This window comes from Bos mutus, chromosome 18 (assembly GCF_027580195.1).
Source record: "Bos mutus isolate GX-2022 chromosome 18, NWIPB_WYAK_1.1, whole genome shotgun sequence".
Lineage (NCBI taxonomy): Eukaryota > Metazoa > Chordata > Mammalia > Artiodactyla > Bovidae > Bos > Bos mutus.
The window spans coordinates 3,684,940-3,745,887 of record NC_091634.1 but is presented as its reverse complement, the minus strand read 5'-3'; the positions used below and the strand labels follow the sequence as shown (position 1 = coordinate 3,745,887).

The 60,948-nt window shown below is 45.7% G+C and overlaps 4 protein-coding genes across 11 annotated transcripts in view; 3 read left to right on the top strand and 1 right to left on the bottom strand.

Annotated features, from left to right (window-relative positions):
- The first annotated feature begins 1,231 nt into the window (after positions 1-1,231).
- Positions 1,232-7,091, top strand: LOC102281342 (cationic amino acid transporter 3-like). Its single transcript, XM_070388214.1, is given in 12 exon segments — positions 1,232-1,601; positions 2,181-2,339; positions 4,242-4,419; positions 4,625-4,737; positions 4,885-5,107; positions 5,277-5,360; positions 5,425-5,480; positions 5,581-5,683; positions 5,880-6,079; positions 6,274-6,440; positions 6,712-6,820; positions 6,988-7,091. Coding segments are annotated over 12 exon segments (1,866 nt in total).
- Positions 7,092-12,476: 5,385 nt separating this feature from the next.
- Positions 12,477-38,042, bottom strand: DPRX (divergent-paired related homeobox). The gene is given in 5 exon segments (XM_070388200.1): positions 12,477-12,655; positions 12,658-12,802; positions 17,006-17,080; positions 17,083-17,161; positions 37,912-38,042. Coding segments are annotated over 5 exon segments (609 nt in total).
- Positions 38,043-39,494: 1,452 nt separating this feature from the next.
- LOC102267932 (cationic amino acid transporter 3-like) lies at positions 39,495-53,266 on the top strand. 2 transcript variants are annotated; one of them, XM_070386786.1, is made up of 12 exons: positions 39,495-39,622; positions 46,851-47,250; positions 47,854-48,012; positions 49,288-49,465; positions 49,671-49,783; positions 49,933-50,155; positions 50,328-50,467; positions 50,572-50,674; positions 50,859-51,055; positions 51,260-51,426; positions 51,910-52,018; positions 52,185-53,266. In XM_070386786.1, the coding sequence occupies exons 2-12, from the start codon at positions 46,878-46,880 to the stop codon at positions 52,301-52,303; spliced, it is 1,881 nt and encodes a 626-aa protein (XP_070242887.1). In that variant the 5' UTR covers positions 39,495-39,622; positions 46,851-46,877; the 3' UTR covers positions 52,304-53,266. The 2 variants fall into 2 exon arrangements, with proteins under 2 accessions (XP_070242887.1, XP_005889850.1); XM_005889788.3 differs by having other exon boundaries at positions 39,513-39,622; positions 46,848-47,250.
- Positions 53,267-60,121: 6,855 nt separating this feature from the next.
- ZNF331 (zinc finger protein 331) overlaps positions 60,122-60,948 on the top strand; it is a 16,475-nt gene continuing 15,648 nt past the window's right edge. For 3 of the 7 annotated variants that reach the window (XM_005889785.3, XM_070387096.1, XM_070387095.1), the window contains exon 1: positions 60,122-60,237. The gene's annotated coding sequence lies outside the window, so the exon portion shown is untranslated. The other 4 variants (XM_070387093.1, XM_070387097.1, XM_070387094.1 and 1 more) reach the window with 3 other exon arrangements.

The following is a 60,948-nucleotide window of genomic DNA, read 5'->3' as shown; positions in this document are numbered from 1 at the left end:
CCTCATCTGCTGATATGAGGGAACTGTAAAGGACATATCAGCAGATGTTGGTGTCTGTAGGTGATGATGGTAGGTTGTTGTTCAGTCACTCAGTCATGCCCGTCTCTTCACGACCCTGTGGACTGTAGCACACCAGGCTTCCCTGTCCTTCACCATCTCCCGAGTTTGCTCAAGTTAATGCTATGTTGATTTGTATTCAATCACCTTAAGGTTTGTACACCCAGCAACACTTTGAAGCTGGTCTCTATTATTTATCATTGGCAATAACAACAGCAAAAAGGTAGTAAAATATACATGACATCATATTTACCATCATAACCATTCTTTTCAAAATTCAGCCCCAACACCCACATGCTTCTTTGGATCTTAGTTCCCCCACCAGGGATCAAATGCAGGTCCATGGCAGTGAAAGTTCTCACTCCGAGCCACTGGACTGCCAGGGAATTCCCACCTACATCATTTTTAAGTGTGCAGTTCACTAATGTTAAGTGTATTTACATTGCTGTCCAGTCAATCTGAAGAGCTCTTTTGTATCTTGTAAAATGGAAACTGTGCCCCATTTAACAATACCTCCCCATTTCCCCCTTAACCCCAGCCCCTGGCAAACCACCATTCAACTTTCTGTCTCTATGGCTTTGACTCCTCTCGATACGTCATAGAAATGGAACCATACAATATTTGTATATTGGCGAGTGGCTTAAGGGTGGCTCAGATGGTAAAGAATCTGCCTGCAATGCAGGAGATCTGGGTTCAGTCCCTGGGTTAGGACGATCCCATGGAGGAGGACATGGAAACCCACTCCAGTATCCTTGTCTAGAGAATCCCATGGACAGAGGAGTCTATTGGGGTTGCAAAGATGTGACTGAGCAACTAACACACACAGACAAGGGAGTGACAGGAAGCTTTTCCCAAGCCTTTTGGGTCTTAATTACCTTTAGCTCATAAAGAATCCTTGAGCTAAAGTGGCACATTTGGGAAGACATATTCTTGTACCCCTCACTTCTCTTCAAGCAAATCTTTGAGTAATCCTGAAACATTAAAAATCTTCATTTGAAGAAACCAAAGTTCCCACAGAGAGAATGTGCCCAATGTGTCCTTTCACCACCTGCTCCCCACCATCCCTCCATTCCTCCGTGGAACTGAGCTTCCAAGGTCAAGGGCAGATGGACATCATTGATGACTTCATGCCTTGCTTTCTCAGCAGATCGTAGCCCCCTCAACTATGTCTACGATGCTGGGTCAGTGTCTTCGCCAGTTTGGTCAGAAGCTGGTCCGCAGGAAGCCACCGTTCAGGGAGGAACCTGAGAGTTCCGAGACTCCTCCTCCGAACACCCTGGACCTGGTGGTGATAGGTTTGGACAACATGTTGGGAGCTGGCATATACATCCTGATTGGGGGAGTGGCCAAATACGTAGCTGGACCAGCAATCATCCTTTTCTTACTGGTGGCCGGCCTGACTACTCTGTTGTCTGGGCTGTGTTATGTCGAGTTGGCAGCTGGAGTAGAAAAACCTGGTACTGTGTATTTCATCAGCTATGTCACAATGGGACAACTGTACGCCTTCATCACTGGCTGGAACCTCTTACTGTATTTAATTATTGGTGAGATGATGGGGAGTGGGGAGAAATGGGCCTTAAGATGGAGAAAGTAGGAGAGATGAGTGGGGGCTTCACTCATTCATCAGAACTCTGTTATCCACCTTCAGGGCAGGGTTGGGAGAGGGGAAATGGTGGCAGGAAAACTGCACAACCTCGTTGCATGCAGGTCTATCCTGTTTTTCTTAAGTGATGGACCGAGAAGCCAGAGGAAAGGGAACTGTAGGGAGCGGGTGGGAGGGAGGCACGTCCCTAGGCTCATCCTCTGACCACAGTGAAGTCTTCGCTGAGCTGTTGCCTTCCTGGATTTTCCCTTACACCTCAACTTAAAAATTCAACTCTGATCTAGTCCTTCCTAGTCTCATTTACCTGTGTTTCTTTGTTTTCCATCACTTCTATCTTCTAGAATATTAAATAGTTGGCCCTTTTGTGAACCACCTGGGTCTCCCCTGTCCACCCCATGAGAAGAAACTCTTTGAGATCAGGTGTATTTTTGCTCACCTCCTGCCCCAAATATCTCACATGGTGCATAATAGGGGCTCAGTTTCTGTCTGCTTGTAAACATTCCTTCTTCTGTTGCTGCAGCCATTGCTTGTATAGCCCGGGCCTGGAGCTCCATCTTTGACAGCCTGATTGGGAACCACATCTCTGAGGCATTAGAGGGAACTTTCTCTCTGCAAATGCCCTACTTCCTGGCCTCATTTCCAGACTTTCTTGCCCTGGGCCTGGTGCTGCTGCTCACAGGTGAGAAGGGACCAGAGACAGAAAGGGAAGAACAGGGTATGGAGGGGGAGCTGGCATGGGGAAGGCTTGGGGTGGCAGAAGGGTGGGGAATTAAGACTGGGAAAAAGGGTTTGGAATAAGAAAGAGAGGAAGGCAAGACAGAGAGCATTTTTTCCTACCCTTGGACTATTGGTAATTTAGATTGGATCATTCTTTGGTGTGGGGTGCTGTCCTGTACATTTTCTGTTTTTTATTTTAAATGTTGTTGGGGGAATTCCCTGGTGGTCCAATGGTTAGGACACTGTGATTTCACTGATGAAGTTTTGGGTTCAATCCCTGGTCAGGGAACTAAGATCCCACATGCCAAGAGGGGTACCCCCCCAAAAATCATTCTTGGATGTTGAGTAGCATCTATGATCTTTATGTACTAGGTACCAGTGACACCCAACCCCCAAATTGTGACAATTGGAATGTCAACAGACAATGCCAATGTCTCTTGGAGCAAAAATCATCCCATCTGGTAATCATTTACCTAGACCAACAAGTTTCTTCCTCTGTACTGAGATCAAAGATTTTTTTTTTTTTTTTTTTTTTAACTGAGAGGAAATTCATGTCAATTTAACCATTTTATTGTTTTTCCCATTTTAGTGTTAGTTTTTCCTACACTTTATTGAGTATATCCACCAGGCTCCTCTGTCCATGAGATTTTCCAGGCAAATAGATGGGTTGCCATTTCCTTTTCCAGGGGATCTTCCCAACCCAGGGGTCAAACCCAGGTCTCCTGAACTGCAGGCAGATTCTTTATTGACTGAGCTACAAGGGAAGATATAATTCACTTCATACAAAATAGATGGGGAAAACATGGAAACAGTGAGAGGCTTTATTTTCTTGGGTTCCCAAATCACTGCAGATGGGGACAGCAGCCATGAAATTAAAAGGCACGTGCTCCTTGGAAGGAAAGCTATGACAAACCTAGACAGTATATTAAAAAGCAGAGGCATCACTGCTGACAAAGGTCCATCTAGTCAAAGCTATGGTTTTTCCATTAGTCATGTACAGATGTGAGAGTTGGACCATACAGAAGGCCGAGTACCAAAGAATTGAGGCTTTTGATTGTAGTGCTGGAGAAGATTCTTGAGAATCTCTTGGGCTGCAAGGAGATCCAATCAGTCCATCCTAAAGGAAATCATTTCTGAATATTTATTGGAGGAACTGATGCTGAAACATAAGCTCCAATACTTTGGCCACCTGATGAGAAGAATGGACTCATTGGAAAAGACCCTGATGTTGAGAAAGACTGAGGGCAGGAGGAGAAGGGGACGACAGAGGATGAGATGGTTGGATGGCATCATTGACTCAATGGACATGAGTTTGAGCAATCTGTGGGAGATAGTGAAGGACAGGGGAGCCTGGCGTGCTGCAGTCCATGGGGTTGCAAAGAATCAGACATGACTGAGCGACTGAACCACAACAACAGCTGACAAACAGCATTGTAAAAGTTTAAGATGATTTGATAGACATGGATATTGTGAGATGATGGTCACAGTAAGAAAATATCCATCAGCAGGTGTCCAATTCAGCGGCACTTAGTACATTCCCAGTGCTGTGTAACCACCACCCCCATCCAGTACCAAACGTTTCCATTACAGCAAAAGGAAACCCTGTACCCACTGAGCAGTCACTGTCCATCTGTCCACAGCCACCAACCACCAACCACCAGCCCTGGGCAACCACTCATCTGCTTTCTGTCTCTATGGATTTAGTTATTGATTTCTCTAGCGTCACTGCAATGCATGGGGAACTCCCAGACCAGGGATTGAACCTCTGCTCCCTGTAGTGGAAGCTCAGAGTCTTAACCAATGGATTGCTAGGGGAGTGCTGGCTTTAGTTATTTTGTTGTCTCATTTTCCATTTTTCCCACAGGACTCCTGGCTCTGAGAGTTTATGAGTCAACCCTGATTTACAAAGTGTTCACAGGCTTGAACATTTTGGTCCTCAGCTTCATCATCCTCTCTGGCTTCATTAAGGGCGATCTGCACAACTGGAAGCTCACGGAACAGGACTACACATTGGCTGCAGCTGGATCTGGTGATGCCTACAGGTTAGGAGGGCACCCTTGGTTGTAGTAATGCATGTGTGTGTGGTGTGCAGAGTTGGGAACATGCTGGGGACTAATGAGACCTGGAGTGATTGTCCAAGCGTGGGGGTTCCTGGAGCCCAGGACCTGTGGTACTAAGGGAGGAGCCCAGTAGAAATGGCCAAACACACCTCATCCATGTTCCTCCTCTTTCCTCCTCTCACCACAGCTTGGACCTTCTGGGTTCTGGAGGGTTTGTGCCTTTTGGCTTTGATGGAATTCTCCAGGGAGCAGCTACATGTTTCTATGCATTTGTTGGTTTTGCTGGCATTGTCAATGCAGGTAACATGGGCATCGTGTGTCCCACTGGGGTTTGGGAACAGAATGGGCTGCCCTTGGACACAGGGGTGGGTAGAAGGTTAGGTTGCTTTTGAAGGTTGAAGAGTAAAGTGAGTTTGGTGTTTACTGACCCAATACCTTCTCCGGAAGGGAGAAAAGCCAGCAATCCTCAGTGGTCCATGCCCTTGGCTGTCACGATCTCCCTCTTCATCTGCTTTTTGGTGTGTTTTGGTGTCTCGGCGGCCCTCACCCTCATGGTGCCCTACTACCTGATTCAGCTTGAGAGCCCCTTGCCGCAGGCTTTCATCTATGTTGGGTGGAACTCTGCCAAATATGTCGTGGCTGTTGGCACCCTCTCCATTCTTTTATACAGGTCAGTGTCATGGTTTTCTCTTCACCTACTGTCAGATGCTCAGGTATGCCCAGCCCTTGGGACTGAGAGATGAAAGAGAAAGACATCTTGCCCCATGTAGACCAGGGAGCAAAAGCCCCGGTCTCTCCTGCTTCTGCACCTTCTCACACATTCCCATTTTCTCTTCCAGCCTTCTGAGTATCATGTTTATCATGTCTCAGTTGACCTATGCAATGGCAGAGGATGGGCTCCTTTTCCGGGGACTTGCCTGGATCCCTGCCCCACCGATGCCCACACCATCATTATCCGCACCACCGATGCCCGCATCATTGTCCACACCATTGCCCCACAGGAACCCCAATCATGGCTGTCTTGGTTCCTGGAACTCTTGCAGGTGAATAAACAAAACTCACCCTTTTAAAATCATACTTCTTAACTTGCGTATTTCCAGTGGTTTCTAATCTCCCCCCACCGTCTTTGCTCCCTCATCCCAGCGGTCATGGCGTTACTCTTCGACTTCACTGACCTGGTGGACCTCATGTCATTTCAGTCCCTGCTCGCTTACTCCCTGGTGACATTTTCTGTCCTTGTCCTCAGGTGAGACCCCATGACACCTTGACTGGGGGGCGGTCTTTGACTTGTGAGGGTTGATGGGGAGGGAATCATCTTCTACCTTCATGCTGCCTCCTCAATGTCCTGTACCATTGATTGGGGAAAGAGAGGCATTAGGCAGACTGATGTTGGATCAGCAGTAGGGGCTGTTACTAATATTGCCTTAGTATTTCAAATTCAGGTATCAACCAGCCCAGAATGGAAGCAAGAAGGAGAAAACAGAGGAGGAAACTGAGACGAAGCCTGAAGTTGAAGGAGGTCCTTTGGAATCTGAACCTGAAGCAGGAACCTCAAACATTCTACAGAGTCTGTGGTTCCCTCCCAGCACCATCCCCACCCGGAAATCTGGCCAGATTGTCTATGGATGTGCCTCCCTGGTTGGTGAGCAGTGGGATTTCTCTTTGGTCATATTCTGAAATTGACAGGATGGTACTGGAGTGTGTATTTTGTCAGTTGAGGAGTCTTGGAGATATGATGGCTCTTTCTGATGTGGGCATCCTGGGGAGGGATGTGACCCAAGGTCCTGACATCTTTGTCTTTTGAGTCCAGCCTGTTCTCCACCTTGACCCTTACAGTTCTTCTGCTGATAATCCTGAGCCTGATCCTGTACCGTTGGTCCAGCCAGGTGTTCTCTGGAGACCCCAGGCTCACAACAGTGGCTGTGCTGCTGCTGCTGCTCATCACTGGGGTCACGGTCATCATCTGGAGGCAGCCCCAGAACCCCAGTACTCTTACATTCAGGGTAGGTGACCTCATGTGCCCAAAGTGTCCACCTCAAGTGAAGGAGGTCTGTGTGCTTTAGGTCTAAACATCCTTTGCTGGACAGGCAATGAGGGGATTTGCTGAAACCAATGGACTGTCCCCTGATCCACACTCAGTGCTTTACAAACTCAGTCTCACTAAGCACTGAGCACACAGTCTGAGTAGAACTGGAGTTTTCCTGCCCACAAGGGGTAGGGTCTCCCTTTCAGACATCTGGGGTGTGTTCAGGAATGAACTGACTTTGCTCACAGGTCCCTGCTTTGCCTGCCCTCTTCCTGGTGAGCACCTTAGTGAATGTTTACTTAATGATTCAGATGACCACTCGGACCTGGGCCCAATTTGGCATCTGGATGGCGATTGGTAAGTGGTTTTCTGGGATAAAGAGGTTTCTTGAGTGATGGAGTCCATTATTCTTCTTACTACCTCTCTCCTAAACTGTGTCAGACACCATGATAGGAGCCCTATTGGGCATCTGTAAGTGAGGAGAGCACCTACTTTCCCTTCTCACTGTCTCATTTCCCTACTAGGATTTGCCATATACTTTGGATATGGGATCCAACACAGCCTGGGGGAGAACAATGATCAACAGCCAGCAGCCTCCACTTCCAAGACTTAACAGAAACATCTCTAGTGATGAATTGTCTTAACTAGAGGACATAGATGCTGTGTGGAATCCCTCCATGCACTGGAAGATCTGCTGGTTCAAGGGGCACTGTGAGTCTCTATGGAGCATGAAGGTGGAATGCATTTACAGCCGTGTATTTATTGCCAGTGGACAAAGTGACTTTAATGATTGTAAATGCTGATGGAAACATTGAAAAGCATAATACACATCCAGAAAAGTGAATTTTCATGAAAAATGTACAAAAATGTAAGCAGAAACCAGAGGAAGAAATAAAATATTAACTTGAACATGAGCACGGCCTCCTTGTGCCTGTTTCCAGTGAAAACACATAAACTGTCACGTGGGAGGAAACACAGGTAGCCATATATTGTGACAAGAAAGTCAAAGTCGCTCAGTCATTTCCGACTCTTTGTGACCCCATGGACTATACAGTCCATGGAACTCTCCAGGCCAGAATACTGGAGTGATCAGCCTTTCCCTTCTCCAGGGGATCTTCCCAACTCAGGGATGGAACCCAGGTCTCCCACATTACAGGCAGATTCTTTACCAGTTGAGCTACCAGGGAAGCCCAAGATACTAGAGTGGGTAGCCTATCCCTTCTCCAGCAGATCTTCCTGAGCCAGGTATTGAACCAGGGTCTCCTGCATTTGCAGGCAGATTCTTTACCAACTGAGCTACCAGGGAAGCCCATATTATGACAAGAGTTGCACTTTAGGGGGCTTTCCTGGCAGTCCAGTGGTTAAGACTTTGCCTTCCTATGCAGGGGGTGCTTGTTCAGTCCCTGGTTGGGGAACTAAGATCCCACATGCCTCAAATCAAAAAACCAAAACATAAAACGGAAGCAATAAAGACTTTAAAAATGGTCCATGTAAAAAAAATACATATTAAAAAAAAAGACAAAGTGTTACACTTAGGGTATTCCCTGGAGGTCCAGGAGTCAGGACTCAGTGCTTTCACTGCCTTGGCCAGGGTTCAATCCCTGGTCAGGAAACTAAGATTCTAATAACTGTGCAATGTGGCAAAAAAAAAAAAAAAAAAAGAAAAGAAAAAATGATTTAAAAATGAACTTTAACAATTTCACTTAAAAAAATTGAAAATCTAATCAGCTTTATTCAACTATTCATGAATTTAAACATGTTCTCATGCTCCCTCTTTTTCTGACAGAGCTTATAAAGTGTTCATATTATTTTTTCTTTATATGTTTGATAGAATTTAATCAGAGAAGTCATCTCAGCCTGGGCTTTGCTTTGTGGGAGGATTTATAATTACCAATTCTCGTTCCTGTTATAAGGCAACTCAGATTTTTCTTTAGAAAAAAGAGCTGCAGTTTAAACATGAGAAAAGAGATAGGTTGGAAGTAGAAGGAAAGGAACAGATACACTGTGCAAAGAGTAACATAGAAAGCTAGCATAGCCATATTAATATTAGACAAAGTAGATTTTAAGAAAAAGAGCATAGTAACAGATAAAGTGAGTTATTTTACAGTGAGAAAGATAATCGGTCATTTTCATCTTTTCCTCCAGCTTCCCTGAGATATAGAATCACACTGTAATAAGGACTTTACTTTGCTGTCACAGACCCTTAGAGTTACACAGTAGAGTTGATGAGGAAAAGCTCTTAACTGAAAACAAAACCTCCTGCATTGCCAAAGGTGGGTGAAGGGGATGGGAAGTAGCAGTTGACTGATAAATGGTTACAGTTTTGTGGAATTAAAAGATGGGACTAGAAACTGGAAAGTCAAAATAAAAAGGTGTTGCTGCAGAACAGAATGCTTGAGATTATAGACATTGAAGATGTTGGTAATAATGATGTGGAGGACTGTTTGTGGGAATGAGCAACTGAAGTAGAGTGAAGGAGAGTTGGAGATCAAGATATTGAGTAGCAAAGTTATTAAATGAATTTAAAACTAGATGGAGGAGGATCCAACTCTTTGACAAACCCCATGGACTGCAGGGCTGCCAGGCATGGCTCTGTCCATCACCAACTGCCTGCAAGTTTACTCAAACTCATGTCCATCGAGTTGGTGATCCCTGAGAAGGAAATGGCAATCCATCTCATCATTTGTCATGAAAAGCCCCTGGCCTTCAATCTTTCCTAGCATCATGGGTCTTTTCAAATGAGTTCAGCTGAGCATCAGGTGGTCACTTTCACTGTCTTGTCAGTTAGAACAAACCAAAGTTACAAATGAATTTAAAAATAGATGGAGGAGGAGTTGAACATGATCAGGAGGCAAAGTCACTGCCTTGCATGGGTTCAAATGAAATCAGGTTTAGTGACACATCTGATCTGAATGTGACTGATTCTGTTAGGTGAAACTTTGATGAAAGAGGCTGGCATCACCTGATTGCTGTTCTTCCCTTACTGCTGGGGGACAACCAGATATCCTGTGCTACCCCGTGTGCTATAACAGGCAACACAGAACACCACCCGGAACACAGTCCTGATGAAAAGCTGAATCAGAAAGTCCTCAAGCCTCTAGATGAACTACAGCTCATCATGAATATAAGGGATGGATTCACATTTCAACTGAAAACACAATCAACCAAAACCAACATGTTGACAATTCTCCAGTGCAGAAAAATGGTCCCCTTTTTATACCAATTAAATGATATGACCCACAGCCATAAAAGGGAGTGCATTTGACTCAGTTCCAATGAGGTCGATGAACTTAGAGCCTTTAATACAGAGTGAAATAAGTCAGAAAGAGAACAAATATCATATATTAACACATAAGTATGGAATCTCGAAAGATGGTTCTGATGAACATACTTGTAGGGCAGCAACAGAGACGCAGACTTGTAGACACAGTGGAGGAAGGAGAGGGTGGGATGAATTGAGAGAGGAGCATTGAAACATTTCCATTACCATGTATAAAGCAGATCGCTAATGGGAAGTTGCTCTATGACCCAGGGAGCTCAGACCCAGTGCTCTGTGACAACCTAGAGGGGTGGATGGGGTGGGAGGTGGGAGAGGAGGCCGCGGAGGGAGGGGACATACCTGTACCTCTGGCTGATTCATGGCGATGTATGGTAGAAGCCAACATAATATTGTAAAGCAATTATCCTCCAATTAAAAATAAATAAATTTAAATATAATTAAATAAATAAATGATAAAAGATCCAGTGCAAAAAGATCCTGAATGCCACAAGTAAGACCCAGGACAGCAAAAAAAAAAAAAAGAGCTAACAACCATCTGATAACCTAGGGTTGCCGCAAACCTTCAATTTGTAAAAAATGCAGTATCTCCAAAGGGCAGAAAAGGGAGGTATGCCTGTCCATGTGTAAGTGTTGTTCAGTCACCATGTCACGTCTGACTCTTTGTGACTCCATGGGCTGTACTCCTCCAGGCTTCTCTGTCCTCCACTACCTCCCAGAGTTTGCTCAAGTTCATGTCCACTGAATGTATACATGTGTATGTATGTATACATATTAAAATTTGTATATGTATAATTAATTGGAGAAGGAAATGTCAACCCACTCCTGTAATTTTGCCTGGGAAATCCCATGGACCGGGGAGCCTGGTGAGAGTCCATGGGGGTTGCAGAGAGTCAGACATGCCTGAGCCACTGAACATGCATCAGACGTAAAAACACACACAGCAGAATGAGGAACACGAAACATGTTAGAATGGTTGCCTCTGGTGGGAAAGAGAATGATAGAAAGAAACTGGAATTCTCTTAGGCCACCTCTAGTGCAGGGTCGCAACTAAGGGGGAACTTGCGGGTGGGGAGTACACATTGAGGAGAGGGCTGGAAAGCAGGGAGGTGAAGCCCACTCACTGTTCTGAAGCTCCTGTGTGGATTAGAAATGACAAAATCTCAGCACATCAACTATAGTTCACCGCCCCCCCCCCCGAAAAACACAAAAATTAACCCCAAAACTTCAGCACTGTAGACACACAAATGTAGGATGCATTTGTGAGACAGGTGTGCAGGGCTATCATCATCTACCTGCAAGAGTGCCATGTTCAGGTCTGACACATGCTACCTGCATCACCAACTCCATGGACACGAATTTGAGCAACCTCTTGGAGATAGGGGAGGACTCTGGGAGGTAGTGGAGACAGAGGAGCCTGGCGGGCTACAGACCACGGGGTCGCAGAGAGTTGGACATGACTGAGCAACTGAACAACAACAGCAAGTACAAAATCCTACAGGTTCATGTCAAAGTACATGATTTGTCGATCACGCTTTACTGTATTCATAAATGCCCAACATGCAGGGAGAGGGGTTAGTAGGAAGGAATCAAGAGCCTGAGAACTCTTTGGAAGATTTTCCAGTGTTGCATTGTCTTTGTGGGTGGGCGGGCATGCCCCACAGCTTGTGGGATCTTAGTTCCCCAACCAGGATCAAGCCTCGGCCCCTTGCAGTAGAAGCTGGGAGTCCTAACCTCTGGACTGTCAGGGAAGTCCCTTCCATTGTCTTAAGAAAAGTAGAGGGAGAAGGGGGAAAAAAGAGCAAAAGAGAAAAGAAACATAAATGTTGGGAGACTGGAGATATTTGGGTTGTCATCAGATATAAAATAATTGGGGAGGTGACCAAAGTGTAGGAAGTAGAAAAGCCAACACCAACTAATTTTTTAAAATATTTGTCCATTTATTTGGCTGTGCTGGGTCTTGGTTGTGGCACATGGGATCTAGTTCCCTGACCAGGGACTGAACCCAGGCCCCCTGCATTGGGAGCACATCGTTTTAGCCACTGGACCACCGGGAAAGTCTCATGACTAAAGCTTATTAGCTGAACAATACTGAAGGAAAGAAAAAAAAAAAACAGAAACAAAATCAAAACAAAGAAGCGGGAAAAAAGAAGATAACTGTCCTTACTAGTCCTATTATATATTTATTTTTTATCGAGGTATAAATTATGCAAAATAAAATACACAGATTTTATTTAAAATTTGTTTCTCCAGTTTTATTGAGATGTAATTGACATATAACATTGTATAAGTTTAAGGTGTACAGCATGGTGATTGGATATAATTATAAATGACAAAATGATTCCTGCCATGGCATTAGTTAACATCTCCATCCCATCACACAATTATCGTTTCTTTTTTGTGATGAGAACATTTTCCCCCATCTATTTGCCATGAGGTGATGGGGCCGGATGTTGTGATCTCAGTTTTTTGAATGTTGAGTTTGAAGACACCTTTTTCACTCTCCTCTTTCACCTTCATCAAGAGGTTTTTTAGTTCCTCTTTGCTTACTGCCATAAGGGTGGTGTCATCTGCACATCTGAGGTTGTTGATACTTCTCCCAGCAATCTTGATTCCAGCTTGGGATGGGAATCATGACATATCATAACATGTGACTTTCTGGGCCTAGCTTCTCACAGAGATTTGTGGCAAAAAAAAAGAGCCCAAAGAATTAGTATTGAGGTTTGTAGAGACAGCTCAGGATTCTACAATGGGATAGAGGTAGTATATATTCGGGTCTTGGCAACAGCCAAAGTGGACAATTTTGTGGCCCAGTGAATGGTCTGTGAGAGACTTCAGGGCAGGCCATATGCTGAGCTGGAAGGAAGGTATCAGAGGATCTGCACAAACTAGGGATTCAGGGGTGGCGCCAGAGAGGACCTTGGAGGTGCAGCCACGTTCTCCTTGGCGGAGCCGATCTTGACCATGACCTCAGCGAATGGCTGTAGAACTTTTCGCTGTTCTGATGGGAAATCCTCATCTTTGGCTTTCTTGGATTTCACTCTACAATTCTTGAACCAATCCTGAGGAGAGGATTTCAGAAGCATTTTTATTTTACTCAATCATTTAATTGATGTTTCTAGCTGAGGACAGCTCTTGTTCCACATCTTGGCTTGTGGAACCCCTGCCAACCTATGGCCAGGGAGAAGCAGGAATGAGGCTATGGGCACAGAAAGTGAAGCAAGGATCTGAACCCCCAGAGCAAGATATTTGCTGCTGTTGTCCAGCCCCTAAGTCGTGTCCCACTCTTTGGACCCCATGGATTGCAGCACCAGGCTCCCCTGTCCTGCACTATCTCCTGGAGTTTGCTCAAACTCATGTCCATTCAGTCTATGATGTCATCCAACCATCTCTGTCACCCCCTTCTTCTCTTGTCCTCAATCTTTCCCAGCATCAGGGTCTTTTCCAATGAGTCTACTCTCTGCATCAGGTGGCCAAAGTATTGGAGATTCCGTTTCAGCATCAGTCCTTCTGATGAATATTCAGGGTTGATTTCGTTTAAGATTGACTGGTTTTATCTCTTTGCCATCCAAGGGACTCTCAAGAGTCTTCTCCAGCACCACAATTCGAAAGCATCCATTCTTAGGTGCTCAGCCTTATTTACGGCCCAGTTCTCTCATCCCTACGTGATTTCTGGAAAAAACTATAGCTTAAATTATAAGGTAAGGCAAGGTATGGGAAAGCAAAGTGGTCAGCACTAGGGGGTGCCATAGCACGGATATCTGTACACGGTCCGCCGCTGGGCCAAGTCTGACCATCACTTGTTTTTGTTTTCCTTTTTTGGTTTGTTTTGTTTTAAATTGCCTGGGGAAATTGTACTTGAAAATGTAAAGTTGAAAAAAAAAACATGTAAACTTAAAAGTTATATTCTAAAACAAAAGGATTTGAGTCAGATTATGAAGGACCTTTGGAGAAGGCAATGGCACCCCACTCCAGTACTCTTGCCTGGAAAATCCCATGGGCGGAGGAGCCTGGTGGGCTGCAGTCCATGGGGTCGCTAAGAGTCGGACATGACTGAGCGACTTCACTTTCTTTTTTCACCTTCATGCATTGGAGAAGGAAATGGCAACCCACTCCAGTGTTCTTGTCTGGAGAATCCCAGGGACGGGGGAGCCTGATGGGCTGCCGTCTATGGGGTCGCACAGAGTCGGACACGACTGAAGCGACTTAGCAGCATGAAGGACCTTAAAGGCTAAGTGACAATTTTTTTACAAAGATGTTTTGATGTGGACCGTATTTAAAGTCTTCATTGAATTTGTTACAATATTTCTTCTATTTTATTTTCCTTTTTTTCTTCTTCTGTTTTATGTTTTGGTTTTTTGGCCCCGAGGCATGTGGGATATTAGGCCCCTGACCAGATTGAACCTGCACCCTCTGCATTGGAAGGTGAAGTCTTAAGCACTGGACCACCAAGGAAATCCCTTTAAAAAAAAAAAAAAAAAAATATATATATATATATATATATATATATATATATATATATATATTTTGCTGCACTGCTCAACCTGCAGGATCTTAGTTCCCCGACCAGGGGTAGAATTCACGCCCCCTGAAGTGGAAGGTGGAGTCTTAACCACCGGACGGTCCCTAAACAATTTTTTTTTCCCCAAAAACAAACTTCTAAGCAAAACCATTGATAACTGATCTGATGGCATGTTCCAAGGTTGACTGGAGGTGAACTGATGGTAAGGAGAGCTTTGCGAAGGCCACTAAGTTAGATAAGAAAAGTGTTTACACAATCTAGGACAAAGCATTGACCTTGAAATAAAGACAAGGGGCAGAATTCAGGAAATACTGCTAAAGAGATTGTGAAAAGAGTATTGGTGAAAGGTAAGGAGAAAACAGACCACCTGACCTGCCTCTTGAGAAACCTATATGCAGGTCAGGAAGCAACAGTTAGAACTGGACATGGAACAACAGACTGGTTCCAAATAGGAAAAGGGGTACATCAAGGCTATATATTGTCACCCTGCTTATTTAACTTACATGCAGAGTACATCATGAGAAACGCTGGACTGGAAGAAGCACAAGCTGGAATCAAGAGTGCCAGGAGAAATATCAATAACCTCAGATATGCAGATGACACCACCCTTATGGCAGAAAGTGAAGAGGAACTAAAAAGCCTCTTGATGAAAGTGAAAGAGGAGACTGAAAAAGTTGGCTTAAAGCTCAACATTCAGAAAACGAAGATCATGGCATCCTGTCCCATCACTTCATGGGAAATAGATGGAGAAACAGTGGAAACAGTGTCAGACTTTATTTTTCTGGGCTCCAAAATCACTGCAGATGGTGACTGCAGCCATGAAATTAGAAGACACTTACTCCTTGGAAGGAAAGTTATGAACAACCTAGATAGCATATTCAAAAGCAGAGACATTACTTTGCCAACAAAGGTCCATCTAGTCAAGGCTATGGTTTTTCCTGTGGTCATGTATGGATGTGAGAGTTGGACTGTGAAGAAAGCTGAGTGCCAAAGAATTGATGCTTTTGAACTGTGGTGTTGGAGAAGACTCTTGGGAATCCCTTGGACTGCAAGGAGATCCAACCAGTCCATCCTAAAGGAGATCAACCCTGGGTGTTCATTGGAAGGACTGATGCTGAAGCTGAAACTCCAGTAGTTTGGCCACCTCATGTGAAGAGTTCACTCATTGGAAAAGACTCTGATGCTGGGAGGGATTGGGGGCAGGAGGAGAAGAGGAGACAGAGGATGAGATGTCTGGATGGCATCACCGACTCGATGGACATGAATTTGAGTGAACTCAGGGAGTTGGTGATGGACAGGGAGGCCTGGCATGCTGTGATTCATGGGGTTGCAAAGAGTGGGACACGACTGAGCAACTGAGCCGAGCTGAGGGAGAAAACATGGCTTCCTTGGTGGCTCAGTGGTAAAGAACCTGCCTGCCAATGCAGAAGACATGGGTTTGATCCCTGATTTCAGAAGATCCCCTGTAGGAGGGCATGGCAACCCACTCCAGTATTCTTGCCTGGAGAATCCCATGGACAGAGGAGTCTGGAGGGCTATAGTGAAAGTGAAGTCTCTCAGTCATGTCCGACTCTTTGCGACCCCATGGACTGTAGCCTATCAGGCTCTTCCATCCATGGGATTTTCCAGGCAAGAGTGCTGGAGTGGATTGCCATTTCCTTCTCCAGGGGATCTTCCTGACCCAGAAATCAAAGCCGGGTCTCCCGCGTTGCAGGCAGACACTTTACCGTCTGAGCCACCAGGGAAGCCCTGGAGGGCTATGACTGAATGACTAAACAATAAATGGCAATGGTACAAACACTGCAGCTGGAATTTGGAGACATAAAGAGAGAGATTAAAGATAAGCCACTTAAAGGTAATTCTGTGATCCACCATCTGTTTCAGTATGGCCCATGAGTTAAGAGGTTTTACATTTTGAAATGGTTGGGAGGAAAGAAAAAAAAAACCAGCACAAGAAGAAGAAGAATTGATGACATGTCAATAACATATGAACTTCTAATATGCGTCCATGAAGTCATATGGAACACAAAATATCCATGGAATTCTCCAGGCAAGAATGCTGGAGTGTTTGCCATTTCCTTCCCTAAAGGATCTTCCTGACCCAGGAATCATACAGATGTCTTTTGCATTGCAGGCAGATTCTTTGCCATCTGAGTCACCAGGGAAGCCCATTTGAGAACACAGACACATCTATTTGTTTTCACAACCTCGATGGCTGCTCCTATGCTGCTATCAAGGCAGAATTTAACAGTTGTGGCAGAGACTGTATGGCTCACAAGTGTTTATTATCTGGTCCTTTACACAAAAATTTTGCCCATCTTGCTCTAGAGGTTAGGAGAGCATGTAATAGGGTATGAGTAGTAGTCTGGGTCTTCAGAGTCTTGGGGATTGCAATGGTATCAAGCTTCAGGAATTATCCCAGAAATCAGCCCTGGTTATTCATTGGAAGGACTGATGCTGAAGCTGAAGCTCCAATACTTTGGCCACTGGATGCAACAAGTCAACTCATTGAGAAACACTCTGATGCTGGGAAAGATTGAAGGTAGGAGGAGAAGGGGGCGGCGGAGGATGAGATGTTTAGATAGCATCACCGACTCAATGAGGATGAATTGAGCAAACTCTGGGAGATGGTGAAGGACAGGGGAGCCTGGCAGGCTGCAGTCCACAGGGTTGCAACATGAGTTGGCAACTGAAGAAGAACAACAAATGAGGTGGCCTGGTGAGATGGGGCTTGTTTTCTGACCTGCAGGACTGTTAGGTGTAGCTCCATTTTTGAGGCCATTTCTCTCTGGAGGCCAAGGATGGGGTATGGGTTTTTTAATTTTTAAGAAAATTTAAATATGCCAACTGTTTCTCCGTGAACATGGTTTGTTTCCTTTTTGAGTGCTTGCGGTACTTTCTAGGAAAGAGAGAAAGGCAGGAATGAGATGCTAAAGTCAGTTTCATTTTCAAAAGCCTGATTTTCCCCCTTCCTCTCGCCACAGGTCAAGCCTGCCTCTCCAGCGACTGAAATGCCCAGATATTCATACACAATGTGGATGATGTTGGCTAAAAAAAAAAGATGTACAAATTGAGAGTTCTGAGTTAAGTTTTATTTGGGGCAAAATGAGCACTGCAGCCTGGGAGGCAGCATGTCAGATAGCTCAGAGAGACTGCTCCAAAGCAGCAATGGGGAAAGTCAACATATAAGGTTTGGTGAAGGGGTAGTTCAATGCCACAGTTCAGTTCAGTTCAGTGGCTCAGTCGTGTCTGACTCTTTTTGACCCCATCAATCGCAGCATGCCAGACTTCCCTGTCCATCACCAACTCCCGGAGTTCACCCAGACTCAGGTCCATCGAGTCAGTGATGCCATCCAGCCATCTCATCCTCTGTCATCCCCTTCTCCTCCTGCCCCCAATTCCTCCCAGCATCAGAGTCTTTTCCAATGAGTCAACTCTTCGCATGAGGTGGCCAAACTACTGGAGTTTCAGCTTTAGCATCATTCCTTCCAAAGAAATCCCAGGGCTGATCTCCTTCAGAATGGACTGGTTGGATCTCCTTGCAGTCCAAGGGACTCTCAAGAGTCTTCTCCAACACCACAGTTCAAAAGCATCAATTCTTCGGCACTCAGCCTCCTTCCCAGTCCAACTCTCACATCCATACATGACCACAGGAAAAACCATAGCCTTGACTAGACGAACCTTTGTTGGCAATGTAATGTCTCTGCTTTTGAATATGCTATCTAGGTTGGTCATAACTTTCCTTCCAAGGAGTAAGCGTCTTTTAATTTCATGGCTGCAGTCACCATCTGCAGTGATTTTGGAGCCCCCCCAAAATAAAGTCTGACACTGTTTCCACTGTTTCTCCATCTATTTCCCATGAAGTGACGGGACAGGATGCCATGATCTTCGTTTTCTGAATGTTGAGCTTTAAGCCAACTTTTTCACTGTCCACTTTCACTTTCATCAAGAGGCTTTTTAGTTCCTCTTCACTTTCTGCCATAAGGGTGGTGTCATCTGCATATCTGAGGTTATTGATATTTCTCCCGGCAATCTTGATTCCAGCTTGTGTTTCTTCCAGTCCAGCGTTTCTCATGATGTACTCTGCATATAACTTAAATAAGCAAGGTGACAATATCCAGCCTTGACGTACTCCTTTTCCTATTTGGAACCAGTCTGTTGTTTCATGTCCAGTTCTAACTGTTGCTTCCTGACCTGCATAAAGTTTTCTCAAGAGGCAGGTTAGGTGGTCTGGTATTCCCATCTCTTTCAGAATTTTCCACAGTTTATTGTGATCCACACACTCAAAGGCTTTTTCATAGTCAATAAAACAGAAATAGATGTTTTTCTGGAACTCTCTTGCTTTTTCCATGATCCAGCAGATGTTGGCAATTTGATCTCTGGTTCCTCTGCCTTTTCTAAAACCAGCTTGAACATCTGGAAGTTCAAGGTTCACGTATTGCTGAAGCCTGGCTTGGAGAATTTTGAGCATTACTCTACTAACGTGTGAGATGAGTGCAATTGTGCAGTAGTTTGAGCATTCTTTGGCATTGTCTTTCTTTGGGATTGGAATGAAAACTGACCTTTTCCAGTCCTGTGGCCACTGCTGAGTTTTCCAAATGTGCTGGCATATTGAGTGCAGCACTTTCACAGCATCATCTTTCAGGATTTGAAAGAGCTCCACTGGAATTCCATCACCTCCACTAGCTTTGTTCATAGTGATGCTTTCTAAGGCCCACTTGACTTTGCATTCCAGGATGTCTGGCTCTAAGTCAGTGATCACACCATCATGATTAGGACCCCATGCCCGAAGGGCGGCGGCCGAGAGGAGTTGCCCCGCGTCTGAGGTCAGGGGCATTGGCAGAGAGTGCTGGACTGTGACTGCTCAGGAATGGCCGAGGGGAGCTACACTGCGTCCGAGGTCAGTGGGGTCGGCCAAGAGGAGATGCCCAGCATCTGAGGTCAGGGGTGGCAACGAGAGGAGTTGCCCCGCGTCCGAGGTCGGGGGAGGCGGCCTGAAGGAGCACCCCAGGTACAGGGAGCCATGGCTGCGCGGGCACAGGAGGACCTAGAGGAGCTATCCCACGTTGAAGGTTAGGAAGGGCAGCAGTGAGGATATACCCCTCTTCCAAGGTAAGGAGCAGCGGCTGCGCTTTGCTGGAGCAGCTGTGAAGAGATACCCCACACCCAAGGTAAGAGAAACCCAAGTAAGATGGTAGGTGTTGCAAGAGGGCATCAGAGGGCAAACACACTGAAACCATACTCACAGGAAACTAGTCAATCTAATCACACTAGGACCACAGCCTTGTTTAACTCAATGAAACTAAGCCATGCCCGTGGGGCAACCCAAGATGGGCGGGTCATGGTGGAGAGATCTGACAGAATGTGGTCCACTGGAGAAGGGAACGGCAAACCACTTCAGTATTCTTGCCTTGAGAACCCCATGAACAGTGTGAAAAGGCAAAATGATAGGATACTGAAAGAGAAACTCCCCAGGTCAGTAGGTGGCCAATATGCTACTGGAGATCAGTGGAGAAATAACTCCAGAAAGAATGAAGGGATGGAGCCAAAGGAAAAAGAATACCCAGCTGTGGATGTGACTGGTGATAGAAGCAAGGTCCGATGCTGTAAAGAGCAATATTGCTAGGGACCTGGAATGTCAGGTCCATGAATCAAGGCAAATTGGAAGTGGTCAAACAAGAGATGGCAAGAGTGAATGTCGACATTCTAGGAATCAGCGAACTGAAATGGACTGGAATGGGTGAATTTAACTCAGATGACCATTATATCTACTACTGAGGGCAGGAATCCCCCATAAGAAATGGAGTAGCCATCATGGTCAACAAAAGAGTCTGAAACGCAGTACTTGGATGCAATCTCAAAAACGACAGAATGATCTCTGTTCATTTCCAAGGCAAACCATTCAATAGCACAGTAATCCAAGTCTATGCCCAAGCAGTAACGCTGAAGAAGCTGAAGTTGAACGGTTCTATGAAGACCTACAAGACCTTTTAGAACTAACACCCAAAAAAGATGTCCTTTTCATTATAGGGGACTGGAATGCAAAAGTAGGAAGTCAAGAAACACCTGGAGTAACAGGAAAATTTGGGCTTGGAATACGGAATGAAGCAGGGCAAAGACTAATAGAGTTTCACCAAGAAAATGCACTGGTCATAGCAAACACCCTCTTCCAACAACACAAGAGAAGACTCTACACATGGACATCACCAGATGGTCAACATCGAAATCAGATTGATTATATTCTTTGCAGCCAAAGATGGAGAAGCTCTATACAGTCAACAAAAATAAGACAGGGAGCTGACTGTGGCTCAGACCATGAACTCCTTATTGCCAAATTAAGACTTAAATTGAAGAAAGTAGGGAAAACCACTAGACCATTCAGGTATGACCTAAATCAAATCCCTTATGATTATACAGTGGAAGTGAGAAATCGATTTAAGGGCCTAGATCTGAGAGATAGAGTGCCTGATGAACTATGGAATGAGGTTCATGACATTGTACAGGAGACAGGGATCAAGACCATCCCCATGGAAAAGAAATGCAAAAAAAGCAAAATGGCTGTCTGGGGAGGCCTTACAAATAGCTGTGAAAAGAAGAGAAGCGAAAAGCAAAGGAGAAAAGGAAAGATATAAGCATCTGAATGCAGAGTTCCAAAGAATAGCAAGAAGAGATAAGAAAGCCTTCCTCAGCGATCAATGCAAAGAAATAGAGGAAAACAACAGAATCGGAAAGACTAGAGATCTCTTCAACAAGATTAGAGATACCAAGGGAACATTTCATGCAAAGATGGGCTCGATAAAGGACAGAAATGGTATGGACCTAAAGAAGCAGAAGATATTAAGAAGAGGTGGCAAGAATACACAGAACTGTCACATCAAAGCTCTTCATGACCCAGATAATCACGATGGTGTGAATTACTGACCACAGCCAGACATCCCTGAATGTATCAGTGGGCTCCCGGAGTTCACCCAGACTCAGGTCCATCGAGTCAGTGATGCCATCCAGCCATCTAAAATCCTGAAAGATGATCCCCTGTCTCCTCCTGCACTCAATCCCTCCCAGCATCAATTTGGGTCAAACTCAGCAGGTGGCCACAGGACTGGAGTTTCAGTTTTCATTCATTCCTTCCAAAGCAATGCCAAAGGTTGATCAAACTTCCACAAAATTGAACTGGATCTCACATAGTAGTAAAGTAATGCTCAAAATTCTTCTCCAACCCTGGCACAGTTTTAAAAGCATGAACCTTGCACTCAGATGTTATTGGTTTTAGAAAAGGCAGATCCAGCCAGAGATCAAAGGAAAAACCATAGCCTTGATCATGAAATGGACCTTTGAGTTTCAGAAGTAATCTATTTGCTTTTTGAATATGACAAACCTAGGTTGGTCAAAATTTCCTTCCAAGGAGTGAAGAAGATTTTAATTTCATGGCTGCAGATCTGCATCTGCAGAAATTTTATGCAGCCCCCAAAATAAAGTCTGACACTGGACACTGGAACAACAGACTGGTTCCAAATAGGAAATGGGACCAGATGCCATGATCTGGATATTTTCTGAATGTTTATTTAACAATTTGCAGAGTCCACTTTCACTTTCATCAAACGCTTTTTAGTTCCTCTTCACTTTCTGCCAAGATTGCCGAGTGTCATCTGCAATCTGAGTTATTGATATTTCACCGGCAATCTTGATTCCAGTGAAGAGTTTCTTCCAGTCTTGATGTTTGAAAGTGGATGTACTCTGCATAAAGTTAAATATTCAGGTGACAATATATCAGCCTTCTGGTCCCATTTCCTATTTGGAACCAGTCTGTTGTTCCATGTCCAGTTCTAACTGTTGCTTTTGGGGCATACAAAAATCACAGATCAGGTGGTCTGACTTCCCATCTCATGAAATTAAAAGTTTATTTGATCCACATACTCAAAGGCTTTTCATAGTCAATAAAGCAGAAATAGATGTTTTTCTGAAACTCTCCTGCTTTTTCAATGATCCAGCAGATGTTGGCTATGGTTGATCTCTGGCTCCTCTGGATTTGAGAAAACCACTGTGAACATCTGAGTTCAAGGTTGATGCTTTTAAACTGAAGGTGGGTTGAGAAGAATTTTGAGCATTACTTTACTGCTATGTGAGATGAGATCCAACCAGTCCATTTTGAAGCAGATTGGCATTGAATTTCTTTAGGAAGGAATGAAAACTGACTTTTCCAGTCCTGTGGCCACTGCTGAGTTTCCCAAATTTGCTGGCATATTGATGCTGGGCAGGATTTTCACAGCATCATCTTTCAGGACAGAGGATGAGATGGCTGGATTCCATCACTCCACTAGCTTTGACCTGAGTCTGGGTGAACTAAGGCCCAGTTGACTTCACATTCCAGGATGTCTGGCTGTAGGTCAGTAATCACACCATCGTGATTATCTGGGTCATGAAGATCTTTTCTGTACAGTTCTGTGTATTCTTGCCATCTCTTCTCAATATCTTCTGCTTCTGTTAGGTCCATACCATTTCTGTCCTTTATCGAGCCCATCTTTGCATGAAATGTTCCCTTGGTATCTCTAATCTTGTTGAAGAGATCTCTAGTCTTTCCGATTCTGTTGTTTTCCTCTATTTCTTTGCATTGATCGCTGAGGAAGGCTTTCTTATCTCTTCTTGCTATTCTTTGGAACTCTGCATTCAGATGCTTATATCTTTCCTTTTCTCCTTTGCTTTTCGCTTCTCTTCTTTTCACAGCTATTTGTAAGGCCTCCCCAGACAGCCATTTTGCTTTTTTTGCATTTCTTTTCCATGGGGATGGTCTTGATCCCTGTCTCCTGTACAATGTCATGAACCTCATTCCATAGTTCATCAGGCACTCTATCTCTCAGATCTAGGCCCTTAAATCGATTTCTCACTTCCACTGTATAATCATAAGGGATTTGATTTAGGTCATACCTGAATGGTCTAGTGGTTTTCCCTACTTTCTTCAATTTAAGTCTTAATTTGGCAATAAGGAGTTCATGGTCTGAGCCACAGTCAGCTCCCTGTCTTATTTTTGTTGACTGTATAGAGCTTCTCCATCTTTGGCTGCAAAGAATATAATCAATCTGATTTCGATGTTGACCATCTGGTGATGTCCATGTGTAGAGTCTTCTCTTGTGTTGTTGGAAGAGGGTGTTTGCTATGACCAGTGCATTTTCTTGGTGAAACTCTATTAGTCTTTGCCCTGCTTCATTCCGTATTCCAAGCCCAAATTTTCCTGTTACTCCAGGTGTTTCTTGACTTCCTACTTTTGCATTCCAGTCCCCTATAATGAAAAGGACATCTTTTTGGGTGTTAGTTCTAAAAGGTCTTGTAGGTCTTCATAGAACTGTTCAACTTCAGCTTCTTCAGCGTTACTGCTTGGGCATAGACTTGGATTACTGTGCTATTGAATGGTTTGCCTTGGAAATGAACAGAGATCATTCTGTCGCTTTTTGAGATTGCATCCAAGTACTGCGTTTCAGACTCTTTTGTTGACCATGATGGCTACTCCATTTCTTATGGGGGATTCCTGCCCTCAGTAGTAGATATAATGGTCATCTGAGTTAAATTCACCCATTCCAGTCCATTTCAGTTCGCTGATTCCTAGAATGTCGACATTCACTCTTGCCATCTCTTGTTTGACCACTTCCAATTTGCCTTGATTCATGGACCTGACATTCCAGGTCCCTAGCAATATTGCTCTTTACAGCATCGGACCTTGCTTCTATCACCAGTCACATCCACAGCTGGGTATTCTTTTTCCTTTGGCTCCATCCCTTCATTCTTTCTGGAGTTATTTCTCCACTGATCTCCAGTAGCATATTGGCCACCTACTGACCTGGGGAGTTTCTCTTTCAGTATCCTATCATTTTGCCTTTTCACACTGTTCATGGGGTTCTCAAGGCAAGAATACTGAAGTGGTTTGCCGTTCCCTTCTCCAGTGGACCACATTCTGTCAGATCTCTCCACCATGACCCGCCCATCTTGGGTTGCCCCACGGGCATGGCTTAGTTTCATTGAGTTAAACAAGGCTGTGGTCCTAGTGTGATTAGATTGACTAGTTTCCTGTGAGTATGGTTTCAGTGTGTTTGCCCTCTGATGCCCTCTTGCAACACCTACCATCTTACTTGGGTTTCTCTTACCTTGGGTGTGGGGTATCTCTTCACGGCTGCTCCAGCAAAGCGCAGCCGCTGCTCCTTACCTTGGAGGAGGGGTATCTCCTCACTGCTGCCCTTCCTGACCTTCAACGTGGGATAGCTCCTCTAGGCCCTCCTGCACCCGCAAGCCACCGCTCCTTGGACGTGGGTTTGGTCCTCCCGGCTGCTGCCCCTGACCTCGGACATGGGGTAACTCCTCTTGGCCACCGCCCTTCGGGCATAGGGTCCTCCCAGCTTAGCACTCATTTTACAAAAGGATTTTGTTAGTCATGAAGATCTGATGTCACCATGAAGGGATTTATTGCTTCCTTAGGTATGAGGAGATGCAAGGATTGAGATCATAAAGTAAGTGTGAGTAGTTCAGTTGTGCCCAACTCTTTGGGACCCCATGGACTGCATCCCACCAGGCTCCTCTATCCATGAGATTTTCCAGCAAGGATACTGGAGTGGGTTGCCATTTCCTTCTCCAGGGGATCTTCCAGACCCAGGGATCGAACCCATGTCTCCTGCACTGCAGGCAGGTTCTTTACCAACTGAGCTACAAGGGAAGCCCTTGAGTTCATAAAATCTGTTCTTAAAAACATCTAACTATCTGAAGACCTGTCCCACCAGATTCCCTGGAGCACGGAGTGCCTCACTGTGCCCTGAACTCCCTCAGGGGTTGTTGAAGGTCAACAGCTATAGCAGCATTGGGTTCAATCTCCGAAGGGGCAGATGGCAAATGCCTTTTTCGTTCAGTCACTGGCAGTGCTCTTGGTAAGTGCCAGTTTGTAGTTGACAATGACTTTCTTACTGGTTTCTCTAAAGCCTCCTCTGTTGTCACTGTTGCTATCTAAATACCCACCACAGGAAACGTGAAAGTGAAAGTCACTCAGTCGTGTCCAACTCTTTGCGGACCCATGGACTATACAGCCCATGGAATTCTCTAGGCCAGAATATTGGAGTGGGTAGCCTTTTTCTTCCCCAGGGGATCTTCCCAACCCAGGGAGCGAACCCAGGTCTCCCACATTGCAAGCAGATTCTTTACCAACTGAGCCACAAGGTAAGCCCCACCACAGGAAAGGGTCATCTAAATATAGATTCCTTGAATCCCCAGTTTGGATTCTTTTTTTTTTTTTTTTCTGCAAGTAGGGAATACAAACAACTCAATCCAATGTACGTCATTTTATCCTTGTCATTCATCCCATTTTTACTAATAACTTTTCTCAAATTCAGGTATTCTTTTAGGAACACCAGCAATGAAATGGGAAAACAAGATCACTGCTCTCCTAAACCCATAGAATGAACCCTATAGACTTTGGATGATTGTGACCTATTGATATAGGTTCATCAACAGTAATTCCAGTGGTCATGTATGGATGTGAGAGTTGGACTGTGAAGAAAGCTGAGCACCGAAGAATTGATGCTTTTGAACTGTGGTGTTGGAGAAGACTCTTGAGAGTCCCTTGGACTGTAAGGAGATCCAACCTGTCCATCCTAAAGGAGATCAGTCCCGGGTGTTCATTGGAAGGACTGAAGTTGAAGCTGAAACTCCAGTACTTTGGCCACCTCATGCGAAGAGTTGACTCATTTGAAAAGACCCTGATGTTGGGAAGGATTGGGGGCAGGAAGAGAAGGGGATGACAGAGGATGAGATGGCTGGATGGACGTGAGTTTGAGTGAACTCCGGGAGTTGGTGATGGACAGGAAGACTGGCATGCTGTGATTGATGGGATCGCAAAGAGTTGGACACGACTGAGCAACTGAACTGAACTGAATATATGTACCACTCAGTGTGGTATCTTGCTACAGGGAGGAACAATGCCTGTGTGGGCACAGGAGGTTTGAGAGAGATCTCTGTCCCTCTGTTCAATTTTTTCTGTGAAGCTAAACCTACTCTAATAAAAGTCTAATAATGATAATATTGTTTTCATGGACATCACACTTCAGTGGAACCACACATACACAGAATATTAAAATATACACTATATTAGGGACTAACCCTGATGCTTCGGTGTTAAGACTCCACATTTCCAATGCAGGGGCCACAGGTTCAATGCCTTGTTGCAGAACTAAGATCCCACATGCCACATGGTACAGCCAATAAAATAAAATATTTAAAATATATATACACACTGTATTAAATACTGCTAACGTGACCAAGGAGGGCTCTATGGGGCTTGCCTGAGGAGACTCTCCCCCATATCCTCTCCTTTAGCTCTTCTCTGAAGTATCAAGATAATAATATCGCATGCACATTTCTTGAGTTGTTGTACAGAAGGTAGAACCACCCCCGAACTCAAATGGAAGATTTTAACTACTTGATGACCATGAGCCTGTAGCCCCCAGACCTACTGATGCCTAAGGATGGATAATGTTAATCCCTGTGACGTCACCCTCTTGTTTAGTCACTAAGTCAGGTCCAACTCTTTGCAATCCCATGGACTGTAGCCTGCCAGGCTCCTCTATTCAGGAGATTTCCCAGGCAAGAACACTGGAGTGGGTTGCCATTTCCTTCTTCAGGGGATCTTTCCGACCCAGGGATCAAGCCCGCATCTGCTGTATTGGTAAGTGGATTCTTTACTGCTGAGCCACCTAGGAAGCCCTGTTACTCCACCATTAACCAGAAAATTGTACATAAGCTAACCAGGGAGCCCCTCTCTCTTCTTGTCTTTAAAAAGGCTTTGCTGGAACTTCCCTGGTAGCCCAGTGGTTAAGGATCTGCTTTGCAATGCAGGGCACATGGGTTTGATCCCTGGTTGGTGAACTAAGATTGTTGCAAGGAAGAGCCAATTCTGACTCCATGTTGGAACTGTTTCTTTGACTTGCTTTCATTGCTGTTGTTATTATGCATGCGTGCTAAGTCTCTACAGTCGTGTCGGACTCTTTGTGACCCCATGGACTGCTGTAGCCCTCCAGGCTCCTCTGTCTATGGGAATTCTCCAGGCAAGAATGCTGGATTAGGTTGCCATGTCCTCTCTAGGGCATATTCCTGACCCAAGGATTGAACACGAGTCTCCTGTGTCTCCTGCATTGGTAGGCAGGTTCTTTACTGCTCAGTTCAGTTCAGTTCAGCTGCTCAGTCATGTCCGACTCTCTGGGACCCCATGAATAGCAGCACGCCAGGCCTCCCTGTCCATCACCAACTCCCAGAATTCACCCAAACTCACGTCCATGGAGCAGGTGATGCCATCCAGCCATCTCATCCTCTGTCATCCCCTTCTCCTCCTGCCCCCAATCCCTCCCAGCATCAGAGTCTTTTCCAATGAGTCAACTCTTCAAATGAGGTGGCCAAAGTACTGGAGTTTCAGCTTTAGCATTATTCCTTCCAAAGAAATCCCAGGGCTGATCTCCTTCAGAATGGACTGGTTGGATCTCCTTGCAGTCCAAGGGACTCTCAAGAGTCTTCTCCAACCCACCACAGTTCAAAAGCATTAGTTCTTCGGCGCTCAGCCTTCTTCATCGTCCAACTCTCACATCCATACATGACCACAGGAAAAACCATAGCCTTGACTAGACGGACCTTTGTTGGCAAAGTAATGTCTCTGCTTTTGAATATGCTATCTAGGTTGGACATAACTTTCCTTCCAAGGAGTAAGCATCTTTTAATTTCATGGCTGAAGTCACCATCTGCAGTGATTTTGGAGCCCCCCCAAAATAAAGTCTGACACTGTTTCCACTGTTTCCCCATCTATTTCCCATGAAGTGATGGGACCAGATGCCATGATCTTCGTTTTCTGAATGTTGAGCTTTAAGCCAACTTTTTCACTGTCCACTTTCACTTTCATCAAGAGGCTTTTTAGTTCCTCTTCACTTTCTGCCATAAGGGTGGTGTCATCTGCATATCTGAGGTTATTGATATTTCTCCCGGCAATCTTGATTCCAGCTTGTGTTTCTTCCAGTCCAGTGTTTCTCATGATGTACTCTGCATATAAGTTAAATAAGCAGGGTGACAATATCCAGCCTTGACGTACTCCTTTTCCTATTTGGAACCAGTCTGTTGTTCCATGTCCAGTTCTAACTGTTGCTTCCTGACCTGCATACAAATTTCTCAAGAGGCAGATCAGGTGGTCTGGTATTCCCATCTTTTTCAGAATTTTCCACAGTTTATTGTGATACATACAGTCAAAGGCTTTGTCATAGTTAATAAAGCAGAAATAGATGTTTTTCTGGAACTCTCCTGCTTTTTCCATGATCCAGCAGATGTTTCTTTACTGCTAGAACCACCTATAATCATACATAATGGCCAGCCTCAGAGAACCCCTCCCTTCAACCTGACTGTTGAAGACTGAAGTCCTTTGTTCAGCTCACAGGGAGATGCTTAGCTGCTTCTCCAAACCAGATTTCTTGGTGGAGCCTATATACCGTGACATAATCATCCTCCTAAGGGTTGCCCTGGTGGCTCAGAGGTTAAAGCGTCTGCCTGCAATGTGGGAGAGCTGGGTTCAGTCCCTGGGTTGGGAAGATCCCCTGGAGAAGGAAATGGCAATCCACTCCTGTTTTCTTGCCTGGAGAATCCCATGGACGGAGGAGCCTGGTGGGCTACAGTCCACGAGGTCACAAAGAGTGGGACATGACTGAGCAACTTCACTTTCACTTTCAAGAGGGATCAGAGTGCCCATTTCTCAAGGATCAGAGGAATCATGAGTTAACAAAGGGGAGATCTGGAATTCAGACTCAGACTTGGCATTGCCTCTGACTGGATTTGCCCTCAGATGACAGCTACTAAGCCGTCTCCACCAGCCTTGTCAATTGTGTTCAACTTCTTCACATACCTTTCCTTCAGTTCTCTCTCCTCTGACTAACCTTTTTTTAAAAAGTAATTTCATTTATTTGTTTATTTTTGGCTGTGCAGTGTCTTCCTTGCTTCACAGGCTTTTCTCTAGTTGCAGCGAGCAGGGGCTACTTTTTGTTGCAATGCGTGAGCATCTCCATTCAAGGGCTTGTCTTATTGCAGAGCATGGACTCTAGGGCATGCGAGCTTCTATAGTTGCAGCACGTGGACTCAGTAGTTGCAGCTCACGGGGTGGGTCTAGAGTACAGGCTCAGTAGTGGTAACACACGGGCTCAGCTGCTCTGCAGCGTGTGGAATCTTTTCAGACCAGGCACTGAAGTCATGTCTCCTGCATTGGAAGGTGGATTCTTTACCACAGACCCACCGGGGAGGCCCTGACTTACCTTCTGAAGTGTCGTCTGCATCTGACATCCTGTTATCCAAATGTGCTTCTAGTAATAAGAACGGGCAAAACTTGCATCAAGACTTAAATACATCCCTTGACAGCCATACCCTAGTCCCGCCCGCTCCATGTCTTCCATCCTCATCCACTAATCTGATCCCTGGTCTTCTGGAGCCTGTAGATCTTTCCCATTTCTGTCATTAATCTGATGTTTTTTAAGCACAGATTTGAAATGGAGCAGGACCCTATGATCCTCCCCTCTCCAACCTCATCCTCCACCTGTCTGTTGTCTGTGGGGAAACTTCAGCCAAGGAATAAGTTTAGTCAGAGAAGTAAGAAGATGCAGACACAAAGGAAGACAGTCAAAGGAGACCAAATAATGCCAGTTTAGTCATTAAGCAAAGTCAAGAACCTTTAGTTCCTTCTCCAGGTCTATAGACAGTATTCTGAGCCATATCCTATGAGCTGTCCTGTAGAGACTGAAACCCCCACCAGGTGAAAGAAGTTAAGGACATGATGACCAGACTGCAGCCATGACAACAGCTGCCACAGTTCTGAGAAATGGCCTTAAGGATATGCTAATGCTAAGTCACTTCAGTCGTGTCCAACTCTGTGTTACCCCATAGATGGCAGCCCACTAGGCTCCCCCGTCCCTGGGATTCTCCAGGCAAGAACACTGGAGTGGGTCGCCATTTCCTTCTCCAATGCATGAAAGTGAAAAGTGAAAGTGAAGTCGCTCAGTCGTGTCCGAACCTCAGGGACTCCATGGACTGCAGCCCTCCAGGCTCCTCCGTCCATGGGATTTTCCAGGCAAGAATACTGGAGTGGGGTGCCATTGCCTTCTCCGCTTAAGGATATGGGAACCATCCAATCCTGGAGCTGAAGACAAACAGCACTGAAAACAATTGAGATGATGCTGATCTGACCACTGATGGATGACCAATTAATTTCAAGATGACTGTCAGAGCTGACTGTGCTGTTTCTTCATGACGGCTCCCTCCCCCCATCTAAAAAAGCTCTCACCCACTGGTTGTCAGTGGGGTGGGGGTAGCTGGACTTTGGGGCAGGATTCCACATCCCACCCTCTCCCCCCAATTGCCAACATCCAAAATAAAGCAAATATTTCTTTCCACCAACCTGGCCTCTTTATTGATTTTTGAGCAGTGGGTATCTGGAAAACAATTTTCATTACAGATTAATTTTACTTTTCAAAGTGAAACCCACAAACCAACCTCATGGCATCACCCAGGAGCTTGTTAAAATGCAGAATCTCTGCCTGTTGTTCAAAGGGTACAAATTTCCAGCTATGGGATTGACGAGTTCTAGGGATTTAATGTACAGCATGATGATTATAGCTGATAATCCTGTATTGTGCATTGAAAGTTGCTAAGGCAATACATCCTAAATGTTCTCACTACAAAAAAAAAAAAAGGTTAAATATGGGATGCAGGTGCTAGCTAATGCTGTGGTGGTAATCTTTCTGCAATATATAAATTTATTGAATCAACATATTGTCTTCCGTGAAACTGGTCCCTGGGGGCAAAAATGTTGGAGACTGCTGATCTAGTCGGTAGAAGTCAAGGATGCTCTAAACATTCTACAGTGCACATTACAGTGTTCACAACAAAGAACTATCAGTCTCCAAATGTCAATAGTAACAAGGTTAAGAAGCCCTGCCTTAGCTGTACTTATAGAGGCTCTCTCTACGCTTATCTTGATGACTTCTCCCTATAGATTGAAGGCTAAAATGTCCTTCTACCAGATAGTTACATGGCTTCTTCTGTCACTTCATCTAAATCTCTAAGATATCATCTCCCCAAAACAAAAATACCCACTGAAACCCACCCCCAAACCCCCAAGCCAAAACAAATACTATCTTAAGCATATTAACTTAAAAAACACCCACCAGGACTTCCCTGGTGACTCAGTGGCTAAGAATCCATCTGCCAACACAAGGGACATGGGTTTGATCCCCAGTCTGGGAAGATTCCACATGCCGCAGGGCGACTAAGCCCCTGTGCCACAACTACTGAGCCCATGCTCCAGAGCCTGTGAGCCACAACTACAAGAGCCCATGCTCTGCAAGAAGAGAAGCCACCGCCATGAGAAGCCCGAGCACCTCAACCAGAGAGTAGCCCCTGCTCACTGCAACTACAGAAATCCAGCACACGGCAACAAAACCTAGCACAACAACCCCCTCCCCTCTCCGCAAATAAAATAAAAGTACCCATGAGTCTCCATTTCTCTAAAGAAACAGAAGACACAGGCCAACCCACAAGAGTTTATACTTTAAGAAGATTACAGTCTTTTCAGATGGAATGCAACTAATACACTGAAATGTTTTAAGCTGATTCAAGCAATCAACTAATAGCCTCATTCATTTGATCTTCAGTCATGAATTGAGCTTCTTGTGTCTAATCTCTGCGAATATAAGGATGAAAAACAATCTTTGCTCTCAGGGAGGCTGCTTTTCCCGTGGAGGGGCACTCCAAAAACATTAGTAAACATACACAAATTAATATTTTTAGATGGTGAGACGTGGTGCAAATATACGTGTGTGCTCAGTCTCGTCGGACTCTTTGCGACCCTATAGACTGCAACACGCCAGGCCTCCCTGTCTTCCACTATCTCCCAGAGTTTGCTCAGACTCATGTCCATTGAGTCAGTGATGCCATCCAACCATCTCATCCTCTGCTGCCTCCTTTTAGCCTCTTTCTAAAACGAATCCGCCTGCAATGCAGGAGACCGGGGTTCAATCCCTGGGTTGGGGATGGCAACCCTCTCCACTATTCTTCGCTGGAGAATCCCCAGGGACAGAGGAGCCTGGCTGGCTACCGTCCATGGGGTGGCAAAGAGTCGGACACAACTGAGCGACGAAGCACAAAACAACAGACAGAACAAAAGCGGGCGCCTGTGAGACCTAGCGCCACGTGTCAAGGAACCTGGGAGGAATCTCGCCTATCTGTGCATCTTAGTGCCAGGCAGATGGACCTCTGCATGGGCTGCAGAACCTGCAGGGCCAGTGAGCCTGCCCCCATCTCCCTTGCGGTGGTGGCGGTGGGGAAAATTGACCTGGGCAAATTCCGACACACAGAGAAAGTAATCACAGAAAGTGAGTTTTCCCTGGGGGAGATTCCAGCGTGCCAAGACAATGTAGTCACAGCAGAGGGGGCCAAGAGAGGATTTCTCAGCTTTCAGCCTGGCCCTCTTTCCCAGGGAACATCTCCGGGGGCTGATCTACTCAGAGACCACCTCTCCCACCAAGGAGAAGAAAAGTGGTGAGTAAGTGCTCTGCTCCCCGAGATAGGCAGGGCACCGCTGGAGACACCGGTTTGTCTACAGCGCCACCAGCTTCCGGAGGCGGGACCTCCATGATGGAGACAAAGGATCTTGGGAAAGAGGCAGACAGGCATTCCAAAGGGCACTAAAACAATTGCTTTCAACGGTGAGTCCAATCACGAGCCTCTGGGACCAGCACACAGGGACAGCACACCCTACAGGGTCCACGGGCGCCCTCAGTGCCCCAAGTGCTGGACCCACACCTGCCCCCTCTCTCCAGGGGCTCCTTGTGGGACCCTCCCCCTGCAGTGCCCATAGGAACTCTACAGACAAGAAGCAGGCTCAGCAAACCGGCCCCTGCTCTGGGCGAGGGCGCCCACAGACTGGAGCTCTAGAGCCACCTTCTGGGAATCCAGAGGCAGGCTTCCAGGAGGCAGCCTGGTGAGTTGTCAGAGCAGAGAGACAGAAAAGCTTAAGAACTCTCCCACAGAGGGAGCAAGAAAAGTGGAGCAAGTGTAGGGAGAGAAAGAGAAGGCCCCAGATAATACACCACTATCATTAAAAAGAATACCCCACTGAATGTGGCTAGCAAAGGCTTAAGGAGGTGCTTGCTCCTTAAAATGCAAAAGCACCAATGGAAAACTACCAAAAAAAGAAAAGAAAAATCAAAGAAACATGTCATTACAAACAGAAAGTGACACTTTCCCAATAATCGATCTGAAAGGCACATAGGCATACAAACTTTTTCTTTCCTTTTCTGCCTGCTCTGTTTGTGGGATCTTAGTTCCCCAACCAGGGATTGAACCTGGCCCCCCGACAGTGGAAGCACAGAATCCTAATCACTGGGTTCCTCAAGACACAGAATTTTGTGAACAAGCAAATAAGCAATTCAAAAATGCTGTTTTGAAGGAACTCCATGAGAAAACGCCAAAGGAAAATTCAATGAAATCTCAAAAAAATAAAGTGGAATTTTTGCCAATGAGATGCAGATCTTAAAGAACCAAACAGAAATTCTGGAGCTGAGAAACTCAATGGAGGAGAAGAAAAATACAGTACAGAGCATCTGTTGTTGCTGTTCAGTCTCTAAGTCGTGTCTGACTCTTTGCCACCCCATGGACTGCAGCATGCCAGGCTCCCCCTGTCCTACAGTATCTCCCAGAGTTTGCTCAGATTCACGTCCACTGAGTCACTGATGCTATCTAACATCTCAAGGGCATCTGTAGGAGAGCAGAGAAAATGGAAAAGATGATAAGTGAGTTAGGGACTTCCCTAGTGATCCAGTGGTTAAGATTCCAAGCTCCCAGTGTAAGGGTGCAGGTTCAATCCCTGGTCAGGAAACTAAGATCCTGCAGGCCAACCAGCCTGGCCAAAAATAAATAAGTAATAAGTGGATTAGAGGATAGGAATTTTCAATAGTGTATACAAAGGAAAAAGAATGAAAAGAAGCAAAAATTAAAAAGTCTACGTGATTTATGGGTACTCTGTGACATTGCCATGTTTTTCCCTTTCAGCCTTACTAATATGCAATTGACTAATAGCCCTGGGTAGGTTTAAGATGTCCAATATGATGACATGATGTAGGACCCTACTGCCGTGATGAGTAGGGGTCATCTTAGCCTCATGCAACAGTCCCGCAGAAGGACCTGCAAACTCAAAACCAAGTGAAAGAAACCAAGCCAAAAAGAGCACATGGCCTGAGTCCATTCATCTTTCTTTACTTTTTAAAAATATATATATTTATTTGGTTGTGCTGGATCTTAGTTGCGGCATATGGGATCTAGATTGCTGACCAGGGGTCGAACCCAGGCCCTGTGCATTGGGAGCTTGGAATCTTAACCACTGGACCACCAGGGGAGTCCTGAGTCCATTTATGTAGTACAGGATGTGAGACAAAATCAATGTATGCCGCTGGGGACAGGTCTTCTGCTTGTGAATCACAGGCCAGTGTTTTCAGGGTCAACTTAAAATATTCATATTTAATGCAGAGTCAGACACAACTGAGTGACTGAACTGAACTGAATATATACACAAAGTACCCAATCTCAACCATGGTTATACATCTGAGATTTAATTTCATAAACTTGGAGATGTATATGAAAAAGAACAGATGCTACTATTTAAGAGATAGAGGTCATGAGGCTGGGAAACCATCGGAGAAAGTGAGCCATCTCGTAAGGGTAGGGCTTCCCTGGTGGTTCAATAGTAAAGAATTCCCTTGCCAATACAGGAGACATGAGTTCAATCCCTGGTCCAGGAAGATTCCACATGCCACGGTACAACTAAACCCATGTACCACAACTACTGAGCCTGTGCTCTAGAGCCCGTGAGCTACAACTACTGAAGCCCATGGGCCCTACAGCCGGTGCTCCGCCAGCAAGAGAAGCCACCCCAGGGAGTAGCTTGCCCACTGCAACTAGAGAGCAGCCATCACTCGTCACAACTAGCGAAGGTCTGGGCAGCAACAAAGACCCAGCACAGCCAAAAATAAGTAAAAATTAAAACAAAAAAAAAAGGGTAATTGTTGAATGAAAATGAAAAAGCAATGTAAGCATCCCTCTTACATTTTTACAGTAACCGTGAGATGAATGCAAAGGTAAACGACACTGGAGAGATGAGAGGGTGAGGAGAAAGCGGCAGGGATGGATCTGCATTGCATTTTCCTGAGTTGGGAACTCCCCGGAGGTCCACTGGTCACGACTCTGTGCTTTCACTGTGGAGGCCCTGGGTTTGATCCCTGGTTGGGGAACTAGGGTCCCACAAGTCTGCAGCAAAAAAAAAAAAGCTCACATGAATCATAACAGCCTGACAATTGGGATCTTCTAAATTCTATACAATGTGATCAATGTGATATTGGACATAAAAATTCTCAAGGCTTAAATATCTGTCCTAATATAATCCTAGAAGTAATCAAACCTGAATATTCACTGGAAAGACTGATGCTAAAGCTCCAATACTTTGGCCACCTGATGGGAAGACTTTACTCACTGGTAAAGACCCTGATACTGGAAAAGACTGAGGGCAGGAGGAGAAGGAGGTGACAGAGGGTGGGACGGTTGGATGGCATCACAGACTCAATGGACATGAGTTTGAGCAAACTCAGGGAGATGGTGAAGGACGGGGAAGCCTGGCGTGCTGCAGTCCATGCGGTCACAAAGAATTGGACTCTACTTAGCGAGGGAATGGCAACAATTTCAAAGAGTTATTTTAAACGCTTTGTGTGGGTTCTCCTATTATGTTCTTGTTGTTTTGAAAAGTTATCATCATTAAGGATTTCCGTGGTGGTCCTGTGATTAAGACTCTGCACTTCCAATGCAGGAGGTGTGGGTTTGATCCCTGATCGGGGGACTAAGATCCCACATGCTGTGCAGCACGGCCTAATCTTTTAACCATGTGAAATTTATTTCAGTATAAGGTGTCTCCAAATGTCCCACTGTTGTTAAAGTTGACAGTGTTCTTTGCTTCTAAATCCCTGATGCCTAGTTTAGCGTCTGGCACAGAGAGGTCCCTTTGGCACCATTAAATGGATGAACTCTAGACTCTACTTCCTAAACTTGACCACATATTTTATTCTTTTTTTTTTTTTAATATTTATTTTTATTTCTTGGGCTATGCTGGGTCTTAGTTGCGGCATGTGGGATCTAGTTCCCTGACCAGGGATCAAACCCGGGCCGCCTGCATTGGGAGTGCTGAGTCTTAGCCACTTGACCACCAGGGAAGTCCCCCACATATTTTATTCTGTAGCACATTACATTGTTGAAACATTTAAACCTTGCCACTGTTGGAGCAGAAAAACATTTCCTCTCTCCTCTTAGGTTCTATGACTGAACCTTGTCAAAAAAAAAAAGAAGACAGATTAACAGGAGAAAATGATTCTGTATGGAAGCTAAAAGAAGGTATAACTTGCTAAAATGATTAAAATTACAGGCTTATATATCCAACTTGGGCTTCTCAGGTGGCTCAATGGTAAAGAACCCACTTGCCAATGCAAGAGACACGGGTTTGAGCCCTGCATTGGGAAGATCCCCTGGAGAAGGAAATGGCAACTCACTCCAGTATTCTTGCCTGGGGATTTCCATGGACAGAGGAGCCTGGTGGGCTGTAGTACCTGGGGTCGCAAGGAGTTGGACACGGATACAGCTGAGCGAGTAAACAAAAAACAACACCCAGCTCAGTAGGGAGCAGGGGAGTAGGGGATGGGGGTAGGGAGAAAAGGCTTCTATGGGAAAAACAAATGTGTTTCTTTTTTTTTCAATGAGTTCCTTGAGGAAAAACAAATAGGTTGAGAGAGCAAACATGAGGTCAGATACTTTGTGATAATGCTATCTCTGCAGGTGTAAGTGGACTTTCCAGCTTCTTCAGGCTAGAAAACTCCAAGAGAGCATAGTTATTGTCATAGTTTAACTTACCATCACCCTCTCGGGAGCAGCCTCTCCCCAAAGAGGCAGTTTCTGGCAGCCGTACTTAACCAGAATCTTTTGCTTTGAGTCAGAAAAGGGAGGCTCAGAGAAGGCTTCTTTCTACGTCCCTTGCATCTCAAATGTCTTCCCTTAAAATAATTGTTTCAACCAGCTCTGGGGTTTCCCGTGAGTCCCCACACAACCAACTAAAACTCTGCACAACAGCTTAAGCAATTTAATCTTGTGGAGCTGACTTTTCAAAACCTGATGTGAGCATCAAAATTATAACGTAAGTGTGCATGCTCAGTCGCTCAGTTGTGTCCCACTCTGCGACCCCATGGACAGTAGCCCATCAAGCTCCTCTGTCCATGGAATTCCCCAGGCAAGAATACTGAAGTGGGTTGCCATTTCCTTCTCCAGGGGATCTTCCCCACCCAGGGTTGAACTCGCGTCTCCTGTGTCTCCTGCATTGGCAGGAGGATTCTTTATCACCCAGCCACCTGGGAAGCCCTATAAGAGTCAATTCTGGCATTTAAATCCCATTTCAGTGGTTTGTATCCAGGGTTTTTGATGTGTGTCCAAATCTTCTCAGCCCCTCACCAGTGACCCACCTCACTTGCTCCTGGGTTTTTGCTCCTTCTCTTATGTATAGAGCTCCTGACACCTTACATCCTGTTCCGCTTCCCTGCCTCTGTGCTCAGCTCTCCCAGCAAACTTGAAGAAGGGAACCAAGTCACATCCCCTTTATCCTCTTCCAATCCTTTGTGCAAGTCTGGACGCAGGCCCAATGCTTGTTCCATGCTTGTGTTGTTTGAATTCACATCAGAGATGTTAAGCTCCCCTTCTCCTGGCTGGGGTCCAGCTGGGCTTGGGGGTCCCCACACTGGAGTGTCTCAAGTAATGTGCAGGCTGTAGGGAGTCAAGTAGTGCAAAAAGATAGGGAAGGTGGGAGCAGGGTCTTCAGTTTTATAGCCCCTAATTCTCGGGGTCCTTGATGAACAAGTGAATGCAAGTGTCCATAGAAATAATCAGTAAACAATCTCTGATAGAAATAGGAAAGAGTTTTATTTGAGCCAAACTGAGGGTTGTAGTCTGGGAGGCACCTTCTCAGAGAGCTCTGAGGAGCTGCTCCATTGAAACATGGTGTCTGGCACAATCCTGCACCTCATCCAAGCAAAGAACACACATCACACATGACAGAGTATATTCTTTCAAGCTTTCTTAAGAGACAGACTTCGTACACAGATAGTGAGACAGCAGGACCCTGGGGTCTGGGAAGGAAACCTTATCTTACAGAGAGTGTCAACATGGACACCATGAGAAGAGGGGTCCATCTTTACATGCAGGACAGACATTCTTTACTCCAACAGTTAAAGCTGATGTGTTGTGAGAGTCTGACAGGCTGTCTTAGTTCACATAAAGTTCAGGCTGAACCATGTATAAGCCAAATCGACTCCCCCGTTCCTCAGTATGTGAACATTTTCTCCATCACAGGATATAAAAATCTTAGAACCATACGATCCAGCAATTCTACCTATGAGGAAATACTCAGAAGAATTGAAAGCACACTCTGGTGCCTTGTACACCCACGTTCAGAGCAGCATTACTCACAGTAAGTAAAGCATGAAAGCAATTCAAGTGCCCATGATCAAACAATGGATAAGCCGGTGGGGCAGGCACATATACTAGAGTATTATTCAGCATTAAAAAAAAGAAGAGGGGACTTCTCTGTGGTTCTGTTGTTAAGACTCCCAAATTTCCAAAGCAGGAGTCGCAGGTTCGATCCCAGGTTGAGGAACTAAGATGCCAGGTGTCCGGCAGCTAAAAAAAAAAGAGAACGGAAGGGAATTCTAATACATGCTACAGTGTGAGTGAATCTTATGGACATATTGGTAAGTGAAATTAAGTGATTCTACTTAAACGAAACACCTGGAGTGGTCAGATTCATAATGACAGAGAGTGGAAATGAGATTGTCAGGAGCTGGTGGAGGAGAAAGAGGAAATTGTGGTTGAATGGGGACAAAGGTTCCATTTTGCCAGATGAATAAAAGTCCTGGGGTTCCATTGCACAAGATGTGAATGTACTTAACACGACTGAAGCGGCTAAATTTTACGTTCTGTGTATTTTTACCACTTGCAGACTCAAGAATCCCAGAAGTGTCCCCTGAGGGCAAGCTCAGAAGAGAAGTGGCTGATTGCACCACTGCAGATTTGCCCCTCCCATCCCCCCCATCCCCACCCAGGGCTTAAGAATTGTCTTTTTGTTGTGGGAGGGTTCCCAGGTTTGGTTTTTCCAGATCTATCAGCTCCAACCCTACACAGCTTTAAACTCAACCGCACTGACGGATATCCGTGCTCCAGGCTCTGCTCCTAAGATTTGGTAAGTCCTGGGTCACCCCCTCTTCTGTCGGAGACTGGGTGCTGAGTTCAGATCCTCCTAAAGAGATCTCCTAAAAGCCTAAGCGCTTCCCATGTGGCTCAGCAGTCAAGAACCTGCCTGCCAATGCAGGCGACACTGGAGACCACTCCATCCCTGGGTTGGGAAGATCCCTGGAGAAGGGAATGGCAACCCCCTTCAGTGCTCTTGCCTGGAGAATCCCATGGACAGAGGAGCCTGGCCGGCTACAATCCACGGGGTCGCAGACAGTCGAAAACAACTGAATCCTCACCTAAGGAGACCGCTTCAATCCACCCACGTGTGCAGTTGGCTCCAGCTGGAGGGTGGAAAGACCCATTTTCCAGATGAGAGCAGAAGGAGTTAGGAGTTGATAGGCTTGTGTGAGGAGAGGTGGGCAGGGGAGGAGATTGCATCAGATCTGGAGGCTCTTAGACTAATTTTTTCACTGGTGTTTAAACACTAGTGAAGATTGCTGTTATTTGGATTTATGACACGTGGGCCACTGATTTCAGTCTCCTGTGTACTGTCCATTTCTATAGGTTCCTCCTCTATGGATCTTGGGGCAACTATAAGGGACCTAATCGTCTAGCGTTTGGTACCTATGGAGGAGGGCTGTGTGGTGATTTACTTTAAACCACTTTCAGGTTCCTTACACCCAGCAGTTCTGTGAAGCTGGCTCTATTATTTATCATTGGCAGAATTTTTTTAAACATTTTAAAAATACACGTAGGGGCTTCTCAGGTGCCTCAGTGGTAAAGAATCCGCCTGCCAATTAGGAGATGTGGGTTGGATCCTTGGATTGGGAAGATCCCCTGGAGGAGGGCATGGCACCCCGCTCCAGTATTCTTGCCTGGAGAATCCCATGGACAGAGGAGCCTGATGGGCTACAGTCCATGGGCTTGTACGTGATTTTGCAACTAAGCAACAACAGAAATACACGTAATACCGTGTGACGTAAAATTTGCCATCTTAACTATTTTTAGGCTTTCAGTTCAGTAATGTTAAGTATAGTCACATTACCGGGCAGCCCATCTCTAGAGCTCTTCTCTTCTTGTAAAACTGAAACGTGTCCTCCCTTAACAATTACTCTTTATTCCCCTCTCACCCAGACCCTGGAAAAGCACCATTCTGCTTTCTGTCTCTAGTCAAGTAACTTTAAGTAGGTACTTCATAGAAGTGGAATCATACAACTTTTTTCTTTTAGTGCCTGGCAAACATCACTTAGCATAATGTTCTCAGGGCTCTTCCATGTTGTAGCCTGTGTCAGAATTTCCTTCCCACCCCCTCATTCCCCCCACTGCACCGCCCAGCACGTGGGATGTTAATTCTCAGACCAGGTATCCAACCTGTGTCCCCTGCAGCGGTGGCCCAGAGTCTTCACCACTGGATCACCAGAGAATTCCCTTTCCTGTTTATTCTTTGTTGTTATTCAGTCACTCAGTCGTGTCAAACTCTTTGTGACCCCATGGGCTGCAGCACGCCAGGCTTCCTTGTCCTTCAGTATCTCCCAGAGTTGACTCAGACTTATGTCCATTGAATTGGTGATGCCACCCAACCATCTCATCCTCTGCTGTTCCCTCCTGCCCTCAATCGTTCCCAATATCAGAGTCTTTTCCAATGTTGACACCAGGTGGCCAAAGTATTGGAGATTCAGCATCAGTCCTTCCAATGAATATTCAGGGTTGATTTCCTTTAGGATTGACTAGTTTGATCTCCTTGCTGTCCAAGGAACTCTCAAGAGTCTTCTACAGCACTACAGTTCGAAAGCATCAATTCTTCAGTGCTCAGCCTTCTTTATGATCCATTCATGACTACTGAAAAAACCATAGCTTTGACTAAATGGACCTTTGTCAACAAGCTGATGTCTCTGCTTTTTAATATGCTGTCTGTGTTTGTCATAGCTTTTCTTCCACGGAACAAGTGTCTTTTAATTTCATGGCTGCAGTCACAGTCTGCAGTGATTTTGGAACCCAAGAAAATAAAGTCTGTCACTGTTTCCATTGTTTCCCCATCTATTTACCATGAAGTGATAGGACTGGATGCTATGATCTGTTTTTTGAATGTTGAATTTCAAGCCAGCTTTTTCACTCTCCTTTTTCACCTTCGTCAAGAGGCTCTTTTTAGTTCCTTCTTGCTGCTGCTACTGCTGCTAAGTTGCTTCAGTCATGTCTGACTCTGCGACCCCATAGATGGCAGCCCACTAGGCTCCTCTGTCCCTGGGATTCTCCAGGCAAGAACACTGGAGTGGGTTGCCATTTCCTTCTCCAATGCAGGAAAGTGAAAAGTGAAAGTGAAGTCACTCAGTCATGCCCGACTCTTAGCGACCCCATGGACTGCAGCCTACCAGGCTCCTCCGTCCATGGGACGTTCCAGGCAAGAGTACTGGAGTGGGGTGCCATTGCCTTCTCCGAGTTCCTTCTTGAGGCTGAGTAATATTTCATTGTCTGTATAGTGTTTATCCATTCTTTTGAGGATGAACTTCTGGGAGGCGTCCATCTTTCAGCTACTGTGAATACTGCTGCTATGAACATAGGTGTACAAATATCTCTTTGAGATCTTATTTCCAGTTCTTTGGGGTAGACACCCATAGGAGAAGTTGCTGGATCATAGTGATAAATCCATTTTTAGTTTTTGAAGGGACTACCATACTTTTTTTTTTTTTTAAAGAAAGATTCGAATGAACTCATTGGGAAAGACCCTGATCCTAGGAAAGATTGAAGGCGAGAGGAGAAGGGGACGACAGAGGATGAGATGGTTGGATGGCGTCACTGACTCGATGGACATGAGTCTGAGTAAACTCCGGGAGTCAGTGATGGACAGGGAGGCCTGGCATGCTGCAGTCCATGGGGTCACAAACAGTCAGACACAACATGGGGTCACTGAGCGACTGAACTGACTGAATTTATTTTTTGGTTGTGCTACACAGCAGGGCATGTGGGATCTTATTCCTTGACTACGGATTGAGCCTGTATCCCCTGAACTAGAAGGTGGACTCTTTTAACCACTGGACAGACAGCAAAGTCCCTAGAAAAAACATACTTTATCAGGAGCAGCTGCACCATTTGTATTCCTGCAAACAGGGCTAAAGTATTCAGCAGCAGCATTTGAGCAAGAAGGCAATGCAGGTTCAGAGGAGTATATGACTCCACAGGAGTGTTTAAGGAGCCAAAATTCTAGTGAGTTTCCTGACTCTAAATCAAAACGCTAACCTTGGACTTTGGAGTATCAGGGTGGAAGCCCCTGACGGTGACTCGTGGTCTCTGAATCAGCCTAACCCTGTGGAGCCATGTAGGGAGGAGACGTTTCAGGCTCCACAGCAGCAAGAAACAGAGTCCTGCCATTTCTGATCCAGAATGGAGGCTAGTTCCCTCTTCCTCTAGGCAGCTGGGAGGGCACTCTGGTTTGATGCTTTGACTGAGCTGGGCCACAATCTGTCCCTCCCTGTGAATTCCATCTGCTTTCTGCCCCAAAGTGAAGTGAAGTCGCTCAGTCGTGTCTGACTCCTTGCGACCCCATGGACTGTAGCCTACAAGGGTCCTCTGTCCATGGAATTTTCCAGGCAAGAATACTGGAGTGGGTTGCCATTTCCTTCTCTGCCCCAAAGCAGAGTTCCAATTCCTTGTCAACTCTGCAAGCCATGGAGGAGAAAGCTTCAGATTTTAGGATCCTTGGTGGGGAGATGGGTGGAGTGTGAGACTTGTTGTAGAATCTTGTGCCTGATGCACAGTCTGCTTAGTCACTCAGTGGTGTCTGACTGATCCCATGGACTGTAGCCCACCAGGCTCCTCTGTCAACGGGATTCTCCAGGCAAGAATACTGGATCAGATCAGATCAGATCAGTCACTCAGTCATGTCCAACTCTTTGCAACCCCATGAATCACAGCACGCCAGGCCTCCCTGTCCATCACCAACGCCCAGAGTTCACTCACACTCATGTCCATCGAGTTAGTGATGCCATCCAGCCATCTCATCCTTTGTCATCCCCTTCTCCTCCTGCTCCCAATCCCTCCCAGCATCAGAGTCTTTTCCAATGAGTCAACTCTTCCCATGAGGTGGCCAAAGTACTGGAGTTTCAGCTTTAGCATCATTCCTTCCAAAGAACACCCAGGGCTGATCTCCTTCAGAATGGACTGGTTGGATCTCCTTGCAGTCCAAAGGACTCTCAAGAGTCTTCTCCAACACCACAGTTCAAAAGCATCAATTCTTTGGCACTCAGCCTTCTTCACAGTCCAACTCTCACATCCATACATGACCACAGGAAAAACCATAGCCTTGACTAGACAGACCTTTGTTGGCAAAGTAGTCTCTGCTTTTGAATGTGCTGTCTAGGTTGGTCATAACTTTCCTTCCAAGAAGTAAGCATCTTTTAATTTCATGGCTGCAGTCACCATCTGCAGAGATTTTGGAGCCCCAAAAAATAGTCTGCCACTGTTTCCACTGTTTCCCCATCTCTTTCCCATGAAGTGATGGGACCAGATGCCATGATCTTCGTTTTCTGAATGTTGAGCTTTAAGACAACTTTTTCACTCTCCTCTTTCACTTTCATCAAGAGGCTTTTTAGTTCCTCTTCACTTTCTGCCATAAGGGTGGTGTCATCTGCATATCTGAGGTTATTGATATTTCTCCCGGCAATCTTGATTCCAGCTTGTGTTTCTTCCAGTCCAGTGTTTCTCATGATGTATTCTGCATATAAGTTAAATAAACAGGGTGACAATATACAGCCGTGACTTACTCCTTTTCCTGTTTGGAACCAGTCTGTAGTTCCATGTCCAGTTCTAACTGTTGCTTCCTGACCTGCATACAAATTTCTCAAGAGGCAGATCAGGTGGTCTGGTATTCCCATCTCTTTCAGAATTTTCCACAGTTTATTGTGATGCACACAGTCAAAGGCTTTGGCATAGTCAATAAAGCAGAAATAGATGTTTTTCTGGAACTCTCTTGCTTTTTCCATGATCCAGCGGATGTTGGCAATTTGATCTCTGGTTCCTCTGCCTTTTCTAAAACCAGCTTGAACATCAGGAAGTTCACGGTTCACATATTCAGAATACTGGAGCCGGTTGCCATTTCCTCCTCCAGGGCATCTCCTTGACCCAGGCAGGGAAGTCCTTCATTGGCAGGTGGATTCTTTACCCCTGAGCCACCTGGGGAGCCCAGAGAAGGGGTGGTCTTTGTGATTTCAGCTTCTGGATAAGATCTCAGTTGCAGACATCCTGTCAGCATTTTTGTGACTCAATGGGTCATTGGCGATTGTGATTGATCTGTGTGTTGCTGCAAGATAAACTAGCAAATCAGGATCTCTGGGATCCCTCAACTTCTTTCCAGGAGAGCAAAAACAATGGTTGAGGCACTGTGTTATTTACTTAGAGCCTGGGGAAAAATAAGAACATCAAGCTGTTTTTCCCTTGGAGACTATTTGGTGCTACTTTTTCTTTGTTTCTGTCACTTCTTTAATTAGTACTGTGGACTCCGCATTTTGGAACCCAGGTAAGACCTTGGAGATTAAATCTTTTGTCTACAAATAAATGAGAGGATGGAGAGACTTTTGTACCGGAAGGGTCCTGCAGGGTCCTCTTTGAGTTGAATCCCTCCTTTTTTCCTTTTTTAAGCTTTTTTATTGGAATATAGCCGATTAACAATGTAATAGTTTCAGGTAGACAAAGGGACTCAACCATATACATACATGTATCCATTTTTCCCCAAACTCCCCTCCCATCCAGGCTGCCACATAACACTGAGCAGAGTTCCCTGTATAGCAGAGTTCCCTGCTATATAGTAGATTCTTGTTGATTATCCATTTTAAATACAGCAGTGTGTGCATGTCCATCCCAAATTGCCTAACAATCTCCTCCCCCTAGTCTCACCCCCACCCCGAGGGGAATAGGACTGGGACCAGAAAGGGAATACAGTTTTGGATAGAGAGATGAATCATAGAGTCAGCAAGTGAACTTGGTTACTGGCAGACTTGGTTTCATTGCTCTGATCACTGAGTCCCTTCAGCTGTCATATCACACATAATAGGGAAGGGGGGAATAATGCTGGTAATAATTAATCTCCCTGTTTTATAGGAGAAAGGAGGACACAGCAGTATGTAGCTTGTGGGAAGTCACATAAGCCACACATCACAGTGCCAGATTTGAACCAGCAGAGCTGGGTGATTTTGCTTTAAAAATCAACATTCTTGGGGCCTCCCTGGTGGTCTAGAGGTTAAGACTCAGTGCTACCAGTGAAAACGGCATGGGTTCGAGCCTTGGTCAGGGAACTAAGATCCCACAAACTATGCTGCAGGGCCAAAAGATTAAAAAAAAAAAAAATCCAGCATTCTTACCCATTTAGCTAATACCATTTAAGCAGCTACTGTGTGCTAGGCTCTTTGTTGAAAGATTTTGCTTCTCTGTGTGTGTGTGTTAGTCGCTCAGTCATGTCTGACTCTTTGTGACCCCATGGACTATAGCTCACCAGGTTCCTCTGTCCATGGAATTTTCCAGGCAAGGATACTGGAAGTGGGTTGCCACCATTTGTTCAGTGCAGGGGTGGGAAGCTTTTCTTTCTAGGTTCTAATCATTAAACTTATATAAGACAGATTAAATAAACTCCTATGTATGGGAGTCCCATAAACGCGCTGAGGTTCAAAGACAAGCAACTGAGGTTTAAAGGCTCCCCTGAGCTAAGGAGAAGGTCGGGAGCCGGGGGTGGGGGTGGGGTGTGGGTTGGGATCTGGGGCTTCAAGGAGAAGAGAACCCGCAGGAAGATGGGAAGGTTGGTAAATTAATGTTTGCCACTCACTGCAGGTAAGTCTTCCTGAGATAAAGAGTTATCTCTGGTAACAGCTCTCTTCCTGCCGTAGGTCCCCTAATCTAAATGATTTTGACCAGTTAAGGGAGACTAACTTAAGCCTAAGCAAGGAGATTTTTCTGAATCTTTTGGGTCTTAATTGCCTTCAGCTCAAAACAACCCACAAGCCAAAAAGGCATGTTTACGGAGACGTATTCTTCTCCCTCTCACTTCCCTTCAAGCAGCTCTTCCAGTAACTTTGAAACATGTCAAAAGTCTTCTTTATGTTTGAAGAAAGCAACACTCAGAGATGGAGAACTTGACCCATATGTCTTTATACCACCTGCCCCTCACCACTCCATTGCTCTGTGGAACTGGACTCTCAGGGCCAAGGGTAGATGGACCTTCTTGATGACTTTGTGTCTTGTTTTCTCAGCAGATCGTGGTCTCCTCAACTCCATCTAGGATGCTGCGTCACTCTGTTCGCCAGTTTGGTCAGAAGCTGGTCCGCCGGAGGCCACTGGAGCCCAGAGAGAAGTCTGAGAGTCTCCTGTCTCGTTGTCTGAACACCCTCGATCTGGTGGCTTTGGGTGTGGGCAGCACCCTGGGGGCTGGCGTGTACATCCTGGCTGGAGACGTGGCCAAGGATAAAGCTGGACCAGCGATCATCATCTGCTTCCTGGTGGCCTCCCTGTCTTCTATGTTGTCTGGGATCTGCTATGCCGAGTTTGGGGCCCGGGTACCAGGCTCCGGTTCTGCGTATCTCTACAGCTACGTCACCGTGGGGCAGCTATGCGCCTTCATCACTGGCTGGAATCTTATATTGTCCTATGTCATCGGTGAGTTGATGGGGAGGGGGGAGGTGTGGGGCTTAAGATGAAGAAACTGGGAGCAGGGATTTAGGTCTTCACTCATTCATGGGAAACTTTGCTACTATCCACTTTGGTGGTGGTGGGGAGACGGGGGTCATAGCAGCAGGCAAACCTCATAGCTCCCTTCTTCTCAGCTCTCTCCTGTTATCTTTAAAGGATGGACCCAGAACAAAGAAGGGAAGGGAACTGCAGAAAGTGGGTGAGAGGGAGGCAGGGCCCACAGGCTCATCCTCTCACTGTATCGAGGGTCTTTGTTCAGCTGTTGCCTTTATGGGATTTCCCTCTGCTACTTGATCAAAAATTTCAACCCTCATCTCCCAGACCTCCTGCTCCCAATGACCTGTTTTCCTTTTTTTTTCACATAACATTGATCTCCTAACATTAAACAGTTGATCTATTTTGTGGATCATCCTAGTCTACTCTTTCCAACCTGTGAAAAGAATCTCTTTGAGATTAGAACATTTTGTATGTTTCTCCCTAGCCCCTTCCCCTGCCCAAAGACATCCAGTGACACCAGGTAGGGGTTCAATGAATGTTTGCTAATGAATGTTCTATCTTCTGCTCCGGCAGGTACCGCCAGTGTGTCCAGGGCCTGGAGCTCCACCTTTGACAGCTTGATAGGGGACCACATCTCTCAGGCATTACAGGGAACTTTTTCTCTGCATGTGCCCCACTTCTTGGCCGAGTACCCAGACTTTTTTGCACTGGGCCTGGTGCTGCTGCTCACGGGTAAGACAGGGATCACAGATAGGATGGGAAGAATGGGGTGTGGAAGTGGGGACCTGGGGTAGGAAAGGCTTGGGATGGAAGAATGGTAGAAGAATTACAACTGGATTGAAGGCTCTAGGATATGAGAGACAGGAAGGTGAGACATAGACCATTGTTTTCCACCATTGGCACTACTGACAGTTTGGGCTAGATCATTCATAAGTGTGGCAGTTGTCCTTTGCATTTGATTTTTTTTTTTTTTTGACTGTGCTGCAATGCATGCTGGATCTTGGTTCCCCTGTGCATGCATGTGTATGTGCTAAGTCTCTCAGTCGTATCTGACTCTTTGCGACCCCATAGACTGTAGCCTGCCAGGCTCCTCTGTCCATGGAATTCTCCAGGCAAGAGTACTGGAGTGAGTTGCCCTTCCCTTCTCCAGGGAATCTTCCAGACCCAGGGATTGAACCTGCATCTTCTGCATTGACAGGAGGTTTTTACCACTAGTGCCGCCTGGGAAGCCCCTTAGTTCCCCTGTGTGCATGCGTGCCAAGTCACTTTAGTCACCTCCAACTCTTTGCAACCCTATGACTGTAGCCTGCCAGGCTCTTCTGTTCCCTGCTACTAAGTCACTTCAGTCATGTCCGATCAGGGGTCAAACCTGTGCCCTCTAAGGTGGAGGCACAGAGTCTTAAGCGCTGGACCACCAGGGAAGTCCCTGGGTTTTGTTTTTGTTGTTTTAAATCACTGTCGGGTGTTGAGTGGCATCCCTGGCCTTCACTCACTAGACACCAGTGATGCCCGCCCTCCCCCCAAACTGTGACAATAAGAATGTCCCCAGACAGTGCCAACTGCTTGGAGAACAAGATCACCCCGCTGAGAACCATTCACTTAGACCAACAAGTTTCTTCCTCTGTATTAAGATCAAAGATTTTTTTTTTAAATTAAGAGGTAATTTACATAGCATAAAATCAACCATTTTATTATTTTTCCCAGCTTTATTCAGATAAAATTAACATCCAACATTGTATAAGTTTAAGGTGTACAACCTAATGATTTTATAGACCTGTCTAGTGGGAGATGATAGTCACAGTAAGAAATTAACGATCTTAAAGTGTGCAATTCAGTGGGACCTGGTATATTCACAGTGTTCCGTAAGCATCACCTCGGTCTAGCTCCAAACATGTTCATCACAACAAAAGGAAACCCTGTATCCACTGAGCAGTCACTGTCCACCTCCTCAGGACCCCAGCCCCACGTAACCACTTTTGGATGTCTCATATTCCATCTTTCTCACAGGAATACTGGTTGTGGGAGCTGGTGAGTCAGCCCTGGTTAACAAAGTGTTCACAGGCTTGAACCTTTTGGTTCTCAGCTTCGTCATCGTCTCTGGCATCATTAAGGGAGACCCGCACAACTGGAAGCTCACGGAAGAGGACTACAAACCGAACATATCTGGATCCAATGATTCTTCTAGGTTAGGGGGGTTCTCTGGGCCTTAGTAATGCACGTGGAGGAGGGTGCAGAGGTGGGAACGTGGTGGAGACTAAACAGACCTGGGCTGATGAATCCAGGTGATGGGGCTCCTGGAGCCCAGGACTAGTGGTGTGAAGGGAAGAGTCCAGAAGTGATGGCTGAACACACCTCAACCACATTCTATCTTGCTCCTTCTCTCACCATAGCTCAGGCCCTCTGGGTGCCGGAGGGTTTGTGCCTTTTGGCTTTGATGGGATTGTCCAAGGAGCAGCTACGTGTTTCTATGCATTTGTCGGTTTTGATGTCATTGCTACTACAGGTAATGTGGTCATGGTCCCATCCAGGGTGTGGACACAGATTGGGCTGCCCTTGGGTGTAGGGGTTTCTTTTGCAGGTTCAACAGGAAAGGGGATTTTGTGCTTTCACCCTGGCATGTTTCCTGACCCAGTACTTCCTCCAATCCTGCAGGGGAAGAAGCCCGAAATCCCCAGCGGTCCATCCCCTTGGGCATCGTGATCTCACTCTTGATCTGCTTTTTGGCGTATTTTGGTGTCTCAGCGGCACTCACCCTCATGGTGCCCTACTACCAGATTCATACTGGAAGCCCCTTGCCGCAGGCTTTCCTCCACATTGGCTGGGGCCCTGCCAGATACGTGGTGGCTGTTGGCACCCTCTGTGCTCTTACATCCAGGTCAGTGTCACGGGTTTCTGCCCATTGACTGTCAGATGCTCAGGTATCCCAGCCCTTGGAAATGGGAGAAAAAGAGAGCAAGATAATCTTGCCCCGTGTAGACGAGGGAGTGGATGCCCTGGTCTCTACTGCTTCTCCACGTCCCCACACATGTCCTCGTTGTCTCTCCCAGCCTCCTGGGTGCCATGTTCCCCATGCCCCGTGTGATCTACTCAATGGCAGATGACGGGCTCCTCTTTCGGGGACTTGCCCGCATCCACGCCCGCACCCGTACCCCCGTCATGGCCACCTTGGCTTCTGGAATTCTGGCAGGTAAAGAAATAATGGCCATGCCTTCTTTGATTAATTTTCTTAGTTTGGATATTTCTCCTGGGTTCTCACTCCCCTTCCCCACCTTGTTTGTGCCCTCCTTCTAGGGGTCATGGCATTACTCTTCGAGCTCCGTGACCTGGTGGACCTCATGTCCATCGGGACCCTGCTGGCTTACTCCCTGGTGGAGTTTTCTGTCCTTGTCCTTAGGTGAGACCCCACGACACCTTGGGTGGGTCTTGGATACTCGGGATTGATGAGGAGGGAATTGTCTTCTGCTTCATGCCGCCTTCTTAATGTCTGCTCTGTTTAAGGCAGCAGAGATTTGGAATACGCTGTGTGAGTTGGATGAGTAGGGGCTGCTGTTAAGATTGCTTTAATATTTCTAATTCAGATATCAACCAGATGAGAATTTAAGCAAGAAGAAAACAGAGGAAGAAACTGAGATGGAGTCTGTAGTTGAAGCAAGTCCTTTGAACACTGCATCTGAAGTGGGAAACTCAAAGATTCTCAAGAGTCTCTGTCACCCTGCCAGCACCATCCCCACCCGGACCTCTGGCCAGATTGTCTATGGATGTGCCTTACTGCTTGGTGAGCATCGGGATCTCTCTCCAGTGGTATTCTGAAATTGACAAGATAAGGTGGGAATGTGTATTTCATCAGTTGAGGAATGCTGGAGATACGATGAGCTTTCATGATGTGGGAAGTTTTGGGGAGGAGTGTGACCCAAGGTCTTGACATCTTTGGCTTCTGGAGTCGAACCTGTTCTGTTCTCCTCCACCTTGACCCTTGCAGTTCTCCTGCTGACCATCCTGAGCCTGATTCTGTCCCAGTGGCCCAGCCAGGTGTTCTCTGGAGACCCCGTGCTCACAACAGCGGCTGTGCTGCTGCTGCTGCTCATCACTGGGGTCTCGGTCATCATCTGGAGGCAGCCCCAGAGCCTCAGACCTCTTCACTTCAAGGTAGGTGACCTTACGTGCCCAGAGTGTCCACCTTGAGTGAAGGAAGTCTGTGTGCTTTAGGTCTAAACATCCTTCACTGGGACTTCCCTGGTGGTCCAGTGGCTAAACTCTGAGCTCCCAATGCAGGGGGCCCGGGTTCCCTCCCTGGTCAAGGAGCTAATCCCACAGGGTACAGCTAGAGATCTGTGAGTGCAGCGAAGATGAACGATCCCACCCACTGCAGCTAAGAGCTAGTGCAGTCAAATAAAGAAATACTAAAAAAAAAAATCTGTCTAATCATCCTTTGCTGTACCAGGGAAGAAGAATTGTTAAAACCCTTTCCTGGACCACCTCCCTGGTCCACATTGTATATGTGCTTTACATATACAGTCTGAGCAGCCACTGAACACACAGCCTGAGGACTGGTCTTCTCGCCCACCTGGGGTCGGGTCTCCCTTTCAGACGTCTGGGCTGTGTTCAGGGATGAACTGACTCTGCCCACAGGTCCCTGCTCTGCCTGTCCTCCCACTGGTGAGCATCTTTGTGAACATTTACCTGATGATACAGATGACCTCTAGGACTTGGGCCCAATTTGGAGTCTGGAATGTGATTGGTAAGAAGTTTTCTAGGATAAAGAGACTGCTTGAGGGATTGAACCCAATACTCTTCTACAGCATCTCCCCTAAACTGTCTTGGCCGCCATAACAGGAGGCCTTTTGGGCATGTGTAACTGGGTGCAGCTCCTACTTTTCCTTTTCATCGTCTCATTTTCCTCCTAGGGTTTATCATATACTTTGGATATGGGATCCGACACAGCTTGGAGAACAGTGAGCAACATCCAGCAGCCTCCGCTTTCCAGACTCTTGACAAGAACATCCCAGGTGCTGAGTCATCTTAACCACAGGACATAGATGCTGAGTGGAATCCCTCCAGGCACTGGAGAATCTGCTGGTTCCAGGGGCACTTTAAGTCTCTATGGACTGTGACGGTGGGGGTGAATTTAAGGCCCTTTACTCATTGCTAGTGGATGAAATGACTTATCTGTTGTCTAGTTTTTCAGTAAATGTTTCAAAGCATGATAGATATGTACAGAAAAGTGCATACCTCATACCTGTGCAGCAAGATGAATTTTCATAGACAGTACAACAAGCTAACCAGAAAAAAATAAATAAACTACTAACCTGCAGGGAGAAGTATCATCGTGTGCCTTTTTCCAACAAAAGCACATAGATTGCTACACAGGAAGAAAATGCGGGTAACTATATACTGTGTCAAGGGTTGCACTGTGTTTATTTAGCTGTCTGTGATGTGACTCTTCATTTCATTAATCTTCTTTAATGTCATTCATTAACTCTTTGTTTTTATTTCCCAAGAACTCTGTGGAAATTGTTCCTAAATATTAAAAAATGTTGAGGGACTTCCTTGGTGGTCCAGTGGTTAGGAGTCTGAACTTTCACTGCTGGGTTCAGGTTGGATCCTTGATGGGGGAACTAACGTCCTTCAAGCCATGTGGTATATCCAAATCTTTTTTTTTTTTTTTAATTGATGCTGTTGTGATTTCTTTTTCTTACTGTTGAAATGAAACACAATTTTGTGTGTTTATTTAAATTTTTCTAAAAAACCCTAAATATATACAATTTTAAATTTACTATTATATCTCAGTAAAGCTGGAACCCAGATAAAATAGGGAAATTGAATGACTTTAGCACATTCATCATTCATTTTGAAGATGATATCATCATAGAGTGATTCTTAAACGTTGGATTTTTGATGTCTATATTTCCACTGGAATGTTTTAATACACCATCGGCTGTCTTTACCCATTCATTCATTCTTTTTTTTTTTAGATTGAGGTACAGTTGATTTACAATATTATATTAGTTCCAGGTGTACAACACAGTGACATAATTTTATAGATTGTATTTCATTTAGAGTAATTATATATTAATATAATGGCTTTATTTTCCTGTTCTGCACCATATATCCCATAGCTTATTTTATACACAGTAGTCTGTATCTCTTAATCCTCTACCACATTTGTCCCTAACCCTTCTCTCATCTGGCTGGTAACCACTAACTAGCTTATTCTATCAGTGATTCTGCTTCTCTTTTGTTAATACAGAGTCATTTATTTTTTAGATTTCACATGTAAGTAATTTGTCTTACTTTATTTTACTAAGTATAATAACCTTCAGGTACATCTATGTTGCAAATGGAGAACTTTGTTCTTTCTTATGCCTTCGTAGTATTCTATTGCATACATATACATCTTTTTTTATCCATTTGTCTTTTGGTGGACACTTGAGTTGCTTCTGTATCTTGACTATCGTAAATAATGCTAATAATATTGGGCTGCATGTATCTTTTCAAGTTAATTTTTTTCCCTCAGATATATAACCTGGAGTGGAATTGTTGTTCTGTGGTAGTTACTTTGGTTTTTTGAGGACCCTCCATACTGTTTTCCATAGCGTCTGCAAACCAGCTTCTCCCCTCACCTCATCTGTTTGCCAGCAGCCCTGAAGTACAGCTGTACTGTGTTTTCCATGTCCACAAAGATCCTGCCTGTAGGCCAGTTTAGTTCATTTCAGCTGAGTATTTCAGTTAACTTAAATACTGTAAGTTTTCACCTTATTTGAAATTTCACAATTGGCCAGGTCATTCATTACATAAAAGTTTAAAGAATGTGAGTCCTGCCTGACGCTTTCCAACCCTGTGGACTGCAGCCTGCCGGGCTTCTCCATCCATGGGGTTTTCCAGGCAAGAATCCTGGAGTGGGTTGCCATTTCCTCCTCCAGGGGATCTTCTAAACTCAGGGATCAACCCCTCTGCATTGTCAGGTGGATTCTTTACTACTAACACCACCTGGGAAGCCCCCAAAAATGGTGAATTCTGTCTAGGAGAAGACAGCCTCCAGCAGAACCTAATGGATTTGTGCATGAGTTCTGCTTCTCCAGTGGCTCAGATGGTAAAGAATCTGCTGGGAATGTGGGAGACCTAGGTTAGATCCCTGGGAAGATCCCTGGAGAAGGAAATGGCAACCTCCTCCAGTATTCTTGCCTGGAGAATCCCAAGGACAGAGAGGCCCGGCAGTCCATGGGGTCACTAAGAGTCAGACATGACTGAGTGACTAACATACACACTTTCTGCTTCATACAAATACTGTGATATTCCCCACACTCTGCAAACAGCCAAAAACAAATCCCTCCCCAACAAGAAAACAAAACAACCCTCACTCCACAAAATCAAAACATAGCCAAAACAAAACTCTCCAAAACAAAACAAAACAAAAAAAATCCCCAACTCCACAGAAAGTCAACGATTGTGGATCCCTGGGTCAATGTGAGCTCCTGAGGATAAGAGGAGGTTCTTTGGGAAAGGTGATGTGTCCATGTATATGTCATGGGCAAGTTTTTAATTAATGTATAAAATAGTGTATATCTTATGTGGGACTGTTGAGTCAAAGGCACATTTTAAAATTTTGACAAATTGCAGAAGAGGATAGTGCTGTCTAAGCAAATATGAAATCCATGTATATAATTAAAATTTTCTTAGTATCACATTAAAAAAGGAAAAAGAAACAACTAATTTTAATGATGTATTTAGCTCAGAGTATACAAATTTTATCATTTAAACATATAATGTAAAGATCACTAATGAGATATTTTATCTTCTTTCTGAACAGTCCTCAAATCTCAGTGTACATTTTACACTTATTTCCCACCTAGCCACATTTCAAGTGCTCAAGACTATGTACCATACTGGATAATGCTGATCTAGAATTTTTCTTCCCCATCCTTACCTATTGGTTCAGGGGAGCAGTCAGGTAAATTCTGGTCCATAGCTCAAATCTTGCCTGTGGCCCTGATTTTGTATGGGCTAGAGGCTGAGTGGTTTTTATTTTCAAAAAGTTGTTAATAAAGATACAGAGGAATATGTGGTCCAGAGCATATGTGGCCTGAACAACCTAAAATATTGACTATTTGGCTCTCAAGAGAAACACTTTGGCAAACTCTGGTCTGGTGTAACTCAGGTTTGTTCATTTGCAGTGTCAATGTACTCGTGTTTCTTTGCTTTTGTGATGCTTCACCTTAGCCACACACATACCTAGATGAGACTAGAAGCATCTCTGACTTTGACTTCTTGCATAATCAATTCTTCTTCCCCTGCCCCGGTCAATCTAGCTAAAGATTTTCCCATTTTCAAAGAACCAACTTCTAGCTCCATTGATTCCTTGTATCACTTTAAAAATTCCTTTTTTTTTTTTTGCTATGTCCCTTGGCTTGCAGGATCTTTGTTTCCTGACCAGGGATTGAACCTGAGACCTCAGCTGTAAAAGAGTCCTAACCACTGGACTGCCAGGGAATTCCCATCTGCTTCACTTTTCCCCACCCTAATCCCTATTATATTCTGCCTTCTTGTTTTGGTTGTTTGCTTTTTTTTTTTTTAGTTTATTTTATCCACTTGAGGTTTTTTCTTTTTGAAATTTTTTGGCTTCTTGATTTTTCTATTACTCAAAAAAGCTTCACTTCCCCACCCTCTCCCCTCCCCACCCAGCTTTCTGACTTTGTGCTTGTGCTCTCAACACTTTCACAATGATTTTCTGCTTCTCAATAAGAAAAGAGCACCTGATCCTGTCATGGACAGATTTAGCCCACCTGGAACCCCACAAGCCTGGCTGACACAGTGTTTTATTTTTAGTCACTCAGTCATGTCTGATTCTTTGCCACCCTATGGACTGCAGCACGCTAGGCTCCCCTGTCCTTCACCATCTTCCAGAGTTGGCTCAAACTCATGTCCATTGAGTCGGTGAGGCCATCCAACCAATCTCATCCTCTGTCTCCCCTTTTCCTCCTGCCTTCACTCTTTCCCAGCATCAGGGTCTTTTCCAGTGTGTCTGCTCTTCACATCAGGTGGCCAAAGTACTGGAGCTTCGGCTTCAGCATCAGTCCTTGCAATTCATTTCCTTTAGGACTAACTGGCTTGATCTCCTTGCTGTCCAAGTGACTCTCAAGAGTCTTCTCCAGCATCACAATTTGAAAGCATCAATTCTTCGGTGCTCAGCCTTCTTTATGGTGAACACAAAAACAGGGAAGTATTCAATATTTCATGAAGCATATCAATTCCTGCTATAAATTTCGAAGCAGCAAAGAAAAATAACAGGACGTTGAATTCGTCCAAAAGTTTCTGTTTTGTTATGGTAACTTCCTTCCCTGTTTGTGAGCGCATGCTAAGTCGCCTCAGTCATGTTTAACTCTTTGCGACGCTATGGACTGTAGCCTTCCAGGCTCCGCTGTCCATGGGATTCTCCAGGCAAGAATTCTGGAGTGGGTTGCCATGCCCTCCTCCAGGGGATCATCTCAACCCAGGGATCAAACCTGTGTCTCTTTCAGCTCCTGCTTTCGCAGGTGGTTCTTTAACACTAGCGCCACCTGGTGTGAATTCTTTCCAAAAACAAGTTGATATTTATATATTTAAGTGGTCACTACCATCTATGGGGTTGCACAGAGTGGACACGACTGAAGCGACTTAGCAGCAGCAGCAGCAGGGATGTTCAAGCTGATTTCAGAAAAGGCAGAGGATCCAGAGATTAAATTGCCAACATCTGCTGGATCATGGAAAAAGCAAGAGAGTTCCAGAAAAACATCTATTTCTGCTTTATTGACTATGTCAAAGCCTTTGTGTGGATCACAATAAACTGTGGGAAATTCTGAAAGAGATGGGAATACTAGACCACCTGACCTGCCTCTTGAGAAACCTATATGCAGGTCAGGAAGCAACAGTCAGAACTGGACATGGAACAACACACTGGTTCCAAATAGGAAAAGGAGTATGTCAAGGCTGTATATTGTCACCCTGTTTATTTAACTTATATGCAGAGTACATCATGAGAAATGCTGGGCTGGAAGAAGCACAAGCTGGAATCAAGATTGCCGGGAGAAATATCAATAACTTCAGATATGCAGATGACACCACCCTTATGGCAGAAATTGAAGAGGAACTAAAAAGCCTCTTGATGAAAGAGGAGAGTGAAAAAGTTGGCTTAAAGCTGAACATTCAGAAAACGAAGATCATGGCATCTTGTCCCATCACTTCATGGGAAATAGATGGGGAAACAGTAGAAACAGTGTCAGATTTTATTTTTTCTGACTCCAAAATCACTGCAGATGATTGCAGCCATGAAATTAAAACACACTTACTCCTTGGAAGGAAAGTTATGACCAACCTAGATAGCATATTCAAAAGCAGAGACATTACTTTGCCAAGTAGTCATGTATGGATGTGAGAGTTGGACTGTGAAGATAGCTGAGTGCCGAAGAATTGATGCTTTTGAACTGTGGTGTTGGAGAAGACTCTTGAGAGTCCCTTGGACTGCAAGGAGATCCAACCAGTCCATTCTGTAGGAGATCAGCCCTGGGATTTCTTTGGAAGGAATGATGCTAAAGCTGAAACTCCAGTACTTTGGCCACCTCATGGGAAGAGTTGACTCATTGGAAAAGACTCTGATGCGGGGAGGGTTTGGGGGCAGGTAGTGAAGGGGACGACAGAGGATGAGATGGCTGGATGGCATCACTGACTCGATGGATGTGAGTTTGAGTGAACTCTGGGAGTTGATGATGGACAGGGAGGCCTGGCATGCTGCAATTCATGGGGTCACAAAGAGTCGGACATGACTGAGCAGCTGAACTGAACTGAACTGAGGGATTTAAACACCTGAAAATATCAGATGCTCTAGCAATATTACAATTTCCAAGTGTTTGAAAGAATTCAAAGGGTAATTATGAAGGGCTACCATGAAGGGTTGTCTAGGTCCCAGGGACGTTTCATTTTCCTTTGGCTCTTCACCCCAAGGTCTCTGTTGCCTATTTCTCTTTGTAGCTACCACCATCTAGAGAGTGACTGGGATAAGAGGCTTTCCTCTATCTGCCCATGAAAGCAGCCATGCTTAACCCCACCGTTCTCGGTGCTTCCAGGGATCAAACCTGAGTCTCCTGTGTCTCCTGCATTGGCAGGCAGTGGGTTCTTTACTACTGACCCACCAGGGAAGTCTAAAAAATAAGGATTCAGTTCAGTTCAGTCGCTCAGTCGTGTCCGACTCTTTGCGACCCCATGAATAGCAGCACGCCAAGCCTCCCTGTCCATCACCAACTCCCAGAGTTCACTCAGACTCACGTCCATCGAGTCAGTGATGCCATCCAGCCATCTCATCCTCTGTCGTCCCCTTCTCCTCCTGCCCCCAATTCCTCCCAGCATCAGGGTCTTTTCCAATGAGTCAACTCTTCGCATGAGGTGGCCAAAGTACTGGAGTTTCAGCTTTAGCATCATTCCTTCCAAAGAAATCCCAGGACTGATCTCCTTCAGAATGGACTGGTTGATTACCAAGCCCTAATTGGACTCTCACTTGCCCATTGCACTGTCAATACTTAACAAATTTATCCTTTCTTTGTCTAAAAGGTATAAAAGCTTACTGCTCTGGTCAATTCTTCAGATCTTCATTCTCTTCTGAAAGCTCTCACGTACATGTGTGCATACTAAGTTGCTTCAGCTGCATCTGTCTCTGTGCGACCTGATGGACTGTAGCCCGCCAGGCTCCTCTGTCCACAGGATTCTCCAGGCAAGAATACTGGAGTGGGTTGCCATGCCCTCCTCCAGATGATCTTCCTGACCCAGGGATCAAACCCTGTATTTGCAGGGGGGGTTCTTTACTATTAGTGCCATCTGGGAAGTCCAAGATGTACATGTAAGAACTTAATAAAGCTTTTATTCCTGTTAGAAGGAGGAAGAAAGTGATAGGAAGTTTGGGATGGACATGCACACTCTGCTATATTTAAGATGAATAATCAACAAGGTCCTACTGTATAACACAGGGAACTCTGCTCAAAGTCATGTGACAGCCTGGATGGGAGGGGAGTTTGGGGGAGAATGGATACATATATATGCATGGCTGAGTCCCTTTGCTGTCTACCCGAAACTATCACCACATTATTAATCAGCTATAAGTGTAATTTGTGCTCAGCCCTGTCTGACTCTTTGCATCCTCATAGACTGCAGCTCGCCAGGCTCCTCTGTCCTTAGAATTTTCCAGGCAAACAATACTGGTGTGGGTTGCATTTATACTCCAGTATAAAATAAAAAGGTTTTTTCTTTTTTTAAGTAGTAGTAGTCGCTAGAGTCGGACACGACTGGGCGACTTCACTTTCACTTTTCACTTTCATGCATTGGAGAAGGAAATGGCAACCCACTTCAATGTTCTTGCCTGGAGAAGCCCAGGGACAGGGAAGCCTGGTGGGCTGCCGTCTATGGGGTCGCAGAGAGTCGGACACGACTGAAGCGACTTAGCAGCAGCAGCAGTAATGATACTAATACTAAAATGAGTAATAAAAGAAAAGAAATCTGAACGGCTGGCAGGGCTCGCAACATTTACAAACCCTGCGACTCTGCAATACACTCGGTCGCAAGTCTGGGGGCCACAGCTCCTTTTTATATGCAGGGAGGGATGCCTTCTGAGGAACCGTGTGTATTACCTGAGATGAGAACTACACTTCCCAGAAGGCTCTGAGGCACAGCTCTAGTGGGGCCGTTGCGGAGTTGTATGCTGGGAAAAAGAGGCCATGAGCTTTCAGCTCCGCAAATTCCCCGTTTTTTGGACTACGTTTCCCAGAGGGCTCAGGGCACGAGCCCCTTAGCCTCGCCGGGAGTTGCATGCTGGGAGACGCGCTTTCTGCGCGTCGTTTTTTTTTTTTTTTTCAAGCTCTGGTTTCCTGGCGACGCTGTCCGGAGTTAACCTGCACGCCTGCGCTCCCTCCCTGCCTGTTAGTTGTTGGGCCCAGAGCGGTGAGTAATTAGCATCCCGGGAGGAAACCTGAAGTGGAAGGCAATGGGCGGTGGCGGTGAGGGAAAAGGCCAAGAGCCCCGAAACGGAGCGTCGGCCTGTGGCTTCGGAGCCGCTGCGGAGGGAGTGCGAGCGTGTGCGTGTGAGTGTGTATATGTGTGTGTGTGTGTGTGTGTGTGTGTGTGTGTGTGTGATGGGGCTCGGCCTTGTCTACAGACTAAGGTGCGCGTGGGCGTAGGTGAGGGACACGGGCCGGGTCCCTGCGGTTGTGACGCACTTGCGCGTGAGTGTGTGAACGGGGGAGGCGACCCGGCCCCATCCCCGCGGCTGTGCCCCCCCCACCCATCCCCGGTGCGTGTGAGCCTCGGGCTCGGACGCCTCCGCTCCGCGTGAGTTCCACGCGCGTGGGCTCTGGCGGGGACGGCGGGGCTGTGAGAGCCGCCTTGACGTGTCTGTGGGATTGGCGGAGCCGGGCGCCGTGTCTCTGGCGGGGGCGTCAGGCGGTGTGTCGCAGCCGCGGTGTGTGTTTGTTCAGCTGTGACAGGTGCAGGCTGGCCCGGGGGTGTGAGCACGGGGAGGGGGTGTGTGACGGTATCACCTGTAGCTCCGGTGTCTCCGCTGGTCCCTCCGCCCTCACGTTCCCACCGTGCAGTACTTGCGGGGGCACAGCGGCCTCCAAGAGACGTGGGAGCCCGAACCCTGTAATGAAAAGA

What these genes read in the sequence shown, in the direction of transcription:
- LOC102267932 (XM_070386786.1), top strand. Translation starts at nt 46,878, where the DNA reads ATGCTGCGTCACTCTGTTCGCCAGTTTGGTCAGAAGCTGGTCCGCCGG. An exon ending in CCTGGTGCTGCTGCTCACGG is followed by an intron (nt 48,013 to 49,287) that starts GTAAGACAGGGA and finishes TCTTTCTCACAG; the next exon opens with GAATACTGGTTGTGGGAGCT. An exon ending in GGATCCAATGATTCTTCTAG is followed by an intron (nt 49,466 to 49,670) that starts GTTAGGGGGGTT and finishes CTCTCACCATAG; the next exon opens with CTCAGGCCCTCTGGGTGCCG.